Source organism: Canis lupus, chromosome 2, assembly GCF_003254725.2.
Source record: "Canis lupus dingo isolate Sandy chromosome 2, ASM325472v2, whole genome shotgun sequence".
Classification (NCBI taxonomy): Eukaryota; Metazoa; Chordata; class Mammalia; order Carnivora; family Canidae; genus Canis; species Canis lupus.
In genome coordinates, this window is record NC_064244.1 from 15334947 (window position 1) to 15407035 (window position 72089).

At 41.2% G+C, this 72089-nt stretch overlaps 1 long non-coding RNA gene across 1 annotated transcript; it reads right to left on the bottom strand.

The window, feature by feature from the left end:
* Window positions 1-17214: 17214 nt before the first annotated feature.
* On the bottom strand, window positions 17215-27963 carry LOC118353973 (uncharacterized). The gene is made up of 2 exons (XR_004813726.2): window positions 27269-27963; window positions 17215-18667 (listed from the first exon to the last, which is right to left on the bottom strand). It is a non-coding gene; the product is annotated as an uncharacterized LOC118353973 (long non-coding RNA).
* Window positions 27964-72089: the final 44126 nt, after the last annotated feature.

The following is a 72089-nucleotide window of genomic DNA, read 5'->3' on the forward strand; positions in this document are numbered from 1 at the left end:
CCTAACAACCTCCAAAGGTGACCAATGAGTTATCTTCTTAGATCATTATGACACATGGACTTTAGGATATTTCATTGTTTCAGTCCTTTGTAGTTATCCTTTTGATGCTCAGATTAGTTTTGGCCAGTAAGAGACCCTTTAAATTGGCTCATATGTCCTTTTTCCTGTTTGTCCTGACGAGATCCCAGTAGATTTTGACAAATAGCTTAAGATGCACCAAGTTGTACATTTCCTGCCCAGACCCACAATCAACCATTTATCCAGGGAAGAAATGGTTTTTAGAGTTCACAGTCTGAGTTCAAGGGATGCTCATTGTTACAGAGTTGTTCTTTCTTTTGCAATCCTTTTTATTCAGTTGAAAATCTTGGCTTCTTTTTTTTTTATTTTTTATTTATTTATGATAGTCACACAGAGAGAGAGAGAGAGGGGCAGAGACACAGGCAGAGGGAGAAGCAGGCTCCGTGCACCGGGAGCCCGACGTGGGACTCGATCCCGGGTCTCCAGTATCGCGCCCTGGGCCAAAGGCAGACGCTAAACCGCTGCGCCACCCAGGGATCCCAAAATCTTGGTTTCTAATAACACTAACAGAGTAACTCATCTGCTTTATCCTATAATTTATATATTATCAGCAGTAATGCAAAAATAAGACTACTAAATGTACTGTAAAATTTCTTTGTGTTTTTTTTAAAGATATTGTTTATTTATCCATAAGAGACACAAAAAGAAATGCAGAGACATAGGCAGAGGGAGAAGCAGGCTCCCTCCAGCGAGCTTGATGCAGGACTCAATCCCAGGACCCTGGGATCATGACCTGAGCCAAAGGCAGACACTCAACCACTGAGTCACCAAGGATCCCCTTTGTGGTTGTTTTTATTCTTTGGATATATCTAACTAAGAATATATGATCAAATATTATATTTTAAAATCTTGAAATGTAGCCATACTACCAACTTGCTAGTGTTTTTCTTTTCCAGATGTATTGAGATATAATTGACAAATAAAAACTATGTATTTAAGGTGTACCACATGGTATTTTGATATACATACACATCTTTACAAGGTTACAATGATGGCTACAATCAAGTTAATTAACATATCCATCACCTCACATACGGTATTGAAGTCCCCTACAGTGTTTGTATTGCTATCTGTTTCTCTCTTCAGATCTGTTTGCTTTCTAAAGACTATATACTGTATCTATTATCTGTCTGTATTTTAAGAACTCCAAATGTTGGGTGCATATATATTCATAATTGTTCCCTCCTCTTGATGAATTGTCTGCTTTATCATTATATAGCAACTTTCTTTGTCTCTTGTTACCGTTTTTGACTTAAAGTCTTAAAGTGATATAAGAATAGTCACTCCTGCTCTCAGGGGATATCTTTTTCCAGACCTTTGCTTTCAGCCTATCTATGTCCTTAATGCTGAAGTGAGTCCTCTTTAACCAGTATCTAGCTGTATTTTTTTAAGCCGCTAAGCTACTCTCTGTTTTTTGATTGGGGAATTTAATCCACTTATATTTAAAATAATTATTGTTAGGTGACAACTTATTATTGCCATTTTGTCAATTATTTTCTCACTGTTTTATAGTCCTTTTATTCCTTTCTTCCTCTCTTGATGTCATCCTTTGTGATGTGATGACTTTTTGGAGTGGTATGCTTTGCTTCCTTTCTCTTTATATTTTATGTATCTTTATATACCTCTTTATATTTTATGTATCCTTTTTAAAGATTTTATTTAGGTTTTTTAAATTTATGTTGGCCATGAGGCTCACATGACATATGTTATCATTATAACATTTCATTTGAAGCTGATAACAACTTCAGTCACACCCAAAAATGACACTTTCATTTCACCTCCCTCCATACTTAATGTTATTGATGTTAAAATTCACATCTTTTCATCTCATATATCCATTAATAAATTATTTTAGTTATAGTTACTTTTAGTACTTTTGTCTCTTAGCTTTTATACTAGAGTAGAAAGTATTAGATTATTCTATATTTGACTATATACTTCCTTCCCCAGTGCATAGCTTACTTTCATATGTTTTCATGCCACTAATTACACCCTTCCATTCTTGCCTTTTCCATGACTTAGTGGAAAGCCTGTAGTGTTTTCTCAGAGATTGAGATGCAAACTTTTTCAGGTGTGTATCATGTCATGTTATGAAAAGTATTCTCAATTCCTATGTCTTAACATAGATTGTTGATGAATTTTGTCAAATGTGTTTTTTGATCATTATGAGAGATGGTCATATGGCTTATTCTTAGCTCTGTTCATATAATGAATTGTATTAATTCGCACCAAGAAATTTGAGTCCTCTAGAAACAGCCACTTCTGAATATAAATCTTCTTGTCTTCAATTGGCAGAAAGAGAAACTAAGAGGAGAAATTTTTGAGCTGTTCAATATCAGTAATCATGCTGAATCTTTGCTAAGTTTTTGGCTTACTTCCTAGATATGTAAGCAAAAAGAGAATTGCCTGGTTAAGTGTAACTCTATTTTAATGACTTCTTATAAAACACCATATTCCCCACAGTTGCCCCCACTCTCCCTTTGGCACATACACAATCGCACTCAACTTTTGAAAAGCAATGGCTTAAAATCCCTGTGTCTTAGGAGACCTGTAACAAGTTAAAATGTTCCTCAGCCAGTATTGCAATGCCTAGGCTAAGCCCCATTTCTCATTGAATAGCACAGACCCAGAATACATGAGCATACACAAATTAAATGCAGACATGTTTCAGCTTGGGAATGCAATCCAATTCCAGAAGTGAGGGATCAGCTTTATTAACCAAGCCACCCACTATCCCAGGAAGAAGGAGAGAATTAAAACCAGACTTTCCTAGTGTTATAAATTTGATCTCTGTCAGCAATACCAATTATCCTCTGAAAAATCGAACTTCTTATCATTTTCTCAGTCCCTACTGTTAAGTCAAGGAGCACTGAGTCCCACAAGGTGTTCCGAGTTCTCTTGTTAGAGGGAAGAGCCTCTCAGAACTCTAGAAGGAGAAAGCGTCGTTACCACGTGGAGACTCCATTCCCAATCACTTAGCTTCTCAGAAAACGTATTTAGGGCAGGTCTTACACACAGCAAGTCTCTGATTTAATCCTCATCAAGACAAGAGAGGAGTAAATGGTCAGACCTGTGCTGGATAACTCTTAATTATATCATTAAATTAACTAAGATGACTTCTATGAAATGGGCAATCAGCTTTGCACATATTCTCCCTTTATAAGCACGTACACACACATACACACACACACACACACACACACACACACCCCTCTGAGTTCTGAATGAGAGGAAGTGATGTCAATCTGAAGTCAACCCTGAAATTCTCCTCAAATCCTCTGTCAGAATGAAGCTCCTCCTTTAACTGACTCTCTTTGTATTTGAGGTTTGGAAAGGTACCTAAATGTATTTTATCTATCTCATACCCCAAATTACAATCTTTTGAAGTGAGAATGAGAAAAAGAAGATAAAATGATTCAAATCTTGTAAGTTACTGTGTCTCTAACAAGCCTCAGGGGCACAGAAGCTTTCTCCACCAGCAACCCCCCCTTAGCCCCCCACCTCCACCATCTCCATCAGTGCCACCCCTGACCACCTGCACCTGCTATGTTACCTCTTCTTGCACCAGCCAGAGGCAGATGTGGGGACCTGGGCTCTAGGACTGAGAACAATAATGACCCTGAGATGTGCAGAACCATCACTGTTTGATGCACTGAAATGACATTATTGTCATTTCAAGAGACACAGAGGTATTTTCAGGATAAACTTTAAAAAAAAATAATCCTAGGGTCCATGCCTTAGCTGGCTGGGTGAACCGTCAGATTCTTACCCCTGTACACCAGCTTTGCTTTTTACTGTCTATTTATATTACGCTTAACACATATCTTTCGTCTTGCCATCTGGGTCTGCTTCCTCTTATCATGTCTTCTTTGGTGGAGATGGAGCCCAGCTGGTGACCCACATTCTTCACCGAGATCTTTCTGTTAAAGATGCTTTTCTCTGAATACAAACAGACTGCCATCAAGATTTCTAGCCTACAAACACTCTCTAAAGACAATAATGAATGTGGCTTTCCACATTATTTTAGGAATGTTTTGTTTCTCTGACTTTAGACATGGGAATCTCTATCTCTTAAAACCTTCACTGGGATGGGGACCACAGGGATTGGAAGGAAATAGCACATTAAAAAAAAAAAAAAAAGATGTCCTCAACTGTCCTTAATAAGTGATCAAGCCAATCTGTTTCAGGGCAGGGCCCTCTGTGGTACTACGATGATTTTATAAAGAAGAGATCCAAATGAACCTGTCCCCAGTGGCCAGTGTAGATAATTTCTTTACACCACACAGCAAGCATGGAGACACCTCCTGACCTATTGAAATACTTTCCTCCTCTAACTGTCCTCTTCTTCCTACCTACCTACCTACCATGATCCCCTTCCTACTTAACAGCATGATCCCCTTCCCTGCTTTGCCACTGCCCTGCCCACACCAACCTTTCCCTTATTTGGTTGTCAGGGAGGCTGTGGGCCCAGAGTGGGCTCATTTTCCAGGGAAACAGATGATGGGGTAGGTACCCAGCTTCGGTATATCCTCTGAGAAACCCCTCTGCATGGTCCTACCTCCAAGAATGTTTCCATGTCTTGTATTAATGAAATCCCTGATTTGAAATTTCACAAATGAAAAGCCCATTTTAAACACAAAACAGATGGGAATTTTTTTTAAAAATCTGGTCAGCCAGAATTTCTGGTTCACTCGTGGCTTATAAACATCACCCTCCAGAGGATGAGCCAGGGCGCTGATGAAAACAGGGGGCCTCCTGTGCCTATGTTCCCCCCCTTCCTCCCCCGACTGGCCTTTGTGCCATGTGATCACATTGTCATCCTTCTCAAGAACAGACTAGGGTCCAGCATGGGAAGGTGTGGCTTCGAGCACAAAGGAAATCAGGCCCCTTGATAGGGAGACCAGCGGCCTTAGGGAAAGATTTGAGAAAACCCAGAGGGAAAGTGGCAGAATGGGTTTGCAGATTCTCCGGAGGATTTTATTGTGGTGGAGCTGGATTTCTGGGTGTGCCTGTCTGAACCTTAGATTTGAGGACAGTGACCTTGTAGGGAGTGGAATAGGAGCAGCCACTCTACAGGTCTCTTCTCCGTCACTAGCTGTGCAGCCTAGTTTGAGTTACTTAATTGTTGTGGGCTTTAGCTTCCTCATCTCTGGGGCTAATGAGAGCACTTTCTAATGCTACCAGGATAAATGTTAAGAGAGGCAGTACATACAAAGCCCTCAAGACAGTGCCTGGCACAGAATGAACGCTAAGGAAATAAATATCTCTAATTTGGATGATAGAGGAAAAGGTAACTCTGTGCAGAAGGGAACTGTCTGGATACGTTTTCAACTTTCAGCATATGATTTCTCAAATCTTTTTTTTTCTCAGAAAAGTGGAATAAAATTGATACTTAATCATTAGAAGCTGGGGTTCCTGGGTGGCTCGGTGAAGCATCTGACTCCTGGTTCTGGCTCAGGTTGTGATCTCAGGGTTGTGAGATCAAGCCCTGGTGTCAGGCTCTCTGCTCAGCACAGAGTCTGCTTAAGATTCTCTCTCTCCCTCTCCCTCTGCCCCTGCCCCCCTGTCTAAAGTAAATAAATAAATCTAAATCAATCAATCAATCAATCAATCAATCATTAGAAGAAGAGAGGAAAAGGGAATTCTAAAGAAAGGAAATGTAGGGAAAGTTGTAAAGATTACCTTAGCATTTACTCACAGTACATAATGTGGGACTGAAATGTGTTCGAGGTTAAGGAAATCAGGAATATAGCCTTTAAGGGGCTTGCCCTTCAAGTGGATTTAATTTTTTATTCTGTTCACTGCTATACCCTCAAGTGCTATAAACAGTGCCTAACACGCATGGGGCACGATTAAACATCTGTTGATTAGACTTTTGTCTATTTCCCCCTTGCCCCCCAACCCTGTTCTCTTGTGACTGATTTCTATTTCAAAAATGGGTAGTGAGCTATATAGTGAGCAAGGCTGGGGGCAGAGAGTGGAGCCATCATAGTTCCTTTTTTGTCCCTGACTTCCAGCCCTCAGGCAAGACCACCAGAATCTTTCTCCTGGATTCTGCAAGAGCCTCTCAACTACTCACTATGTGCTCATTCTTGTTGCCTCCAGCACATTCTCTATGGTCATTGTAATAATCTGTTAAAAATCCATATCTGATCACATTACATTAGCACCTAAAACCCTTAGTGGTTCCCTATTGTCATTAGCATAAAATTCCAAATCTTTAAAATATTTGGTAAGGTCCTTGGTGACCTTGGTCTCCCTTTCCTGCTAACTAGCTTCCTCTCAGCTCCTGCAATGCGCCAAGCTCCATCTGACTCTAGGGCCTTCCTACTGCTGCTCCTTCTGCCTGGAACACCTTTCTTTCTCTCTACTCTAGCAAATTCCTATGGGCATCAGTGCTTCCTGTACAGTGAAGCTTACTGTGATTTATTTATCACCTTTCCAGCTTGGATCTCCTATTTTATGTTCTCATCGGACCCAGCAAATCTTCATTTTCACAGCTGCCACATGGTAATTAGCAGATTATATAGTAACGAGTCTACCGTGGCTTCCTTTCCAGGTGTATGCTCCATGCTGGCAAGGACCATGACTGTCCAGTTTCATGCTTTAGCTTCAGCACTGAGAGCCACACATATGCTCAACAGGGGCTCAATCAATATTTGCTGAATGAAAAATGAATTAATGAATAAATGTGTTCATCTGGCAATCCAAAAGGCTTCTCGTGTTCAGAAAGTTCAGGCTGGGAAAATCCAGTGTCCCTCAATTAACTAATTAACTCAATCATGTGAGAGATATAAATGATAACATGAGACTACGTATTCATTCACATTGATTGTCTGACTTCCCTACTGACAGCTGTTTGTGGGTTCAGCACAGGGAACTGCCACTGATGACTCAGCAAACAAAACAGCCATCCATTCATTCACTGTCCATTCATACAACCCGGAGCTTCATGCTTGCAGATGCTTGGAAGGCACAAGGTATTTTTTTTTCTACATAAAATATAGATCCATGAAAGAGAATTGATGTCAACATTCCATGTGCTTTGAAGCCAGTTTGCAGGTAGAAAGTAGGCTGATTAAAAATTTGAGGTTACTTATGCCAACCGTGAAGATTAAAGTCTCTAAAATTTCAGCAAAGAAAGCTAAATGCTGACCAGTCTGGCTGCCAGGAACCATCTGGGAAGTGTTTGCATATGTGAATACAGGGACACATTCGGGGAGATGGCTTGCTCAGGGCTGGCCTCCAAAGCCCCTTAAGATGCCGTGAGACTCCTCTCATACTGTGGTCAAGGCCATTAAGGAAACAGCTGGCTGCATTTCTGGACAGGGCTGGAAAGAACCAGATTCATCCCTGCGTTGACCCCAGTGATCCACTCCTACGGCATCCCGTGCTGGTTTATTAACTGGGTGATTACAACAAATGCTCAAATCAGACTTGGCTTCTGTGGCTTTGCTTCCTGGGCTCACCTGGCCCGGGAGGCTATGTCCTGCAGAAGAAAGCACTCCTGGCTCTGCCCCCATGCCTTTGCCTCTGTTTCCACTTATGAAAATGCAATGTGGTGAAGATTACACAATCCCCGTGGCAGCTCCTCAATTGGGGCCAAATAGGCCATCTGAGGATGGAGACCCTGGAGAGCAGGTGCCTGGAGTCGCCGAGTAGATCTCGAGGAACCAGTCAAGGCCTGCACCTGGGGAGAAGCACAGTGGCAAAGTGGTGGGGGGGCTCACTCTCCAGCAGCCACTACACTCCTTCTGTGTGCACACTGCCCTGTACCGGTGTCCACGCGTTTGCACATGAGGTGGAGCTTCTCACTGTTCCTGCCTGGCTCCAGCTGGAATACTTCCCACCCTTGCCAAGAGCTTAGCAGAAAACATTATTTCTGTGGAATGCATACATATTTATGTACAGGGACTCCTTCATCCCATCAAATTAAGATACCAAGAAATTGCAAATAAACAGGTAGATGTTTTTACCTTCCGAGTTTTACTTTTATAAAACCAAAAGAGAAATGGTAAATGAACAGACTGCTGTGAAGGGTGGATTCTCTACAACAACAGCAGATTCCTCAGGGTCTTATGCCCACTTTATCTGCAGCGAGAGGTTCCTAAGGGTGCCCCAGAGCATGGTGGGCATGCAAGGGCCTCCTGAACCATTCGGAGAGGAAAAAGTCCTTTTCAGTGCAAATTACAAAGTATTTCGTTTCCTTGAAAGTCTTCGAAATTGGCCAATGCTGTATGGTATGGATAGGAATTCTCAATTAATAAAATATTTGAGTATTTGAATAACCAGAACATTCCATTACCGGACCATTTTAAAGAAGCAGGCATTCATCCGTCTGTAGAGAGCATTCAGCGCATGGAACAAAAACCTGAGTGAAATTATTGATTTATTTTAGGCAGAAGAGTAGTATCTTCAAGTATGATGTATATCAAATCAATTTGTAACTTTAGCCATCCACTACCTTTTTGTGCTTGCAGAGGTAGAGAGCTCAGTTCTTGCATTTCCTCAATAAAATTGCCCTTGATGTTCTGGAATGAGGTTTCTACAAATCTAATATATTGCTCCTGAAATAGCCTATTAAAAATGATGACTTGTTCTAATCCACTGCACTTTCTGGCAGGGAATGTGATTATAATCAGTAGAGCAAAGGTCAATAAGAATGAATGGCATCTGTTCTCAAGGCATCTATGAGAAAGTTTGCAAAACCAGATAAGAATTTAATATAAGAATTTTTTTGCCCGCCTAATCAAATTTAGATGCCCCGATTCTGCCTGGAATTTGTGCTGTAGATTGTAATCTGCAGGTGGCTATAAATGAGTCATGTGTCTTGGAAAGAAGTTCCTAAAACAGGAGAAAAAAGATTATTTTTTTGGATGGTTCACAGGTTCTTGTCAGAGAGCTGCTTCTTAACAAAAATCGTTGTATTTATCCTCGTGATCTATGGGTCAAATATTCTACAGGGCTCTGCAAGGCATGTCTCCTGTTCTATGTGGCCCTGACAGGGAACACGAGGTGAGTCTCCATGGAGGTTGGGTTGGGCTGGATGTTCCAGAATGTCTTCATACACCTTTCACATATTCCTGGCATTTTGGCAGGAAAGCCAGGGAGTCTGGGCATAGCTGTGCCCCTCTCTTCCACATGGTGTCCAAGCCTCTCTATATAGTGTCTTCTGCAATACTTGGACTTGTGATATAGCAGCCCAGGGCCCAAGGAAACAGAGTGGAAGCACCAGGCCTCTAAGACCTGGGCCTGAAACTAGGCACAGTGTCACCTCCACTGTACTTGATTTGTCAAAGTCATCACAGAGCCTGCCCAAGTCACAGAGAAGAAACCTGGACTCCACCTCTCATTAGAAATGCCAAGGAATGTTTGGCCATCTTCTTTAACCTGTTCAAGGGGATTGAAGGGAAAACACCCATAATTAGAGTTTGAGGATCTCTTGAAGCAACTAATGAATAATGTCTAAAGAGCCTTATAACAGTAAAGTCCCCACATAAATAATTTTTTATTCTGCTTTTACTTACGATATGATTACTTAAAACAGCTCTTCATCTGGCTGCAGATGTGGTGCAGAGACTGAGCCCCCAAATGGAACCTGTGAATAGGATCTTCATGTCTCATATCCTCATGCTGTTTTCCATTTGAAAAATAAAAGGACTTGGGACATCTGAGTGGCTCAGGGGTTGAGCATCTGGCTTCAGCTCAGGTCGTGATCCCAGAGTCCTGGGATTGAGTCCCACATCAGGCTCCTTGCATGGAGCCTGCTTATCCGTCTGCCTGTGTCTCTGCCTCTCTTTGTCTCTCATGAATAAATAAATAAAAATCTTTAAAAAGAAAAAGACTTACACAGATTTCTTATCTCTGAATATTGCCTCCTTAATTATGTTTAATATGCTCAGAAAATTCACTGGAATTTTGATATGCATTGTCCAAGCTGAATCAGTCTCTAGTTTCCATTCTGCACCAGTTGCCTTTAAACTGGGGCCAGTTTTCCATTCTGGGTACAAGGGAAAAGGAATGGACCTGTAATTTGTAGCTCTCCCCTCATGGGTTGGAAGGCTCCCCAATCTATTATTGTGGTGGTGGCCAAGGCATAAAATGGTGAATTACAGGTCAAGTTTCAACTAAACTTTACTACTTCCTGACTCCCCTCTTCCCCTTTGACACTCTTCCAACGTTTGTGACTAGAATATGGGTCGGGGGGTCGGGGGGTGCATGTCTTTGAGAAATTCCTTTTTAAAATTCCACTGTGGGTCCAGGACCAGAAAGAAAATTCTCAGATAAAGAAATCAAAGCAGAGGAGAAGTCACATTTCTACTCTTCATCATAAACTTCACTGGGCCTGAACTCAGAGGTCCTCTGGTTCAGACGCCTGTCTCCAGAACATTGTCCTCTAGACACGTGCTGGACCTCAGGGCCCCAGCAGAGCCATGAATTAATAATACTGTAAAAGGATTCTTCTCCTATGGTAACTTCCTAATGGCTTTAAGTGTTTTTAGATCATTAAATTCTTGACCAAAAAAAAAATTGGGATGGGGGAACTCGGGGAGAAAGAAGGAACAAAGAAAGTGACTTTGAGCCAAAAATGTTAAGAAAGACTATCGTTGAAAATAAATCCTCTCTAAGATGAGAATGTAGAGTATATATATATATATATATATATATATATATATATATATATATATTGGTTTACAAAGATCTGATGAACACATGACATTTCAGGAACACATCTATTACAAAAGCAATGCCCCTGCCGATGGTGAGTGTGCATGTCTGTCCATGCTTCTTTGTATTTAGGTTTCCACAAAGGGACAATCAGACTTGGATTTGTTTCCTGGGTAATGGACAAATCATTATATTCTGAGCAGCCTTCCCAAAGGCATGAACTTGCAGTGACTGCCCCAGTCATTGTCCTGTGTCTCAGTGGCACACAGAGGCCATATTTCAGTTCCAGGGTGGGTTACTGACATGAGATGTAGTGGTGACGAGCTCAAGGGTGACCCGAGCATGGGGCTGTATCAATCCCTGTCCAGCAACCAATGTGCAAGGAACCCCAGATGCCCAGACTCACACCACTCTCCTGAGCATAGCAGTGAAACCTCTAGTTCACATGCCCCTCCCCTTCTCCCCACCACGTGGGCAGGTCAGGAGGAAGAGACCAAGGGGGATACCAGGCTTTGCTCTATGCATGTCATACTAAGAATACCTTTCAGCAGCATGAACAGCCCTCCTCTGTCGCTTTTCTCCAGGGCTTACAAGTACCTCACTCTCCTAGTTGCTTCCTGCCCCTCTGCTGCTTACCCTCTTGCTGTGTCTTCTGCCTCTGCCAGGATTTAAGTGTTGGAATTTCCCCAAAGTTCCAGGTTATGGTGACTTCTCCCTCCAGACAATCTCTCCCAGGCATCTACCAAACAAAAGATACACAAATGACTCACAAACTCGCCGGGAGTCTCGGCGTCTGTGCTGAACTCCAGATCCACATATCTAGCTGCCTACTTGATAAATCCACTTGAGTCTCTCAAAGGCACTTTCAACTCAATATGTGGAAAATCAAACTTACGTCTCCTCCCTAAACCTCGTGATCTTTCAGTGTTTCCTACCTGTATATGTGAACCCAGTAAGTAAACCAGAAACTTCAGTGGCATTTTGAAACCTCCTCTCCTTGTCTCCCAAACCCTGCCACCACTTACTAGGTCAACTTTTCCTCCTAAATATCTCTCGAAATTTGCCACTGTCTCTCTGCCCTGGTCATTTACCACTCAAGCCCACTTATTCTCTTGTTCATGTGCAACTAGAGTGACTTTTTGGGAAACTCAATCTGATCGTTCGGATTGACTTAACACTTCTTTAGCTTCTTGTTGGTCTATATAAAACCCTAAAACTTTCACCTGACTCTGAGACTGCACCATCTGGCCCAACAAACTGGACCACCTAATTTTAGAATGGCACTTCCTCATTCCCCATGCTTCAACCTCATTGTACTTCCAGCTTCTGGAATATTCTGAGTCTGCTGTCATGATAGGGCCTTTGTATAAGTGCTGTGTTCTGTGCTTGGACTATTCTCTTTCTCCACCCGCTAGGGGTAGTTAATTCTTATTCCTGCAGATCTCAACACATTGATCACTTCTCCCAGGAAGAATTCCTCACCTTCCTGACTGGGTTGAGTTTTCCACTATTAGATAAATTTATAGTTTCTATTCCAAACCAGGACCCTTTTAAAAATGAAATTAGAAGCTATGATTAATTATGCTGAGATACAGGTATAAATTAGACTATCCTGGCAAACCGAACCTTAAGTTCACCCACTAAAGAGGACTTCCACTACTCTGTACCTCTCCTTTCAGGGATTGTAATTATATATTTTTGTGTGTGTGATTCTTTGGTTGAAACTTACTCCACTGGAATAGCTGTAACTTCCATAAAGTCAGAAACCTTTATTTGTTTTGTTTTAGGAAATCCATTATGATTCCACATTTGGCATAGTATCTGAGATATGGTAAGTGCTCCAAAATTATTTCATCAATGAATGAATGTCCTTTTTACTCTCCACAGAGTCGTGGGAATATCTTTCCATTTTGACCATCTCTCTCTCTCTCTAATATGGATGCTCAGTGAGTGGCACCAATGACAGCAAGTGACATTCACCCATTTTTCTGGGAAGTCCATCCTATAGCATGTCATCTTGCTGAGGTCCATCATGCCTTGTCTCTGAGACAAACCTTCTGTAATCAACACACTGACTAGCAGGAAACTGGAGCAAAAACAAAGGAAAGTTAACCTTCAATGCTACAAAGTCCTGTTCTTACACCGAAAGATCCTTTTTAGAAAGTAGTTTTATGCTAGAAAAGCATTCACCCCACTGCTACCTTACTACCCACACAAGTTCAATGCTGAGAGAGAGGTAGGAAGAAAGGTCATAGGGGGACCCAGGCTCCTCGGGTCAGGCCTATCTGCTGCTCTGAGATTAGTTTGCACTTATTAATAATGATAGTTAATATCTGAATAGTGGTCTAAGGTGCCTTATCTGTATTAACTCATTTAATTCTTGCAACGGCTCTATAATATGATACAATACTAATAATTATCCCCATTTACAGATGAGAGAATTAGGTTTAAAGTTGTTAAGTGAATTGTCCAAGTTGACAGCTGTGAGTGGTAGATGTGGTCTTGAGCCTTCAAGATGGCCCCCACAATCCTCACCTCCTGGGGTCCATGTGTTTGTGTTGTCCCAACACACACCGTGTCAGGTTTGGTCTGTTTGGTCTAGAGCTGTGAAGAAGCCCCTATAGCAAGGAACTGAGATGTTTTACCAATAGCCAGCCCTGGGAGGGAGCCATTTTGGAAGCATGTCCTCTGGTCCCAGTCAAACCTTCTCACACCTGAAACCCTGACATCTTGACCACAGCCTCATGACAGACCCTAGAAAAGAATGCTATTTATGGGACCTTATAGCATTTAGTTTGCGGGTAACTGGTTACCCAGCAATAGATTAGTAAAACATCTATGAGAGTCAAAAATGAGCCAATGGAGGGCAAAGTCCACGTTCAAAACCACTGGGACAAACGACCTCTACTACATTAAACCTTCTCTTCAGTTTTACTCAATTTCTAATTCCCAGCCCCTTTTGATATGATCTGTCATGAGGAAGAAAATGGCACATAGCAGAGGTGGGAGACTGAAGGAAAGGGTGACAATTACTTGATCAAAGCTCAATTCTTGTGTCCGAGATTGTCACCATCCCTTAGAAACTTAAGACCTGATTGGAAGGACAAAATCTTCATCAATGTCAAAGGTAACCTAGACTCAGTCTGATCAGCATTGAAAGTATGGTTCAAGATCCTGGCACAGGAGGCAAGGAGAGCTCCCTGAGGGCTTCGGGGAGGAGCAGGGCTTCAATTGGCCATAACAGATAAGTGAAATTTCAGAGACCCCAGCAGGAGAGAGGGTAGAGAAAGCAATGGAAGATGATAGTCACCTATTAGGGAATAAGTGTAGCTCAAATCAGGAATATGTCAGCCCTGGGATATTCTGATACAGGGACCAATGGGTTCAGTAGGTTTCTGGAGAATGTGGAGGAGAAGCAAGACTGCGCTTCACAGGGGCCAAGACCTCCTGCTCTGTGGCCAACAGCCAGGTTCTGCTCTACACCAGCTCCTCCCCTTCCTAGCCACGTGACCTGGGGATAATCATTTAGCTTCTCTGGCTCCCAGTCTCCTCATCCACAAACTACCTTCCTCAGAGGGCAGTAATGAGGGATTTCTAATCATCAACGACTATTATCAACTTTGTTGAGCACCAGCTATCTGCCTGGCACTGTTCTAGGCCCATGGGATACATCTACAAAGAAACAGACCATTCACAAGTATTAGCATGACTTACCCACCAAAAACACTGAGAGCAGCACCTGGAGCAAAATGAACCCTCAAAACATTTCATAAATCTTAGCTCTTAGTAAGACTGAAAGGAGATAGGGCCTGAATGATGGAGAGCATTCCTATTCCTAACACATTTTCCAAATGAGTAAAATTATCAGTTTGCCACCCAACTCACCAGTGTAGACAATCAACCAAACCATAGCATCTTTTGTTGAGAGACTTCCCCGCTTCCTGACAAAGCAGGACAAGTGAAACCTCATAAGTGAACTACTCAGAGGGTAAGTGGAAACAGAAATGTCAGCACCGACCCCAGGAGAGCCCCGTGGGATGCTTTGCCAACCGAAGTGCACAGGGAGAAACACCATTATTTTAGCAAATTACTGCTTTGTTTTTATTTAAAGCAAAAACCTGTGCTCTTGCTTCATTCTATGAATGAGTTGCAGATATTAAGCCAAAGCAGATTTCCCAAGTCCCATTACCCTTTCATTCAATAATTTTGCCCCAAATAGAGCTCTCAGCTTTCACATGAACATCTGCCAAGTTTTTAACCTCTCCTCTCCTCTCTAAGAAATCCCATTTGAGAAGATACAACATCTCCATTCTAGCCCAGAGAGAAAGAGCATGCTTGTGAGAGGTTGAGAAAGCAGGTGGGGAGATGAAGGTTGCTCCAGGTGCAGTCTGTGTGTATTTACAGGGACGCCCGTGCAGCTGCGGGCGCTGGAAGGAATCTGACATCACATCTTCTGAACTTGAACGTTGATTTGGGAAACTTGAACCCTAATTGTTCCATGAGATCTTCCTTCCTTCCTTCCTTCCTTCCTTCCTTCCTTCCTTCCTTCCTCCCTCCCTCCCTCCCTCCCTTCCTCCCTCCCTCCCTCCTTTCCTTCCTTCTCTTTTTCTTTTTTCTTCCTTAATAAAAGCAACCACTCTCCCCAAATCTCCTCAACTCTAAGGACAGAATAAGAATATAGCCAAAAGTTGAAAAGATTTGACCAAGAACATTATCACAAAAGGTCAAAAATAATTCTAGCCTGAGTGCGTTCACTTGTGTGGGTATAAAGTCCAGGGACCCACATGAACATTTCTCTCTTGTACTGAAGTACCTCTTGGACAAAGAAATGTATCTTTGATATGGAAGTGAAACTATGAAACACAGATACGAGATTGCATTTCTCCCCATGACACTTGAAGTTACATTAATGGTAGCATAAGGAGAAAGTAGAGGAGGAGGAAGAGAAGGGAAGATGCTGCTGCAATGTCAGTGGGAGAGCAGCTCAGCTTTCTTAGTTTTTGTTGTCCTTAAGTATCTTTTGGGAGGGTTTTGCTTTGTTTTTGTTTTAAATAGGCTCCATGCCCAGCATAGGGCCCAATGTGGGACTTGAACTCACCAACCCTGAGGTCAAGACCTGAGCCGAGATCACGAGTCAGATGCTCAACCAACTGAGCCACCCAGGCGCCCCTTCATAAGTGTTCTGAATGAACACCTACTGAGTAGGATGTGATTTTGGAAGCAGGACTCTGCTGAGGGCACAGTGGCTTCTCCAAAAGAGGACACTAGACCAGTCTCGTTATCTGCCAGTGTGCCTTCCTGGAAGGGAGGATGTAGTAAAACGAACATCTGAATTCTGTACCCTGTTCCTCTTTTCCACTAAGGGCTCCCCAAGGATAGAACATGCACAGCCACCTTAAGGCAAGGGAAGGAAGTGATCCTCACTCTTGGACACCCACCAAATTTCAGACATGGCTGAGCACCCTACAGACACTCAGTCCTCCTGACAAGCCTCCAAGGGCAGTTTACTCATGAGAAGCTAAGAAGCAGAAAGAGTAAGAACATTGCCCAGGGTTACACATTTCATTGGTGTGGAATCAAGAGTGGAGGCCAAGTTGGTCTGGCCTAAAGCCTGTGGTCTTCCCATTCACTACCTGCCTGCCTCAGTCTTCACTCTGGGAATGAAAACAACACATCCTCCTGTCCAGTTCCCCTTGAGTAGAACTAAGCTAACTTTAGGTGAGTGGTTGTGTATGAGTTTTTTGACAATACTCTTATGAGGCAGATACCTTTTTTATCCTCATTTTATGGATAAGGAAACTGAGGCTCAGATTGATTGAGAAACTCATTCCGAAGTGGTAGGTCCTTACCTGTTTATCCTGAATCCACATTTGTCCAGCTAGGCCTGGCAGGGAACAAGTTGGCAGTATGTGTGTGACCATCACAGACCAGGGAATCTAGAGTTGAGGTTTCACTTCACCTCCGATCATAGGGACCACGGAGGAAGATTCACTCACCCACTTGTCTTTAGGCAACTGCCCAGTCAACTTTCCCATCAATAAACAGCCCTCAAAGAAACCTTGCCCCCCACCCTAACATAAGGGAACCAAGGAAGAGATTGTAGTGGAAAACAAAAACTAAAGCCACATACAGTGGACTTTACACTTTTAAAAATTAGTGTGCTTTTCCGTTCCTTTCCCTTTGCTATCCTAAGAGACACTTTCATTTCTGTCCATTTCCAGGCTACTTCTCCAACTTTCCCTGTGATTCTGTGCATTCCCCAATATGCTTCCAATTAATTCCTTCTCTGATTAAGCCAGAGTCAGTGTCTATTGCCTGCAGACAAAGAACGATGATACTCTATATACTAAATGTGTAAATGTAAGCCATTAATTTATACTTATCTGGAATCCATTTAAGTATAAAATTAAATAATCCCAGGCCCTACTTTTTATTAGAAAAAAAGACAAAGGTTAGGAAACCAAAGAGTGTTTTTGGTTTGGCTTTTGTTGTTTATTTATTTTTATGTAACTTGGGATGTAGAACAATTGTACATGCTTGCATCTGACAACAATTCAAATACATTTGTTGTAGAACCCCTTATGCCTATCACATCACATGCCACAAATTTTTGTTCAGAAGTGAATATATGATAAGAGGGTCTATGAGGATTCACTCAATCCCCTATCCTGTCCTTATCTCCATCACTGGGCAAAGATATTTAATCTTCATAACAACTCCTCTGATTAAAATTCTGAGTGACTTAGGAATCAAAGATGACATTGTACTTAATATTTTATGGATCATCTAGTGCCACAATAATTCTGGGTAACAAATATCTGGGACTCGGTGGTATAAAATAATAAGAATTTATTTTGCTTATGATTCTATGATAAGCTGGGCTCTCTTTCTGGACTTGGCTGGGCTTGCTCTTACACTGACAGTCACTCAAAATGCCTAGGCATCCAGAGTAGGCTAGGCAGCAATGCTGACCTTAACTGGGCTGTCTCATGTGTCTGACAGTGAACTGGCTGTCAGCTGGTCTAGGATGGCCTTGGTTGGGACACCTGGGGTGAGTTGACTCATCTTCTAGCATGGGTATGTTCTCATTTTGAAGGCAGAGGACCTAGAGAGAATACAGAAATGTGAAAGGACCTTTAAAAAAAAATCTGCTTATTTCACGTCTGCTAACATCCCTTTGGCCAAAGCAAGTTAGAGATATATGTCACCTCTCGATGGGAAAAGCTGCAAACGCATTGCAAAGGGCATGGATTCAGGATGAATTGGGGCCATTGATTCAATCCATCTAACACAGAGGATAGTATTTTGAGACTTATAACTCTATACTATGTAATTTTGAAAAGCAGCAGGCAGCCATAGCCACTGTAACCAGAACAGAACTTTTCCACTTTTTAAATAGCTCAGTTTCAACAATATTAAATTTAGTATCTACTATATGCTCAACAGTATGAAAGGGACTATAGGTACTCTCAAGATGGTGTCATGCAGGTAAATAATAGTATAAGCCCCTCAAATATTACATTGTGTTCAGTTTCATCATATTAACAAAAATAAAGTTTATTTGAAGCTGTTTCTATTCATTCAGAGATGAACTCTAACGTCAGACACATATATGACAGCTCAAAAACACAGACTTGACAGTTTGGTGCTTATTAGCATCAAACCAGGATGTATCTCAGGAACATATCACTAAGCAGAGAATTCCAGGGGTGGAGGATTGTTGCTGGGCCCCATTAAGGAGACAAGAGCAAAGACTTGGATAATGTCTTCCACACTGAGACAAGCTTTCTGAGTCCTCAAACAAACAGGTACTTGTAGACATGGCTCTTCGTGAGCAAACACAGTCGTGAGTCCCTTCAGATGAGGCATGCAGATAAAGGCACAGGCAGCTCCAGATCTTTCCTATGCAACCAGTCAGGTCCTAAAGAAAGAACAATGAGATTCAGCTATAGCATCAAATGGGGCCAGGAACACGTGTGTGTGCACGTACACACGCACGCCAACACTCAGGCACATGCATACACCCTCCTGCCATAGGAATTAGAGGAAACATTGATTTCCTTTTTAAAAAGAGAGAAATATTTAAATGATTCTAAAAAGTAAAAAGAATTGGGCCACTACGTCTGCCATCTTTATGTCCCAAGAAAATCCACCTTCCAAGTGTCTTGGTGAGTGACAGCATTTGGAGAGGGATTTGTCTTAAATACATGGCAAAACTGGCCAAGGAAACCTTTCAAGAACATTAAGGCCTCCTAAACACATTGTTTTATGACAATGATTCATTTGTAGGCCCTCCTAAAAGCAATCTAAAAGCTTTTTAAAGAGAAGCATCAATGTTATGGTAGGCTAGTATAACTGTTGAGTAGAAAATGCATTTTTACTACTAAAAAGTCAAATTAATAATAAAAACTAAGTTTACAATTTAGAAATTCCCAAAGGCCTCAGCACTTTGGCATCCTCAGATACATAACCTAAACACTATGGAGGATCCTTTTGAGTGGTTATTTGCATTTTTACTGCATGAGACAATAATGCAAGAACAAGTGGATTCAACCTCAAGTGGCTGGTGGAGGCTCTCAGATCTGCTCTGCAACGTGCTATACACACATTGTACTTATTCCACGACCTCCCTAGGCCCCAGGTTTCCCTGTACAACTCTCACATGCAAGTTTTCCTTGTTACTATCAGAGCAGTTTGCACCAGAAAGTCTTTAGAGCCAACCAAATGTAATTAAGCGTATTTTTCCAACATATAATGTTGCAACAAAGAGGCGAATAGTAGAACCATTTTCCCCAAACCATTTAACAGCCTCCAGGGAGACAGGATTTCCTTTCAAAGTAAACTATATTTCAATTCATAGAATGTTTTTATTACCCAAATTGGACAAAGTAATTGACTGTTTGGGAACCAAGTCCTTCATTGTCTCAATAACAATTAGCTAATGAAACATTGCATAGGAAAATGATAAACTGAAAAGATTCAGGTAAGATTTCCTGCAATCGTTTGCTATAAAACCAATCTTGCCTTCCCCAATTACTCTTTTGACTACTCAAGATACGATCACTACACTTAAATCAATCCTATAACTTGGCACATACACAAGTTTGCAAAAGTACAGCAGTGTTCACCCTAATGAAACAGAGTCCTGATGGTATTTTTATACTGCTTTATGGAGACATTCTAGATAGAATGCAGTCCACATGGGCAGGGTGCAAGCACCCTCTAACTGTAACACTGTTACATTTTATAAATGTATAATTTTTATAAAATTTTTATAAAAAAAAACTGTTGCATTTTTTTTAATATTACATTTTATAAATGATGGGGTTGGGCATTTTTTCTCTTTCCTTAAATCCTCAGCTTTTTCTCCATTCATTTTTATTCTAACCATCAGTGAAAACATTCACTAGCACTTACTAGTGCAAAGTACCATGCTGGGAAGAAGTGGGAGACATTGGCCCTGATCTTAGGAAGTTATGACATAGATAAAGAAAGAAGGTGTGAACACAAAAATATAAGTATCTAACACTTATGTGCCCAAAGCAGTCTATTTTAGAGTAAGATTCACGGTCCAGAATCTGCCTCCTCTGGGTTGGGTGATCAGGTGAGAGTCATACAAGAGAGAGGCTATTGGTGTTGAAAAGTGGGTAGACATGGAATGATGTCCGTATATTTCTAGGAAGGCAATGGAATATGTCGTGATCATTTCTAATTTTCACAGAAGGTGAAAAGGTACATCTCTAGTCTTTGTATTGCCGGTTATATCTTTCTTTTCACACTTCCAGTCTATTCTCTACCTTTCCTAGGAGTCTCTCTTGAATTTTATCCTCACAAACTTTTCAGCCATACTTTTGTACACGGGCACCAACATGAACTGTGGCTACCCCAACATGCACCTCTTTCCAATACTAGAAATACCAATTGGCTTCCGTTTTTCTAGTCACAAATAATCAGACAGAAAGACAGAAATGTGCCCCCAAAGAATCTTGTTTGTGTGCACCTCCTGTAAATGCATGTTTTTTGCTGTTGGTAAAAGGAACATGGATATAATATGGACAGGCCTCATAGATGGCGGTTTGTCTGGGACTCACCCCTCCCTCTACTGTCCCAGAGGTGCAAATTCAGTCAAAAACTAACATTCTTGCTTAAATCTTTAGTCGTTGACCATTCAAAGACACTGCCAGCCCATGTGGTAGATGATTGACATTACTGTCTGGCCAGTGTGGCGCAGTGACCAGGAAATGCTATGCTACCATTGCACTGCCTTGAGCTATAAGAATGTCCCTTCTTTTAAAGTTAGACTAGTTTTAGTCTCAATTCTCTTCTAAAGCAGCAACTTACATTTTCTCCCTCTAACTCTCCAAAACTCAAACTAAGTTTCTGAAAGCTTCTTACAGGATATAGTTCATGCCAAATAATATCTGAAGATACCCATCCTGATAGGTATCCTGATAGATACCTGTTGATTGAGGCGAATCTGGTCTGAGATTGAATTTACGGCACAGTCGTAGTAGGGTCTATCACAGTGAAAGTGCCCACCTCTTGTCAAGCTTGCTCCTTAAGAAGGACTGACCATTCTCCTTACAGTTCTAGTCAGTTCCTGAGACCTAAGGTCTTTGTTATTGTATTTTAAAGACATAAATCCCTTTGAGCAATTGGGGAACTATTAGTAACCAAAGCACAAATCTAAGTGCTCCTCCCAGAGCCTGGATACTCAAAGGGTCTGTGGGCTCAAGTGCATAAGATTGTTTTCATTCAAAATTATGTAAAATATCTTTATCAATAAAATACTGAACTACCCATAGAAATGCCTGTCAATCTTGGTATATGTTGCGTCTTATGAAATATACCAATAAAGATTAAAGTGCTTCAAGCTTCTCAGAGGAAAGACAGTAAAAATGCTAGAAGTCAATCATGAGGATTGTGCAGTTAAAGGGAGGCACAAAGGTGTTTCCAGAATGCTGTGCAGCTGTGAACTACTCTCTTCATGTGTTGATCCTGGGCAGCATTGCTACTTGCAGTTTCATCTCTCAAAGAGAAAATGCAGAAATGGAGAACAAAAGAAGACTCAGACATACAGCAGGTTATGTTAACACCAGCCAGAACACAAGAAGGGATCAGAAGTTACCAAAAAGGGTTGATCAGTGCAGATAATTCATCTGTATGATGAAAGCAAAGAAACTAAAGGAAAAGCCCACACTACCTGATGTCTATAGATCTGAACTATATATTTTGCTAGATTTTCAATTCAGTTTGTGGTTCATAATAGTTAGGCCCTGGGATTGAAGCTCATTTTTTAGAGCAAATATGTAGCACCCGGGAGCATTAGATAATGGCAAGGCCAACTGTGTAAGCAGTAGAGGTGTGCTCAGAAACCCAAGGGCCTGGATCATCTAAGAAGGAAAATAATACTGCTGGTCTTCTTGTCCTGCAGTCTCCACTGAACAGGCTGGGTGAAAGCCGAGACCTAGAAGCAAATAAATGAGGCAGGATCAGAGGAGAACAGAGGCTTGGTCTGCAATGCCATGTAGCCACCAAGCGATTGAAGTTAGGAAGAGAAAGACCTCTGAACACCAGCTTGTTGCAGGGCTAGGAGGCATAAGACAGGGAAGAGACAGGGTCAGCAGACGGCCAAAGCCTGGCTGTCCAACCCACAGTCTCATTCTCTGCTATTTCCCAACATCTTTCCCTGTGTTATAACCAATGCCATAAAGAAGTGTTTCCTTCACTAGCCAAATTATGACCCGAGACTTATTTTCATTCTTAGTAAGTTAGCTTAAGACTGGTAGCAAACATTTTCTCCATGTAAGGAGTGTGTTCCATAACAAACCCAGGAAAGATAAAACAATAACACAACGTCCTTTCAGTGGGAAAAGATAACAAAAGTCTTTTTGTAAACTTGAAAAGAAATTTTGAAAAATACGATTTTTATCATATGGAAAAGAAAAAATTTTAAGGGGAAAGCAAACTCCTGTAGTGTTCATAAATATTGAATTGCTAAATTTGTTAATAAAAATAAATATCTTAGAAAGGAACTTCCTCTACTTGACAAAAAGACTGACTGTTTACCTCTGAGATCAGGAACAAGGCAAGGAAGCCTGCGCTTACCACTCTTACTCCACATAGTGCTTTGAAGCTCTAGCCATAAAATGAGGCAATAAAAAGAAATAAAAGGCGTATAGGTTAGAAAGGAAAAATAAAACTACCCCTATTTGCAGATGACACAATTACATGGAAAATTCCAAACAATATACAAAAAACAAGAACAAAACAAAACACTCCCTAGAACTAATAAATGGGATCAGCAGGGCACAGGATTCAAGATCAACTTTCTAAAAAATTGTATTTCTAGGAGCGCCTGGGCGGCACAATCAGTTAAGTGTCCAACTCTCTTGGTTTCAACTCAGGTCATGATCTCAGGGTCGTGATATCAGAATTGTGAGAGCAAGCTTTGCATTGGGCTCCATGCTTAGCACAAAGTCTGCTTCAGACTCTCTCTTTCTCCCCCTCTGCCCATCCTTCTCTCTAAAATAAATAAATCCTTTTAAAAAATTGTATTTCTAAAAAAAAAAAAAAAAAAAAAATTGTATTTCTAGGGGGATCCCTGGGTGGCTCAGCGGTTGGGCACCTGCCTTCTGCTCAGGGCATGATCCTGGAGACCCTGGATCGAGTCCCGCGTCGGGCTCCCTGCATGGAGCCTGCTTCTCCCTCCATCTGTCTCTGCCTCTCTCTCTCTCTGTCTCTCATGAATAAAAAAATAAAATCTTTAAAAAAAATGTATTTCTATATACTAGCAAGGAACATGTGGATATGGAAATCAAAAATACAATACCATTTACAATTCTCAAAAAATTAATGCTTAGGTGTAAATCTAACAAAACTTTGTATGCTGAATAATATACAATGCTGATGAAAAAAATCAGACAAGATCTAAATAAATGGACAGCTCTTCTGAGCCAATGGCTTGGAAGTTTTAATATAGTAAAGATGTCAATTCTCTCCAAAATGATATACACATTTAATGCTATTTCTATGAAGATCTCACCAAGATTTTTTGTACACATAGACAAAATTATTCTAAAATTTATATGAGAATTCAAGGGAACTAGAATAGTCAAGACAGTTTTTTAAAAGAAGAAAAAAGTAGGAGGGATCAGTTTACCCAATTTCAAGACTTCCTATATAGCTACAGTAATCAAGTCTATGTGGTACTGGCAGAGAGATAGCACATAAATCAAGGAAACAGAATAAAGAATTCAGAAATAGACCTACACAAATGAATTACTTTTGACAAAAATGCAAAAACAAATCAGAGAGGAAGAATCAATGTTTCAAGAAATAATGCTGGAGCAATTGGAGATTCATAGACAAAAAAAACAAGAATGAAAAAAATACAAACCTCAAACCTTGGTCTCACATTTTATACAAAAATTAATTCAAAATATATCACAGATTTTTAAGTAAAACTATAAAACTTTTGGAAAAAAGTCTCCAGGGTCTAAGCCTAGACAGAGTCCTGGGACTTGATAGCAAATGCATGATTCATAAAGTAGAAAGTTGATAGATGGCACTTCATCAAAACTAAAAACTTTCCCATTGCAAAAACAAATAAGCAAACAAACAAAAAACTGTTAAGAAGATGAAAAGACAAGCTACAGAGTGGGGAAAAAAATTTGCAACCCGCATGTCAGACAAAGGACTAGTATCCAGAACTGAACCCTCAACAGTGAAAAAGCAAACAATCCAATTAGAACATGGCAAAACACACATAGGGACATTCCACTAAAGGTACACAAATGGCTGGGATGCCTGGGTGGCTCCGCGGTTTAGCGCTGCCTTCAGCCCAGGGTGTGATCCTGGAGTCCTGTCCTGGAATTGAGTCCCACATCGAGCTCCCTGCACTGCATGGAGCCTTCTTCTCCCTCTGTGTCTCCCCCTCTCTCTCTCTCTCTCTCCCTCTCTCTCTCTCTCTCTGTGTCTCATGAATAAATAAACAAATAAATAATCTTAAAAAAAAAAAAAAGAAGATACACAAATGGCAAATAGGCCTAAGAAAAATGTTCATTATCATCAGCCATTAGGGAAATGCAAAATAAAACCACAATGAGATATCACTAAGCCCCATCAGAATGGCTAAAATAAAAACTAGTGACAACAACTAATGCTGGCAAGGATGCAGGGAAATTGGATCACTTACACATTGCTAGTTGGAATGTAAACTGGTACAGCTACTCTGAAAAACAGGTTGGTAGTTTCTTAAAATTTAAACATGTAATTACCATACAACCTAGGAACTGTATATGTAGACATTTATCCCAGAAAAATGAAGACTTTTGTTTACACAAAAACCTGTACATGTATGTTTTTAGCAACCTAATTCCTCCAAATGGCTCCAAACTAGAAGGAAACAAGTGACCTTCAATGGGTGAATGGTTAAACAGTGGCACATCCATACTGTGGAATATTACACGATAATAAAAAGGAATGAACTATTAATTCACAAACAACCTGGATAAATCTCCAGCAAATTATGCTGAGTGAAAACATAAATTTTAAAAGGTTATATACAGAACGATTCCAACCAAATAGCATTCTTTAAATGATAAGTACTGGTTTCTAAGGATGATGGTGAGAAGGGAGCAGGAAATAAGTGAGAGTGGCTTAAAAAGGGAACCTTAGAGATCCTTATGGTGATGGAAATGTTCTGTATCTTGACCACATCAATTCCAATACCCTGGGTGTGATATTGCACTATGGCTTTATAAGATGTTACCACTGAGGGAAAGTAGGTATCCAATGTCTATGGGATCTCTCTGTATTATTCCTTATACCTGCATGTGAATCTACAATTATCTCAAAACAAAATGTTTAACTAAAAAAAGTATCTGCCTGGGTGGCTTAGTGGTTGAGCCTCTACCTTTGGCTCAGGTTGTGATCCCAGGGTCCTGGGATCAAGTCCCACATCAGGCTCCCCACAGGGAACCTGCTTCTTTCTCTGCCTATGTCTCTGCCTCTCCCTCTGTCTCTCATGAATAAATAAATAAAATCTAAAAATAATAATAATAAAATAAAAAATTTAAAAGTATCTGTTCTGTAAGAAAAACCTCTCTGTGGCATTGATGGCACCTCCTGCTCAGCATCAAAATTAAGTTTGGATTTACAGGGAAAATGACAGAATGGGAAGTTCCTAAGCTCACCTGGCCTCACAGATGCACCTTAATAACACCCACATCCATGTAAATAACCCAGAAAACGGCCTGAAGTCTGGCAGAACAAACTCTCCACTAATTAGAGAAGAAGCCACATGGAAAACATTTGCTAACAATGCAACCACCTTGCATTCTCCTGGAGAGCCATCTTCTCCAACCTGCCCTTGGCAGGGGCCCATGCAAAGTGTCACCAGCAAGCAGCTGTGACCGGACCCAACCCCATTCCAAAGTAGGAAGAGAAGATAACCTTACGTATCAGCTCCACTGTGGCCCCAGCAGTGGCCATGGGGCAGACATCTGGTCTGATTCCAGGCTCTTCCCTCCAATGAAAGCCTCTTGGGAGCAACACAGAGAGAGTGCCCTGAAATCTGATGTACCTGTAGTTCTGGTAAATGTTTGGGGAGACCCAACTCAAGTCCAAGGCAGCCCCACTTTGGCCCACTGACAACACAGGGACTGAGCACAGGCAAAGAGATCCACTGCAGACAACTGGACAGCTCAGCCCCAATAGTAAAGTACACCCAGCACATATAGGAGATACCCCTGAAGCAGCAGGTTCAGGTAAACAAGGGACATCGCAGTGAGGGACACCACAGGACCTCTTGTTCATAAGGCCACCACTTTCAAGAGTAGGAGACAGAGTTGACTTTCCCAGCACATGGAAACAGAGACAAAATGAGGAGACAGAAGAATATGTCCCAAATGAAAGACCAGGACAAAAGCACAGCAAGAAAGCTAAAAATAATAATAATAATAATAAATAAAAAGATAAACAATATGCTTGGTAGAAAATTTAGATTAATGGTCATAAAAATACTCCCTGGACTTGAGCAAAAAGCGGAGAATCTCACTGAGACACTCAACAAAGAGATAGAAAATATAAAAAATAACCAATTAGAGATGAAGAACACAATAACTGAAATTAAAAGTATACCAGAGGGAATAAATAGCAGACGAGAGGAGGCAGAGAAACCAGGCAGTGACCTAGAAGACAGAGCTGAACAGGAGAAAGAAAAAATAACAATAAAGAAACAAGAATAGATTAAGAGAACTCAGTGATACTATCCTATCAAGCATAGTAACATTCACATTATAGGAGTCCCAGAAGGAGAAGAGAAAGAAAATGGGGCAGAAAATGTATTTGAAGAAATAATAGCTGATAACTTCCATAATCTGGGAAATAAAACAAAAATCCAGACCCAAGAGGCACAGAGAGCCCCCAGCAAAATCGACCCAAAGAGGTTCACAAAAAATTATATGCCAACAAGGATAAACACAATTCCTTCTTCCTGCCTCAGGACCTTGGTACTTACCTATCTCCTGCCTTTGCCCACAGCTCTTGGAACGACTATTCTGTTCTCACCTTTCAGATCTCAGTTCAAACATTGTCTTCTCAGAAGGAGCACGACGACTACCTTATCTAAAGCAGCATGCCTGTCCCCCTTGGTCACCACTGAGGCCTTCATGATTTCATCTGAATCGGAAATGAAATTGTCTCTCATCTGTCTCTTCTTCGAGAATGCAGACTCCTTAATAGCTTTAAAATCTTATCCCTCTTGTTCACCGAGAAATATTTGCTGATAGAATAAATGATGTCATTCCTCAGAAGGCCTGAATACTGAAACAATCGTTTCCCTCCTCGTATGTCGGTAAATGGAGGCTTCAGATTCATCCCCTGAGTGTTCACTGAAGTCCTTGGCCCACCTGGGCCCTGGTGTTGGAGTCAGAGCCGCTCTTATCTTCCTTGTCAGCTGGTTCCCCCAGGGCCGTGTCTGAGCCGGGTCTGACCAGGAGAGGAAGGACACTCACAGCCTCAGTCACTGCACATGGATCACAAGGCACGATGCCAGTCTTGTAATTGGCCAAAGAAGGGAACTGAGTGCTGGCACCCCGGCAGCCTCCCTGAGTGCAGGCATCCCCATACCCTTGCCAGGACTTCTGCCTCAGTTTTACGGCTTTGCAGCAGCTCCTGCTGCCTCTCAACCAGGCCCGTCCTCGCTGGCAGGGCTGGTTGCCTGACAGGCCATCTGGCCAGGCTCATGACCCTGCCCCCCTTCGGTGGCCCCTGCGTCAAGAAGTGGTTGTGGTCCTGCCACGAATGAATGGATTGCATGGAAACAGAACCCTGTGGACTCGCCCTGACTGGCTCACAGGGGCCCAGAGTGCACATCTCTTCCTAGCTCCACGTGCCACAGCTTCCCAGCGCCAGCTTGCAGTTGGCCACGATGAAAGTATTCACACCAGAGACATCAGCAAATGTTTCACATCAGGACTTTGTTCCCCCAGAGACCTGGTTGTTAAACATTGCCAGCGCCCTGTTGGCAGAAGTCCACCAGAATTGGAAAAGCTCCTGCTCCCTGGACGTGTCCTGTTGCTTTGCAGTACCACCCAGAGGGACGTTTCCCACGGCGCCTTGAGCCAGCCCCCTCACGTTGGGCCCCAGGAGGCCCCGGCTGCCTTCCCAGGGTTTCAATCTCTATCTCCCCCCACCCACCACAGACACAGGCACACAATGAAGTCTCGTTGGGTTGGAGTCTTTAAAACACATTCTAGCAAACGTGCTGAGTACTTCAAGGTGCTTAGAGAGACACAGAGACAGGCTCCACTCTTACAGACAACACGATCGAATTTGAATGCTACAAAAAAAGAAAGAAAGAAAGAAAGAAAGAAAGAAAGAAAGAAAGAAAGAAAGAAAGAAAGAAAATGCAAACTAGTGTTCATTCTCATGCTCCCTAAGTTTTTTTTTCTTTTTTTCTAGACACTTTTCTAAGTTTTCATAGACCAGTGATAAACACAATTTATATCGCTGATATCATCAAGGGTGCTGACACAAATATGCAGTTGGTTGCCCAGAAGAGAGAAAATAACTCAACACTGTCAGGAGGGTCAGCCTGAGTGCATTATCACATTTGTGTGCCATTAATCACACACTGCCTAGAGACACTCTGTATTCTTATCCAGCCTGATAGTTAAATCTGTGACCATCAACCAGGGAGGGGAATAGTGATGATCAAGAGCATCTAAGGCACTTTTCCAAACTCTGAGCAAGCAACAGCCCCATCTCCTAGTGGCTATGCCCCTTCCTGAAAGACCACTGTTCTGAATATTATATTGCTTATTTTACACACATTTATATCTAGCTCCACAATTAAATTATAAGTTCTTTAAAGACACAGATTTTTGCACATTTGTTGTATCTTCTGAGATTCTCAAGCTGTTCTGACAATGTTAAAGTTAAAATTTTCTGTATGTCAAAAACAGTGTAAATAACAATTTAAGGGCAAATGACAAAATGCTCAATTCATTTGCAACATACCCCATCCATAACGTAATTTTAAAGCCTCATATATTTTATGAGAAAAAAATTCATTCCTTTTCCTCAAGTAGGCAAAGAATAAAAGGGGAAATTCGCAAAAATATGCAGATGGCCAATAAACATTTGAAAATATGATTCACTCTAAATGTTATCAAAAAGTGCAAATTTAAGCAAAAATGGAGTGCCTTCTATACCTGTTGGATTAATTTTAAAATTATTTTAAATTATTACACTTTTTGTAGATAGTTTTTGGGGAAATGGGTGCTAGCCTATATTTCTGGCAGAAATGTACATTGTGTATTGCTAAAAAAGGGAAATTGGAAACAGCATGAGTACACAACAATAAGAAATTCAGTGGATTAAAGCACATACTTGGAACAAAATAACAATAAAACCATGAAAATATTTGTTATAGAAAAATACCTAATGGCATGGAAAAATAGGCATGAAATATAATAATTGCGTCATTGTAGAAAAAATATAAAAATCTACAGAAATATATATTGTTTTGTTATTGCATTTGTGGAACTTTAGTGAGTTCTTTCTTTTGGAAACAGAAAATAATGGACCTCCCCTCCTTCTCCGGTGTTCTTATCCTAACTGGGAATAACTCTTCATATAACAAGCAAAGATCTCTTGAGGCAACTTGTGTCAACAGGCAGATAAAATATATCGCCTAACAGAAGATCATCATATGCATTGAACCCAGGGGTCAAGTTCTCGGTTATGGCTCTGTGGCAGTAATAAAAAGCCCCCCCAAAAGACTGAAGGTTTAGGCTTGGATTTAGGTATAGAAACACCCTGTAGGGTGTTGAGTAAGGGTCCTAGGACAGAGATGGGCAGATGTGAATGGCAGGGCTGGGAGCAGCTGGCCTCCAGGGCAGTGCTAGAAGAAGGCAGTGCTTCTCTCCACTCTCTACAAGAGGAGAACAAGCTCTGAAGATCTCATGAAGAACCGTAGCCTCTGGTCCCAGGACAGTCTTCTATCAGATTCTGTCTTGCTCTACAGCAGCCACATTAGAAAGACGTGTCCTCAGGCAGCCAGGCTATAACACACAAGGGGTATCCGTGCTGCCAATTCAAGAGCTCAGCTAGCACGAGTGTTTGAGCAGCAGGGTTCAGAATGTGCAGAGTCCACATGGTCTGGACTTCTAGGAGAAGCTGTTCCTGGATCTCCAAGAGCCAAGAATGTACTCTCCCTGTTAGTTTGGATATTTACCTGTCCAGAGCCTGCAAGTACAATTGCATTTAACTGCATTTCTGAGTAGCATTGACAGGTTATCCATCCCCTCCCCTACATGAGACATCTACTTTTCTCCTCCATCAGAAGCTCCATTATCCACCCCCCCATTTTGTAAATTCAGCCTACACTGTAACACTTAGGACATTTCTTCAGAGTTGACAGACATCTCCATAAGAGGATCTGTTCAGATAATTTTGTCTGACTAACCACCTACTTAACCTAGTTGATGGCTCAGTTCATCTGAATGGCTAAACTGGAGTGACCGGACACATCAGTCCCCAAAGTCCAGCTAGGTGGTGTCCTAGTCTTTGCAGGCTATGCTAACAGAATCCCATAGATCAAGGTGACTGCCATCAGTGAGAGCCCGTCTCCTGATTGATAGAGGGCATCTTTTACCTATAATCTCATATAGTGGAAGGGGGAGAGGGCTCCCTGGGGTCTCTCTCATAAGGGCACTCATCCCATTCATGAGGGCTCCACCCTAGTGACTTAATCACCTCCCAAAGGCTGCACCTCTAAATACCATCACTTTGGGGGTTGGGATTTCCATGTATGTGTTTTGAGGCCAAACCTACATTCAGACCATAGCAAGCAATGCCTACCACACAGCTCAGGACCTGAAAATAAGCTGGAAAAAAAAAAAAAAAAAAAAAACCTCTAGGAGCAAATGCCAACATAAAAATACAGCTTCATCCTCTTGCATGATGTGGCCCGCTTCTCCTGGTGAATGAAAGCAAGTGTCCAGAAATGTAAAGTAAAAGTGCCTCCCTGGTACTACTCAGGGAAATGGAAATATAAAAAGTTCAGGCTCTGAAGGGACCTGAGAGATGATTTTTACCACTTCCTCCCTAAAGTTAGTATCATTGCGTCATTGTAGAAAAAATATAAAAATGTCACCACAATGTCACCATGCAGCAGCTCTAATGGCTACTGAGGGCATCCTTCCATTGAACGAAATCTGCCTTTCCAAGCCTCACCCTCTACTTCAAGGGTGACCTTCACAGAAGATCAAAAGGTAGACAATCGACTTCGCATCTATGCTGTTAATTAGAACGAAATGGTTTTAGAGATGGGAAAAGCAAAGGGAACGTTTTCAGAAGTGCTAAAAATGAAGGAAGGAAAAGCCACTGGAAATCCTCAGCAGACTCATGTACTATTTGGAGACAAATGCTCTCATGCCTGAGAGAAAATGAGAAGAGGCCATGAGAACTAGGCATTGACTGTAGGATTTCAAACCTCAACAGTGTTCTAAGCATGTCATGGAGCTCTTCTCAGCAGCCATTCCTCCAGATGGGAAGGCCCATAAAAAATGGATTTGTGGGACACTTGGGTGGCTTGGTGGTTGATCATCTCCCTTCAGCTTAGGTCATGACCCTGGAGCCCTGAGATCGAGTCCTGCATCAAGCTCCCTGTTGGGGAGCCTGCTTCTTCTCCTGCCTATGTCTCTGCCTCTCTGTGTGTGTGTGTCTCTCATGAATAAACAAAATCTTTTTAAAAAATGAATTTGTATAAAGACCATTCTCAGATTTTTTCCTCTCAAACAGTAGAAACATTATGGCTTATAAATGTTAACATGATTAATGAACTATTAGAGGGAGGTATGTATGTCACAGCTTCACATTGACTGCCCCCACTTATTTCTAAAAATATATGTGGATACACAGATTACCTATCCACATTACACTGCTCATAGGCGCTGAGGAAAACACAAGCCATACAGAAAGCTGTATTTCTGCTCCAAGAGGAGCCAGCCATCATCTGGTGAGAGCAAGAGGATTTGGTTCTTCTTCCTTTCTGAGCTTCCTCTCAGTGGCTTTTAATCTAAAGGTCAATGAGATTGTTTCTGTACTTCTAACTCTTCTTCAAAACAAAACTACTTAAGGGCCAAGTAAGCTCTGGCAGTGAGCTGTATCTCTGTTCTAGGGCTTCTTGCTCAGCTTCCTGAGAGGGGTCAAGGCAGGAAAGGAAGGAGGCAAACGAGGGTAAACCCTGGTTTTCCTTCATCTGTGTCTTCCAGATCCAAAAGCAGCAAAAAGAAAAATTCACTTCTTTACTCAAAGGAAAAGGCTCAAAGGTTTTCCTGAGTTGAAACTCGTAAAAGACATTCTACAGGCACTCGCATTTTTGTTAGAACCCATGTAAACCATAAATGAATTTCTTTAATCCAATATTTTGTGGTAAAATCATTTCTCCAGCCTCAGCAAGGGCACAAAAGCCTTTGGGGCTGGAAAGTTGTTTACTATTAACTTGGGGATGCCATTATTAAATTTGCCAACTTGGCCTCTGCGTTTGTATGCAAATAGCCCCTGAATTACATTCTTCTTTTCTTTTTCCCCTTTGGCAACTTTGCCAGCTCTTTAAGGACACAAGGCCTGGCTGGAAGATGTCTGTGTGCCCAGGGCAAGCACAGTGCTTCCCACAGAGTGGACCATCAATAAATATTTGTCCAGTGAACAAATTCTTGAGGAAGGGGGAATTTACACAATGCGTACTATCTAGGGGTTCGAACTACAAATGCAACGGACCCTTGGACAACACAGGATTGAACTGCATGGGTCCATTTGTATGTGGATGTGGGTTTTTTTTTTTTTATAAATACAGCATAGTACCATAAATGTATTTGCTCTTCCTTAATGATTTTCTGAGTAAGATTTTCTTTTATCTAGCTCACATTATTGTAAGAGCACAGGATATAATACATATAAAATACAAATATGTGTCAATCAACTGTGTATATTACATGTGGATCTTCAGCTGTGCATGAGGTTAGGATCCCTAACCCCCAGACAACAGCACAAGGTCAACTGTCCTGTCAAGTGAAACATGTGTTTGCAAACTCTTCCTGGGTGAAGAAACGCAGCATACACGGCTACACCGGTACCAAGATGCACAACTCTTGAGGATCCCATTCCCCTCGGTTATAAATTATTTGGCCTTCATTAAAAATGAAACAAGACAACAACAACAAAAAAAGACACATGGGAATTAAATGAGAGGAAAATGCAAGTTTTCCCATCCTTTTGCAGAGAAGCCACTGCAGTTCTAACATCGATACACCTGAGTTGCTCAATCCATGTTCTTATGTAATGAAATATAAAAGCAAACATATATTTAAAAAGAAAATGCCCACAGCTTCATTGGTAGAGAAAAGGAGTCCTGAAAATCCAGACATCATCGACCCTGGGAGAACAGTAACTTCACGGGGTAGCCATTGTGAATGCCTAATCATACACACAGGCAGGAAATACTTAAGTGATGAAGACCCTCATGCCATTTATCCTGGAGACATGATTTAAGCCAACCTCCTTTAGAGTCAGAACATAAAGAGGTAATGGAATCACTGCCAGAAAGAATCAATGAAGGACAGTGCCTCCAAGTAGGTACAAACAGGAGACACGTATTTGGGAAGAATTGCAAATTGCAGGAAGACTAGCATCCAGCACATGGCCTGGATGGGTTGAAAGAAAACCACAACTGATCCACTTCAAGGAAGATAAGCAGCCTGGAAAGCCTACACGGATGAATATTCACGTCTTACTTGCATGAAAGAAGCATCCCAGGGCTCGGGCATGCTTCCTAAAAACATCATGGGTATGGATGCCTCATCCAAAAAAAGGAAACAAAAGGAAATTATAACGTGGAGGGTAAGATGAAGTCAAATTAGTTTGGCTAAACTTGAAAAGCCTGAGATTCTAAATATAGCGCTGGCTTTGTCATGTGATCAGATACAAGTGGCACTGCCCCTGTCGGCATTTCTTACTCTGGGTGCAAGCATAAGAGATTTGTTGAAGTATAAATTTGCTGATAAACATATTTCCGTTTCTTAAAAGTATGTTTATTTCACTTCCCTTTGAACTTGTCAGCTGTACATATTTCATGTGGAGTGTTTGGTAAGGGATGTCACACAACAGCGAACGTAGCAACTCAGGGGAGTTCGTCCCTGCCATTCCATAGAGTTCTTACCAGACACTCTTTCAAGTTCCTGAAGAGAAAGAGTCAAAAGTCTTGAAGTCACTGTAAAACTTTTCTAAAGGGATTATTCTCTCTGTTCGGTGAAACTGTACCATTTCATTCAATTATAAAGTTTTTTGCATTTTCTTCTCATTTAATCTCAAAGATACTTGTTTCTCTATGAGCGACAGGCTGATTCTTAAAGATAGTCTTTGCTGTTCTCACCATCAACTAATGACTCGGTGCATGACACATGGTCTGAATGTTTGTGTTCCCCCCAAATTCATATGTTGAAGCCCTAACTCCCAAAGACAATGGTACTGGGAGGTGAGGTCTTGGAAGTGCTTAAGGCCTAAAGGTACAACCATCACGAAAGGGATTAATGCCTTATAAAAAGAGGTTCCAGAGAGCTCCAGAATGGTGAGCAACTGATTTCCACTGTTCATAAGCTACTCAGTCTGTGGTATTTTGCTATAGTGGCCCAAACAGACTAAGAGAGTAAGTGCTCATCAGTACTGTTTTATCCTGTTTGACGACTGTACCCATTCCTATCTCACAAACCAGTTGGGAGGGGATGAAGAATTTGCATGCATCAGAGAGAGAGACAAGGGCAGACGAGAGAAATATCTCCTCCTAAATTAACCAAAAAGTATAAGAGGGAAGGAAGGTTAAAGGGGATGTGTACACAGAGATGAAAAAGAATAAAAAAGGTAGAATTAATCAAAAGCTGCCGGTGACAAAGACAGGAAGGTTAGAGACCTCCCAAACCTCCACTTGCCTCTCCTCTGACAAAACTCTCCTGCAGTTCTCCATTGCTTCACCTCTTAGTAGAGCAGAAGAGCAGAAGAACCTTTTCATCACCTGGCTTCTTGGGCTTCCTGAACCCATGGTCAAAACACTCCAACTCTGCTGGGTGGAAATGCTCTCGGAGGCCTCTCTCCTTTGTTCTGCCTGGAGAGTCCCCTCAGCACCTGCCAGTTGGCAAGCTCATCTACTTCCTCTATCTCTCTGCTCAGATGCTGATGCTGATTGAACCCTCTCAGTCCTGTGGACAACCTTAGGATCTCTTTCTGAAGCCCAATTCAAGTTTTGTAGGGTCTGAAGTTGATATATGTAGTATGGCGGGGAGGGGGGGGGCGGGGGCGGGGGAGAATACAAACTGAAAAGAGAGAATTAAGGGCGCTTGGCTGGCTCAGTTGGTTAAGCATCTGCCTTCAGCTTAGGTCATGATCCCAGAGTCCCGGGCTCCTTGGCTCCTTGCTCAGTGGAGAACCTGCTTCTCCCTCTACTCCTCACCCTGCTTGTGCTCTCTCTCTCTCTCTCTCTCAAATAAATTAATAAAATCTAAAAACCAAAAAACCAAAAAAAGGAAAGAGAGAATTAGGTGAGTGAAAGTTCATTTAGAACGAGAAAAACAAGCATAATAAAGCATAGATCTACAACATCTGACAAATATCACAATTGTTACAAACATTACAAATTTTGTAATAGTTTTCCTATACACCTCTATAATACTTTTCCTCCCTCTACTCTTTATCTGTGTACTCTTTGATCACTTCTCCATAAGGCATTTTTAGACCTTCTGCTTTTTATACAGAGACTAGAAGCATCTATCCTCCTTCCTCTAACACAGCTGATAGTAACTTGGTGTATAGGATCGATTGTTCGAATACACTTCTCTCAGCTCACAGCACCCTGTGACTTGGAAATGTCATGAAAAATTTTAAGATTGCTGTCAAATCTAAGGAAACCTCTCTCAAGTGTTTTCACAACCAAATCCTCTGCTTATAACGTGACAGACATGTCTGATAACCTAAAGAACATTCCACAGACTGGCTGTTAGCCTCATACATTTAAATCACATTTCTCCTCCATTCCACACATAGTTCTGGTGCCAGCAGTGAGGAGACATGTTTAAATTGTGGTATAACTTCTTTTTTTTTTTTTTTTTAAAGATTTATTTATTTATTCATGATAGACATAGAGAGAGAGAAAGAGGCAGAGACACAGGAGGAGGGAGAAGCAGGCTCCATGCACCGGGAGCCTGACGTGGGATTCGATCCCGGGTCTCCAGGATCGCGCCCTGGGCCAAAGGCAGGCGCCAAACCGCTGCGCCACCCAGGGATCCCTAAATTGTGGTATAACTTCTGATCATGAAGCTGTACGTCACAGCCTGGTGAATCACGCAGTGGGTAACAAAAGTATTTCTAGAGGCTGTTCTTGCATGAAGAGGGCTAACAGCTTAACTATAAGCCACAGAAAAATATCTCAGCAAACCCAAACAAAATGTATCCCAAATTCAACCTTCCCTCAGCCAGTTACAAAACTCCCTTGGCTGCTTCCATGGCACCTAATATAACAAGAAATATGCCATGGAGAATATCAATGTAGAAGAAGAGTAATTTTAACCAGTTCCTTTAAAATAGATTACTTTTGGGGCTCCTGGATGGCACAGTCAGTTGAACATCCAACTCTTGATTTCAGCTCTGGTCTTGATTTCAGGGTCGTAAGATCAAGCTCCTCATGGGGCCCTGCACTGGACAGAGTCTGCTTGTCCCTTTCTCTCTGCTCCTTGCTCTGTTCGTGTGCTCTCTCTCTGTCTCCCTCATAAATAAATAAATAAATAAATAAATAAATAAATAAATAAATAATTTAAAAAATTGATTTTTTTGGTCAATTTTATAAAAATATATGACCATCTGAATATGTTGTTAAAGGCTCTGAAGGGGCCCATGCAAATAAGCATGCTTTGAAGCTCCAGCTTCTTTAGCTGCAAGATAAGTATGCTTCTGGTTCCTTCCCTGGCACTGTGTGGACACTCCAGTTGTGGTGCAATCCTTTTATAATCATAATCAGTTACTTATCCGTCTGCTTCCTCACTGAGTTGTGACTCCCACAGGAACCATATCTGTCCATGTTGGGATCTCCAGTCTGCAGTACCTGGAGCATAATAATTAACCAATAAAAAGTTGTTGACTGAACAAGTGAACGAATGAATACATTCCTGCTGAAGGATAAGGAAAAGAGTTGGTAAACGTGTGGGGTCAGAGAAGCCCCCTGCTGGCCACCAGGGGGTGATGTTGGGTGCTGCTGGGTGGCAGATAGGTTGTGTGGGGAAGAGGTGGGTAGGGAGACAAGTACGCAATTGGCAGTTTTTTGAAAGACACTTGAAATAAGGTTTTTGTAGCTCAGAAGATACAATAAAGGCAAGATGGGCCTTGTACAATCAAGCAAAGTGAGTCAAGAAATAGATGTGGAAAAAGAAAAGCCATCTCTGCTTTGGAGAATCACTGAATTGGCAAACCACTACCATTTCCAACATTTCTATGACCTGAGCCTTTGATGACAGCTAACATTGGGAGTATTCTGGAAACACCACGCCCAGGTCTGTTCCTTATATTTATAGAGCTTTTAGCACAAAGGCATTTTCATCAAAGCACTTTAAGAGCTGGGCACACCCTGTCACACACATGAGCTCCGTGAAAGGAATTGCAACTTCACAGCAGCCCTGAGGCCTGAGCTGGCAAGCAGGAATGCTTTGGAATACACTCCCTGGCCACAGGCGAGCAGCCCAGTTTGAAACTGGTGGGAAGAACGATGTCAGGTGAGGTCAGACAAATCCCTGCTGAGGGGCCCTGACCTGCATTTCTGGAAGAAAACCCAGACTTGGTGTGCATGGACCATGCATGTCAGGCACATTAGCAGGCTCTTTACATACTTTATCTCATTTAATTCCAATATTATCCCCATTATGCAAATGCAACTGAGACCAAGAGAGGCAAAATAACTGGCCTTCGCACAATAATCATACAGAGCCAAAGTCCAGATTCAAGCTTAAATCCATCTCAACAGCCATCTACTTTTTCAAGGTCGTCCTAAGACATGATCTAAATTTATGAGAAGAGATGCAAAATTTAAGGTCAAATGAGCCCACCATGCTTCTGGGTCAACTTGTATTACTCGACTTTGAGAGCACCATGACAGCCTTAGCATATCATTCAAACAGGCCCAGAAGAAGAGGACAATCAAAGCCCACATTTCACTCAGCACTTCTGAAGTCCCCATGAATCCTGTTCAAGCCGTGGTGAACAGTATGTGCCATCTTTGGTCATAGCCCCCATGGCAAGAAGGGCTATGATTGCCTTGGTGCCATTACTTGCCTCTGACTTGAGACTCCCATTGAGAAGCCAAGGCAAATCACTTCCAATAGGCCAACCCAACAGGATGAAACTTGTTTTCCTATTTACAAGTGTCTGGAGCACAGAGGCCTTATATAGAGACCTGGCAACTCTGAGAAAGTCGTTATACCTCCTTTTGTGGTCTCTTTATCTGGAAAGCAGAGCTTCCATGATACCACAAGGAGATTCTCCAGTATCATTTAGAGTTCCTCAGAAAATCCAACTTTCTTTTTTTTTCTTTTTTTTTAAATCCAGCTTTCCATGGAGACCTCAGACATCTTCCTCGAATAAAGTCAGCTGAAAATTCCTTCTCTTAGAAAGAGTACAGATTTAAGTCCCAGCTCTGCCTACTAGGTGTCTCAGCTGGGCAAGTGATTTCCTTATCTGTAAAGTGGAGGTAATATTACTTACCTCACAGATGATTTTGTGAATGAGGGAATCAAAAGATAAAGTAAAAATGTCAGCTTCATCAGATAATAATAATGACAAGAATAATAATAAAGTTATTTAACATCTGTTTTCACTACTGTGGACAACATTGTCCTCTCCTGGACTAGGTCCAGGAATCAATTGTATGTGCTATTTAGCACCGAATGCGTACCAACTCTGTCCCAAGAATTTACACTGCCACCAAGGACACATATAAACAGGTTAGAGGTAAGACCAGTCTATGGAATGAAAAGGGTTTGAAAAGAAGGAGACCAGATAAATAAAATAGAAAGTTTCATCAGTGAGGGGAGACTTTAGCTCGGCTTCTAGAGTAGTACTTACAGTATAAACTGAGCCAGCTCAGAGAAGGGCGATGTTGGGAACTGGGAGATGACAGGTCTCTTTCTTGAAGAAAAGCTCTTTGTTGAGATGGGGACTTCTAATTCAAACGGAAACATCCACAGCAGGTATTCATAAAGTGTTGACTACCACTGCTTTGCAGTGTTCACTGATTTCCATGCGTCCATACTCCCACCATTGTTGTTTCCAGCCCCTGCTAAGACTGAAGGCAGGGTTGGGAAGAGATGCTAAGATGCCATTACAGAGCATTTCCACCCTACAAATTCAGTCAGTGCCAACAACTTCAAAAGCACAGATAACAGGAAAATGGAATAAATTAGAAAGTGATGCCTTTTAAATCTTTGTTACCTTGGTTTTTATACTTTAATGATAAGTTTATATTACTTAATTTCATCCAGCTTTATTGACATGGAAGATTGAGGAAGTTTAAGATGTACCATGTGATGATTTGATACACATATACATTGCAGAATGGTTACCACAGGAAGGTTGGTGAACACCTCCACCACCTCATATGATCACCAGTTTATTGTTGTTTTGGTGAGAACATTTAAGATTTGTTCTTTCAGCAATTTTCAGCATATAATACAGTAAAGTTTGTTATAGTCAACATGCTGTACAGTAGATCCTCAGAATGTATTCCTCTTATTACTGGAAGTCTGTGACCTTTGACTAGCATCCCATCATCCCCCATACCCCAGACTACCCCACAATTCTGCTCTGTTTCTATGAGTTCAATGTTTTGGGATTCCTTATATATGTGAGATCATGCCATCTTCGTCTTTCTGTCTGACTTAACATAATACCTTCAAGGTCCATCCATGCTGTTGCAAATGGCATTTGTCATGGCTGTCTAAATATGGGCATCATTTAATTTTTAACCAGAGGGCTATACTTGACAACTGCCTTGCAAAGTTCCTGGGAATTTTAACAGTAAGCTCTGATGATTTAAGAAGTTGGCTCTGGCTCACCATGGAGGAGGCCATCACAGTAACCTAGGGGAAATACTCACCGCCTGAACCAGGATGTTAGTTGGGGGGTGGTCCACAGGGGTTGGATTTGGGAAATACTATGAAGGCAGAGCTGAACAGATTTGCTGGAAGATAGCATATGGGATGAGAGGAAAAGGGAGAAACCAAAGGTGAAGGTGACTCGTAGGGTTTTATTTGTTTTGCTTCCTGCTTCACCACGGAGCCAAGGGTGGTGAGCCATCAAACTTCTCCTGCCCTTCATCTATGCCATAGCCTCCTCCTTTCCAACTACAGCCCTAGCTCTACACACTGAGATAATTCTGAGATCCAAGGTTTTCGGTCTTTCTCTTTCATATAAAGAAGAGAATTTGACAAAATTCTTGCTTTCTGCTAAGCCAGACTTACATTTTTCTTTTGTATATTTTTTTATTGGAGTTCAATTTGCCAACATATAGTATAACACCCAGTACTCAACCCGTCAAGTGCTCTCCTCAGTTGAAGGAGCCTCGGTGTCCATGGAAAGATGAATGGATAAAGAAGATGTGGTTTATGTATACAATGGAATATTACTCAGCCATTAGAAATGACAAATACCCACATTTGCTTCCACGTGGATGGAACTGGAGGGTATTATGCTGAGTGAAGTAAGTCAATCGGAGAAGGACAAGCATTATATGGTCTCATTCATTTAGGAACGATAAAAAATAGTAAAAGGAATTATAGGGGAAAGGAGAGAAAATGAGTGGAAAAATAAGCCAGACTTTTAAAATCATTATTTTCTTTGTGGAAAATAATATCCCTGTTTTATTTAAATATACAGAGAGGGTAGGGGGAAGAGAGAGAAATGGGGGAAGAAAGAAGGAGAAACAAGAAAGAGGAGGAGGGGAAGCAGGAAGGGGAGGAGGACTGGAGGAGGGGGAGGTGGTCCGGGAGGATGGCGGGAGTGGACGTGTTCCAAGCCCTGGGTGGGCCCTTTCATGTCATGCTCTATATGCTCACACATAATTTAAATATTCTACCACAAAAGTATGTTAATATTTTAATAATAAAATCTAAAAGAAAGAAAGGAAAGCCATCAATTAAAAATATATTGATTAAATTCAGCTTTAAGAGAGAGAGAAAGCTGGAGAGCAGGAGGCTTGGCAGGGACAAGTGGGTCGACAGTGGTCTCTGAGCAACGTGGTTCAGGACAACCCTGCCTTCCATGCCAGAAATCTGTTAGGCTGCATGAACCCAGAGAAATCCTTTAGCCCTCTCTGTCTCCAGGGAGGAACCACTCATATGTAAAGTGGGAATAAAAATCATACTCCATGCCTCACATCGCCATCGTATTGTGACGTGTATCTGACAAGGGACAAAAGTCAAAAATGTGGAAGTCTTTTGAGAAGGACGAGATACACTTGCCACATGGGAACCTTTGCTGGTAAATTGCTTAAGATGGTACATGAAAAGCAAAGTCACCTTTTTTTTAAGAGTTTATTTATTTATTCATGAGAGACACAGAGAGAGAGAGGCAGAGACACAGGCAGAGGGAGAAGCAGGTTTCCTACGGGGAGCCTGATGCAGGACTCCATCCCAGGACCCCAGGATGATGACCTGAGCAGAAGGCAGATGCTCAACCACTGAGCCACCCAGATGTCCCACCTTTTTTTTTTTTTTTTTTTTTAAGGAAAATATCAATTATGCTTGTCCACATGGGATAAGATGTATCTTAGGAGGGGACTGAATTGTCTGAAGGTGTCCGCTGTCTTCACGGAAGTCTGTAGCCAGTGTGATCCTTAGTCACTCTGACTCAGCTGCCTTTTTGGTACCTGGTGGCCAGCACTGGACTCAACCAGGGAGACTTGCCCATGGTGCACTGGGGAAGGAGGAGCCCCACTGGCTCAGCCAGAGTCTGCACCGCACGGATCTGCTCCCTCTGTTTGTAAAGAGAAAAGAAGATGCTCAGAGAGATGGAAGACAGAGTGGAGATGGCGGATGGGGCCTCGGCCCTCTGGACGGAGCCCTTAAAAGGTCAAGGCACGTGGGACACTTTGCTGGAGTCAGTGGAGTGTCCTTTGGGCTGGGTGCTCAGACGCTGCCCAACTGAGCAGCCACCAGCCCTCAGACGAGACATCACATATTGACAAGCTCGAGGGCTCCTGAGTTGATCAATAAGAGCATTCCTCCTCTGCCTCTGGCTAAAAGCTAAAGAGACGAGCTGGTGCATATGTGATCACTAGAATTTAATTATATATCACATTGATTTTTAATTAGAACTCTGGTGAAGGCCTCATCTATTAAAAAAAAAAAAATTCCAGCTGGTAAATGGGTCTTACCTACGCCATCGGATAGTTTGAAATGCACTTCTCCTTCTGACCTTTAACCCTTTTAATAAGGAGGAAACACACCCCGCAAACCTCACCATGAGGGCGGAGACTTTGAAGCCAGCTAGCGTTTCTCCAAAATTTGTGTTCAAGTTCTCCACTTTGGCATGTCAGACAGACACCAGGAGAGATAGTAGTGAGGGGCTTCTGTGTTGTTCTGTGTAATTAATCCCAATTAACACTGGGAAATGTCCTACTGGCTCTGATCTCTAGTCTAAACTCTTTGAGAGATAAGTCCAAGGACATGGTCTGGCTCTAAAATCAGATCTGGCGTTAAAATTTGCCTCATTTGACCCTTGTTCTCAAGCAGAGTGAAGCAGCTTCAAAGCTCCCATGCCCCTTCACTCAGCTTCTCGAGCTTGTCAAACTATAAGACAAGTGTTTTGCAAGCTGGAGACAAACCATGGATCCAGGGCCAAAACTTAGTCCTTGGAAAAAGCCTGATTCCTGGTTTTACTTGCACAGAGGGCATTACATAGGGCAAACCCTACATTTCTCATCAGGGTTTTGCTGGGTCCTAACACACAAGCCACCAGTCACCCACGGCAACCAGGAAGGAAGGGAAAGCTGGGATGCCAGGCCAGGCAGGACTGTGGGGCAAGGTACACCCAGCCACATGGTATGCCCAGAGGCCCCCAGCGAGAAGCCTGGCACATCACTGTTATTACGATAATAATAGCTCTACCCACATCCCAGACACTGTGCAACACCCTCTTCGTGGCCTGTCTCATTTGTCCACAGGGCAGAGCTGTTGCAGCTACCTTCATTTTGTAGCCAAGGAAACCACAGCTGGGGGAGGGTATGTGACATGCCCAAGGTCACATAGGCCTTGAGATGCAAGGCCCATGCCCTCACGGGCTCCACCACACAGCCTGTGGCCTCAGCAGGGTGTGCTCGGCCCGGGGAGGCCCGCCACCTCCCACACAGCTGCCAAGAGCAGCCATTCCCTCGCTGCCCTTGTGCTAAGTCATCCCATGAGCCAAACTCCAACACACTGCTCTACTTCCTACTCCTCCCTGTGACATTCACCACCTCAATGGCACAGAATTGCCAGCCCCCCACCCAGAATTTCCTGCTCTCTCTTCCCCACTCATCTATTCAATCCCCCAGGTGTTTATTGAGCTCCTATGCTATGCCAGGCACTGTGCCGGAGACTGGGGATCTCCAAGTGGACAAACAGGACAGACCTTCATCCTTAGCATGATTAGGGAGACAGGTAGACAGACTATCATGGAAGGGCTAAGACAGAGAAAGGAAAAGCCAGATACTGAAGAATATGAAAGGGGTCCGTCCCTTTTTTGTTTTTGTTTTTGTTTTTGTTTTGCTTTGTTTTGTTTTTGCTTTTTTAGAGCAAGAGAGAGAGAACTTTAGCAGGCTCCACACCCTGCATGGAGCCTGACATGGGACTCCATCCCATGCCCTGAGATCATGACCTGATCTGAAATCAAGAGCCAGACACTCGGGTGACTAAGCCACCCAGGTGCCCCAAGAGGGATCTTTTGAACCAACCTTGGAACAAAAGCCATCCATCCCCGTGACTGTCTCCCATTAATCACTTCCCATTCCCTCTCACTTCCCCTCCCAGTGCCAGGCTGGAATCCTATCTCATGAAAGTGTCTTAGCACCATAGACAGACCCAGTTCCAGATGATAGGAAACACCCTACAATTCCAAATCCTTCAAAGCACACAGGGTCCTGCTGTATACATAGGAGATGAAAGAGAGACTTCAAGTGGGTATAATGGACACACCTTCTCCAGACCAAATCCTAGTTTTAAACTCCTACTATAGATCATCACGTAAGGCAATCCCCCATCTGGCCTGAGAACCACAACTTCTAAAAACGGGTTCTTCAGGGTTTGGAATGAACCATTCTTCAGGGAGATGATAAATGAATCGACTTCCCTGAAATCTGAGTGCCAGTCAACAATGGGTGTTGCTGGTCGGCTGGATAATGGCCACCCAGAAAGTCAGCATCCTGGAATACATGAGTGTTGGCCTATGTGGCACAGATTTTGCCAATGTGATCAAGATATGGATGTATAAAACAGAGAACATATTCTAAATGAGCTGGTAGGCCCTGTGAGCACGAGTGTTAAAGAGAGAGTCAGAGAGAGATTTCAGACAGAAGCGGAGAAGATGGTACACCTGGGTGTCTCAGTGGTTGAGCATCTGCCTTTGGCTCCAGCCGAGATCCCGGGGTCCTGGGATCGAGTTCTGCATTGGGCTCCCCACAGGGAGCCTGCTTCTCCCTCTGTCTAGGTCTCTGTCTCTCTCTCTCTGTGTCTCTCATGAATGAATAAATGAAATCTTCAAAGAAGAAGAAGAAGGAGAAGGAGAAGATGATGTGACATGGAGCAGAAATGGGAGTGGGGTGACCACAAATCAAGGAATGCCAGTGGCCACAAGAAGCTGAGGTGACAAGATACAGATTCTCCCCTGGGCCTTCTGGAGGGAACACAGCTCTGCCAACACCTTGATTTAGGCCAATCTAAGCTGATTTTGGGCTCTTGGCATCCAGAGTTAGGAGAGAATACAGTTGTGTTGTTTTGAGCCACCATTATGGCAGTGTGGTATAGCAAGCCTATCACGTGAACACAGAAGGCATAATGGCTGCGACGTGAGCTCAGGCCAGAGGATGAGCACACCCCAACAGCTTCTCTCATACCCTCCAGGGAGAAGTGGGTTCCCTCTTACACTGCCGATCTGGCCTGCAGCTGCTTCAAGGCCCAGCTCACAGCTCTTCATGAGGCTACGGGTTGTGGCTCATGCTTTTCTTCCTTCCTTTCTTCCCATATTTCCTGAGGTCTTTGAAACAGAGCTTCTGAATTATTTCACTGCATTTAGAAATGCGAACTCAGAAAAAGAAGCCTAAATCCCCTTCCATGGACTAAAGGAAGGGGCTGTCCGAGAAGGAGCTCTCCACTTCCATGTTAGGCTTCTTTGTAGGTTGTTGCCCATTTGCTGGCTTGTTGCTACAGGCTGATGAAGCAGGAGATGGGAGAGAAAGCAATATTGATGAAAATTTGGCAGGGCCTATGCAACTGGTTGCAAAGATTAGAATACGGTAGGATGGGGATCCCTGGGTGGTGCAGCGGTTTGGCGCCTGCCTTTGGCCCAGGGCGCGATCCTGGAGACCCGGGATCGAGTCCCACATCGGGCTCCCGGTGCATGGAGCCTGCTTCTCCATCTGCCTGTGTCTCTGCCTCTCTCTCTCTCTCTGTGACTATCATAAATAAATTTTTTTAAAAATTAAAAAAAATTTTAAAAAAAGAATACGGTAGGATGCAGGGATTTTTACACGTTTAAAATGAAGATGATCTTAGCACAATTTCTCCTGAAGTTGGTTCCTCATTCTTTGGGGGAGGTGATTGGGTGCTCACCTTGGGGATGCTGAAGAAACATTTAAAGCAAATGAGCCACAAACTGAAATAGGACACATTGCTCCTATCTGGGACGTGGGACTGCCATACCACTGTGCTCAGCCAGGTTCCTAATGAGACAAAAACCCTTAAGTGTTATAAAAATAAGGAATAAGAGGGCAGTGAATGTAGCTAATCCTATTGATTTCCTAATCCTTTGCCCTTATTCCCGAAGTATACATTTAAAAATGAGATGTGAGAACGTTTCTCAAAATCCTCGTGAGGGTGGGTCACTGGTGTGTTTTCTCTCCATCTCTACAACCTACTGCTGTAAAATGTGGACATTAGTGAATGTGGCTCTGGGGGAAACTTTGCAGGCACATACTTAATAAAGAAAAGTATTATGCTGTGGGAGGTGGGGACCCAGAGGCACTGAAGTGGGAGGGTGTTGGGCAAAATACTCAGGCCACCGTTCTTCAAGTCTTGCCTCCTGTCTCGCTCCCTGGGCAAGGGGTTAGCCACAGAGATACCTGGTTGTTCAGCTGCACCAGGGATTGGCAGCACAAGGCCATTGGTTTGCACACCAGCCCCCTCCAGTGTTCTCGAAAACATTAAAAATAAAAGGAAGTTCAAATCTGGTGTCACAGTAAAGTGAGGGAGATCCATTTAGATTAAAAAAATGCTGTAACATTCACATTAGGAGCTTTCGGTGTACACATTATTGTCGAGGCCGAGTAAGGGTCACTTTAGTAATCCTATGTGACTTTCTTCTACAAGACATGTGAATTTTCTGTGTCCACTCTTCACACCAAACCCCTGAAATGTAGTCTGCTTTCAAACACTGTAGATCTGCTTTCAGATATCACCACTGTCCCCCTCTCTTGGCCTATGAGCCGTTCTCCTGGCTTTCCCTCTGTTCTGGCGTCTTTGAAACCTGATTTCCACAACTAGCACCTTCTCTGACTTCTGGTGCCCCTCTGAGAAGTCATTTCTTTTCTGAATACTTCAGCTTCCTTATATAAGTGCAAAGGAATTGCTGCCAAGGTCAAAAACGTTTGCCTGGATGTATAAAGTTATGCACAGAAAACACCAAATAGTCTTAAAAGATTGTTATTCAATGTATTCCAAGGCATTTTTTTCTCTCTCTCAAGGCTTATGAGTATTTAACTGCCTTTTATTTAACGTTTGTCTTCAACTAAGACAAAAAGGAGAAAATGCCAACATCCTGTAAAAAGTGGTATATTTCTGGGTGTTTATCCTAAATATTCCCAGGCAAGAATCTGGAAAGAAAAGCAGCACCTGTGTATCTACCTGTGTTTCACCGATGTAGAAAAAGCTGGTAATATCAAAAACGGTTCAGGCTTAGTGACTAATGTGGCTTAGCGTTCAACCCCAGTGACTAAGGATCTAGGCAATTGTCAGTATCAGCAGAGACTCCTTTCTGGTCTGGGCCCAACTTGAATTCTTTTTTTAAGATCTTATTTATGTATTAGAGACACACAGAGAGAGGCAGAGACATAGGCAGAGGGAGAAGCAGACTCCCTATGGGGAGCCCGATGTGAGGCTCGATCCCAGGACCCTGGGATCATGACCTGAGCCAAAGGCAGATGCTCAACCACTGAGCCACCCAGGCATCCCCCAATCTGAATATTAAAAAAAAAAAAAAAAAGACTATTGTCCATTTATTCTCTATCTTGAGGTGCAGAAAGAATCAAAATTTAGATATCACTGATGATGTTATCCTCTGCTTAACGATTTCCTTCTTTTCTCAAATGTCTAAGCAGACCTCTGCCACACACATCTTTCTTCAAGAAGATCTAGAGAGGAGAATGAGAATTTGATTAACAGATTTCCAAAAAGAAAAGAGAAGATCTAGAGAGTTGTACCTGCAACCAGCTCATTACCTCAGGGGGTCGGGGGTGTTATGAGCCCTCTCCTGACCTCTCCCAGGACATACATGATTAGCGGTGTCGCCACTTATGACCCCAATACATCATTTGAAGCAGGTTTAATAGACAACACTAAACCATAAATAATTTTAATTTTGAAACAAGAGCTTGTTCGCTTAGGAACTTTGAAAGCCGGAAAGTACTGCACGCACTGTTTTGCTTGCTTGCAACTTTTGCAATTTGTCTTCTGCAAAGGTGCACATAGGTTTTATTGTGATTCCCTCCAGTGTATCTAACATGATCACAAATTAGTAATTTCATTAGTTTCAAAAAATGGGGACAAGTCACTCATTGTAAGGTAAGTACTAAAATCTTTGGGTCTATAAAGGGAATCTGGCCAAGGTTCTTTCTTTTTCTTCCCCAGAACAACTACTTTAAACCACAAGTTCCATCTAAGAAACTTCTTGGCATCATTAGCACATTAATTAATAACCAAGAAGACATAGGAAGATTTATATATGATATTTGCTCCTAAACATAACACGATTCCCTGACTTCAAAACCAAAACTTTTCAAACATGAGTATTGAAAGTAAAAAAAATCTGATCCCTTTCCCCATTTACAAAAAAAAGGAAGAAAGAAATGCTTACCTTTCCCTTTAACTCTTTATACTACTGACTTCTGGCATTGGCAACAATATAAAAATGATTTTGAGGCAATATGAAGAAATATTTTGTAAAAAAATTTAACAAAGGGACATGAATTTCACAATGGATACAGTTTGTATGTTTATAAATGTGACCAATTCTCAAATAAAAGCAAAATCCACCATTATAATTGCCATCAGCCCACAGAGGAATTTCAAGTAACTGGAATGTCTGGCTAGGCTCTACTTTGATCAGAAAGAAGTAAATCATAAGAAAACAGTTTACTTTGAGATTTTTAAAGAAACTCTATAAAATATGCCCAGTTATTGCCTATTCATTTCATCTCTACTTCCTACATCTAGAAACTTAACTGAACAAGAAAGACTCTTCTAGATCTTGTAGCTGCTTGAGTCATAAACACAAATTCAGATATGTTTACTCTACTTATAGTGACTTTTCCAGTCAGGATTTCGGTGGGATTATTATGGTTCATGCAATTTTATTATTTTCAACAAATTGTTAAATGTGGTCTGTTTGTATACTTCCATAAGACTTTTCATTTAAATAAATCGACAACTTGGAATAATTTAGTATTCTTCTAAAATTTTCTAAAAGTAAATTTCTAAAATTTGGCATGGGAGGCATTCCTGCACATTGGGAACAGAAGAGAGGGGGTTTAGTATATACTCAATCCATAATCTTGATTAGTAAATTTTATCCTTTCCTGAATTATTGTGTCTAGTATTGTTGCAATGACCATATGTTCCAAAAGAATACCAGGTTTCCTGGCCTGACAAAAGGATTGTTTTATAAGTTGTCAAAAAGAGAATACAGAAAGTTGTACTCAAAAGCAAGAAATAAACATTGCTATATAAGAAAAATACAGGCATGTTAATTTATGAACTAAACACAGCTAAAGTAAAAATTAGTGAATTCAAATTCAGAACTGAAAACAATGCCCCAGAACACAGCACAGAGATGAAGATGGGGAAATAATAAACAAATCATTTAAAAACACAGAGAGGAGAATGAGAATTTGATTAACAGATTTCCAAAAAGAAAAGAGAATACAGAAAGAATAAAGGAGAGAAAATACACACATTGTTAAAACTGGGAACATTTCTGGAAAAAAGGTAAAGTTATGAATCAAAATAAAAACACCCAGTAGCGATTAATAAACTTTAAATATTTGTATCTATCACATTAAAACTGCGGAACATTTAAGGAGAAAGAAAAAAGCAATAGAAAAGTATGAAAGAAAAAATTAGATTGCCCACAAAAGAACTACTGATAACAGATTTCTTATGAACAATTTAAAAAAAAATGCCAGAAGAAAACTGAATAATATCTTAAGAGGTCTGAGGCAAAATTACTATGTACTTAGAATTCTATGCCCACAGTAATAATTCTGTAAGGACAGGGCGAAATAAAAGCATTGTCAGAGACAAAGGACATATAAAATAGGAGTATATTTGCTGAAAGAACCACAAAAGAGCATATCTCCTCAAGAAGGAAAGTAACCCCATAATGAAGGAAGCAATCATGAGAAAAAGATTAAGAACATGGGAGAGAACCTAATTAAATGTCTTTTAATAAATCAACACAAGAGAAGTGACAAGAAGAAAAAGAAAGGGAAAAAAGGAAGGGAAGAAAGGAAAGTTAGTGAGTTGAAAGTATTGTGAAGTAGGTAAGATGTGGGAGAGAGCATGGAGTTGAGAAGACTGACTGTGAAGGTAGCCACAGGATGTGCCACGTCCATGCCTTGTGACAGAGGATAGAGATACTGACAGATCTTAAGCTTTGAGAGAAAAATGTAAGTATGCATATTAAAGCCGTATTGCCACTCCAAAGATAAAATAAACACCATACTGGTAGGAGAAAATAAAATAAATTAATGGGTTGCAGGGATACCCACCACCTCCTGGCAATGGTGGCCTCTGGGGAGGGGACCAGGAATGAGCATGGGCCCCATGCTCATGGGTTAGAAGCAAAAGAGGATTTCAATTTCATCTCTATGTTTTATTTCAGAAAGAAAGAAGAAAGGAAAGAAAGAAAGAAAGAAAGAAAGAAAGAAAGAAAGAAAGAAAGAAAGAAAAAGAAGAAAGAAAGAAAGAGAGAGAGAGAGAGAGAGAAAGAAAGAAAGAAAGAAAGAAAGAAAGAAAGAAAGAAAGAAAGAAAGAAAGAAAGAAAGAAAGAAAGAAAAGCATTAAGGACACATGGGTGGCTCAGTCGGGTAAATGTCCAATTCTTGATTTTGGCTCAAGTCATGATCTCAGGATCATGAGATCAAGCCCCACTACAGGCTCCAAGCTCAGCACAGAGTCTGCTTGGGATTCCCTCTCTCTTTCTCCCTCTGCTCCTTCCTCTGTTCTTTCTCTTTCTCTCTCTCTCTCTTAAATAAATAAATAAATAAACAAACAAACAAACAAACAAATAAATAAAATCTTAAAGGGCGGAAAAAACATGGCCAGCAAATAAGACAAAATTTGAAAAGTTAGTATTTCTAGGTGATAGAAATGTAGATCTTTGTTACATCATCCTTTATATTTTCCGTATTTTAAATTTCACTCCCCCCCACCCTGCAAAAAAAGAAAACTCTTGCACTTATTTTGAATTATCCTCCAAGTGTATATAGAGTGTGAATGAATTCTAAAGTAATCCAGATCCAAGCCCCCAAAGTCTGACAGATCAATTCAGTACACACCCAGAGCAGACAGGGGGCTGTAACACATACCCCATCTGTTATATGCAGGTGAGAAAAATTCTTAATGGAAGGTAACTCTAGTGAACTTAAGGGGTCATTGCCTTTTAAATACTGGTAGGTTATAGAGGCCCATTATCTCATGCTCTGCACTGGTTTGAATTACTTGCTCTGGCTTCGGTGAGCAAGGAGTGGAACAAAGATGTCAACAGAGAAACTACCATAGCCTGGGGTCAGCAGGGGGTTACCCAATTAGAGAACCCTTAAGAAACCACAGAAAAGAAAATAACTTTTCTGTCATAAGGACCCTTCCTACGGGAGACAGAACAATCACTTCTGTGTGTTAGTTTTCTCTTGCAGTGAGTTAATCACAGAGCACAATGAGAAACACAGTAAGATTGTCTTCTGTGAATGACGGGCACTGGCGGTAGGTTGCCCATGGGATTCCCTGCTCCCTAGAACAGCTATTCGACAACACAACACCCTTGAATAAGGAAAAAGTCATTCCGACTGGATAGAAGATAAGACAAAAAGCACATCAATGAACGGTCTATATTTGTATTTCCCTCAATGGATGCTTACATGAAAAACCTTCTCAAATTAGCTAATGAGCTTCATACTCTTAGAATATAGCAAAATCATGATTATTGGCCAAAGGAAGGCCTATAAATAACCTACCATTTTTCAAGGGGAAATCCAAGTCTCATTTCTGTAAAGGCTTCCTCTTTATTGCAGAGTCAGAATTGGCTCAGGGGAGACACTAAGCCTGATGTCAATGCCCTGATCCCTGCCGAAGGTGACAAAAGCCCAAACCCAGGCAGTGGCAATGGGGATAGAGAATAAGTTATAAATCCAAGTGAGATTTTGGAGGTAGAATTGTAGCAACTGGTGGCTGGTTAACGATGCAGGAGCTAAGATTACAGAACACTCTAGGATAATTGCAATCTTTCTTAAAACTCCATCAATTTACACAGGAAGCAAGAAATAGAAGAGGTGAAAGGGGTGGTGGGTGTAGCAGGGAGGATAACTAGGTGCCATTCCAGACGTGTTGGAAAACCTACGGACCTCCGTAGAGTAAATTCTAGTAAGAAAGTGGAAATGTATTACCAAAAGACAGGGTATGGATCAGGAGATGGTGATTTACATTAACCAGTGTGAGAGGCTGGCTGATACACAGGGGTGGGTGGGATTGGGCAAGGACAGTGTGAATGTGATACAAGAGCTGAGAGTCCTCTGGTTCAAGGGTTTCAAAGCCATGTTTCTCATAGCCATGGAGAGAGGAGCAACAGTGAGAGGGGTAAGCAGAGAAGAATCCAGACTCCCATTTTCAGTATGGCAGATCAGCATTTTCTGGTTTACAAATGAACCTTCCGCCTGACTTCATTTGAAGAGAGGATCCTAGGGCTCAAAAAATTTTCTGAAAACCACTGCTCTAGTCCATAAATTAACTGAGATTTATGAAATTGTTCCTGTGAAACAGGCTGGGACATACCTGTTCCTCTGCAGTCTGAGCATTGCCCCTGGTGTCAGGGTGGCTGCTGGAACCCTGCCCACAGGGTAGAGGCCAGGCAGTAGGAAGCCCCTGGAGTCCAAGTAGGCAGGGAAGGAACATTGTCACAGGCTAGTTAGAAGTCCCTGCTGGGATAGGAAGAGGACGAGGCTTAGAGGAAGTCAAAGTCCTGGCCAGGAAGACCTCAAGGTGAGGTTGGACAGCCAGAACAAGGACAGAGTCAAATACAAGTAGCCAAGTCAATGCTGGGAAAGTTGGAAGAAGCCCAGGTGAGGACACCACAAAGAGTGAGGTTGAGTAGGTGAGTGATTGGGACTTTGTCTTCAAATAGCGTGTGCCAGGGCAGCTGGCACAGTTGCAGGAGGCAGGTACAGCACCTTTAAACAACTGAGCTTTGTCAGAGTCCTTCTTACTCCAGGTGGAATAGATCATCACCTGGCTTGCATCCTTTAAGGGACTCTGGGACAATCCAAGAGACAAAGCTTTTACCCACTGTCTCTGTGAAATGAATGTGCAAATACCCACTGGGTGAGGGAGCTCCTTCTCCTACATTTAATATTTAAATGGCTAATAATGAATCAGATGGGAAAACTGGAGAGGGTTCAATTCAAATCTTGTAATGAAATGTAGAACTCATAGGATCATCTTCAACCTAAGAGAGTTCACGGGCCCTAGAAGTTTGAAGGGAGCAGGGCAAAGGTTATTGAAAAGTCAGAGTAGAGTAGGGATGTACTTATTACAAATGGCTTCTGCCATAGTTTTGTCCTGAACCAAGCCAATACCACAGACTGTCACTGGATAATAAATCTCTAGGTCCTAGAGTCTGGAGTGAAATCTCCTACAAGCTTCCCTGACTTCTTCCCTTCCTTGTTGGAAAGCTCTGAGGTTAGCAAACATGCCTTTGAGTCTGTTTGGTATAATTACCCCCTGCATGCCTCTATCTGTCTCCACCTCTGCACTTTGCCATCCACCCTGGGCTCTCAGTAAAGCCCTGCACCACCACCACTGACATAGCCCGAGGCAACAAGAACTCAATTCTCTCCGGATTAGGCTTTGAACTTATCTTTTTTAATCCCCCTCTACCCAGGATGATTTATAATCCCTCCTCTTTGTCTTTTATGGGTTTCTTTTATTAAATATCCTTGTAAGCTAGGTCTTGTCATTTTTAAATCCTTTTTCCAGAAAAATAGAAGGGGAAATAAGCCTCAAATGCAGTGACTACCTCCTCATAAAAACCACCAGACCATTACACATTTCAAAGCTTCTAGAAAGAAATGCATAGGCAAAAAAAGAAAGAAAAAAATAAAGAAAGAAACAAAAAAGAAACAAAGAAAGAGAGGGAAATGCCTGGGCAACCTTAGTCACTATCTCCAATGCTCATCAATGTTCATCCTATTCTCTCTCTTTCCATTATTCCTGTATTTTAATTTTTCTGATATTGTCTGGACCCAATTCCTGTGGCCCCAAAACCATTACCTCTTCAGTTTGATATTTAAAGACTTTTGTCTCAATACTTTGTATTAAAGATGCAATATAAAAATTAATTGCCTTGTATCATGGGAAGCCAACTATTTAAAGTGTTGTCAACCAGCGTTATTACAATGAACATGATAATAAAGCTTAAGATGAGTCATGTAAAGTAAAATTGCAAATGGGCTCAGATGAAAGAGTCAACAAGAGTTCCAACCAAGCCTTGTAATGAGGGGATGGAACAGATGACGACATTCTGAAAAACCCATTTCTGTTTGGCTAGATGCAATTTGAAATAATGATAGGTCTATCTAAATGCAACCAAGTTCTCCTTTTATTTCAGCTCACGTGACGAAGACCTGAAGAGGTATATATATTTTGCCTCTGTAAATACTTAAGAAGTGAAAGAAGACATTCAAAAGTGGCCTTTGCACCCCCGTGATATATCTCTCTTCAACACCTGTCAGCAAAAGTGATGCTTGCCAGCTCCTTTTCCTATCATCATCAGAAAGGAGCATTTTGCTAACGAGAATATAATGATACATGACTCCCTGAAGGAAACATGCTCTTCATGGCTGTTGTAAGGAATTCTAGAATGGGAGTCAAGAAATCTGGGTCTTAGTTCTGGCTTGTTATAAGGAGACCTTGATCAAATCATATAAACCCACCTCTACCTCACTTTCTTCAGCTGACAAAGGTAATTAAGAAAAAAAAAAAAGCCACCACTTGTCCCATCTATCTTCTGCATTTACTATGAGCATGCCTTGAAAAGTGTAAGGTGTCCTAGTTGGTGCTTGTTCTCATTATTATTTACAGCTTTCTGGACTTCTTCACCTGGACAGGTTACCTGAAGCATCCCCACCTCCTCTAAAAAGGGGGCAGTGCCATAAATTTCATGTATATAAAAACAATCTGGCCTGACGTGACTGAACAGGAATTAGACGTTGAGCTGATTTAGGATTCAGTGTTCTCTCCTACTCGGAACCCTATAATTACAGTGCACTATAAACTATGGTGTAGCATATTTGCTACAAGCACTCTAGTAAATAACATAGAATTATAGGGCTGGAGGAGCCCTCGGAGATCATCAAGTCCAACCCTTTCATTTTACAGATGAAGAAACTGAGGCCCAGGAAGGTTAAGAAGCTTGTCTGTCTGTGGTTTATACAAGCATCTAATGGCACTGGATTAGGATCCAGATGCCTGATTTCCTTGTCTTGTGGTCTTTCTGGTTGTGAAGCTGCCTTTGCATAATTCCATTGAACTGATCTAGTGAGACAAACACTCATTCAGAGATTCCTATCACTGTTGCTGCCCTCTTCTGTTATCTGACACACATCCGTCACTCAATAGTGGCAGGAATTCCTGCTTTCTTGTTGGCTTTCATCACAACATTGGGGAAATGTTTTCCTGGAAGTGTTTCCGTAGTAGACTAGATTGCTGATGTCTCACCAGTGATAGGATCTATTCCTTAGAGGCAGACACAGTGGTGCATCGATAAAGACCACAGGATTGGATGTAGAAAATCCTGGATATGAGTCTTGCTTCCAATTCTCTGGAGCTGGGATCTGGGGGGAGCCTTAGTCTCTTTCTAAGTAAATTTCCTCATCTGAACAATGACATAATATTTCTGAAAACAGGGATCCCTGGGTGGCTCAGTGGTTGAGCATCTGCCTTTGGCCCAGGGCATGATCCTGGAGTCCCGGGATCAAGTCCACATCAGGCACCCTGCATGGAGCCTGCTACTCCCTCTGCCTATGTCTCTGCCTCTCTCTCTCTCTCTCTCTGTCCCTCATGAATAAATCAATAAAATCTTAAATATATATACTTATTTCTGAAAATACGGTACGTTACAAAGTGTGATGTAACTATTGGTGCTTTTTGCCTTGAAAGCCTGATAAAACCCAGCACGTGGCAAGCTGTACCAGTGACACTTGTTTAATAATTCTGATCTTACATTGTGCAACCTGATGGCTATGATAGGCATCATGGAAAACCCACAGACTTACTTCTCCCCATTGATATCCACACAACAGGGTTTTTTTTTTTTTTTCGCCTTTCTCACATTCTGAGAGTCTCTCTTTTGCTTCACTTGCTCCTTTTCCATCTCTAATGGAAAGAAAAAAAAAATCCTGTGCCCTGCAATGACCTGGAAGATCATATTTTTAGTCATCAAGACTTATCATTTGTTAAAGGCTAACTTTAAAAAGTTGATGCCTCCTCCTGCACATGTAAAGCAAGCAATATTCTAAGGGAATGGTGCCATATTGGACTGGCCATCACTTTTTGGTTTATAAGTGACAGACATCTTACTCAAACACTCTTAAACAAAAAAAAGTAATTTATTGAAATGGTAGCAGAATGGCTCACAGAACTGAAGACAGAATATAAGCAGGTGTCTGCAAGGACCTCAGGGATGGGAGGTAGGGTGTCCCCCTTCCCAGACTCATCTGGCTTCTCTCATTGGGTTGTCCTAATTCTCTCCCACTGCAGGCAGATTCCCTCCACAGCATAGAGATGCCCATGGCGTGTCACTTTACAATGAGAGAGAAACCAGCTCTGGTTTGAGAAATCCTATAAAAGGACTTTCAGTGTCTTGGCCAAGATCTGGTTGAGGAATGAGTGCAGGTCCTATGACACAAGGCTGAACATATGACATTTGAACTCCCACACAAAATTATTGGTTCAAAAGAGGGAATGTTTTTCTAGAGGAAGTACACAAGGTCTGCTGGACAGTCAGAAACAATAGATGTGGGCAGTCCAGGTGGCTCAGCAGTTTAGTGCCACCTTCAGCCCAGGGTGTGATCCTGGAGACCCGGGATGGAGTCCCACGTTAGGCTTCCTCCATGGAATGGAGCCTGCTTCTCCCTCTGCCGGTGTCTCTGCCTCTGTCTCTGCCTCTCTCTCTCTCTCTCTCTCTCTCTGTGTGTGTGTGTGTGTGTGTGTCTCTCATGAATAAATAAATAAAATCTTAAAAAAAAGAAACAATGGATGTATACCAGTTTTTATGTGCTTGTTTTTCTCCTCTGAACACAGAAATCTGAAACAAATACATGTAGCCACAGAACATTATTACTTTCCAGTATGACAATGGAACAGGTAACCCATAAATGGATTATAGCACCTACATACACTCAGATACTTTCTGTACTAATCTTCTAACACATCAATAATTCCTAGAATCCAACCACTATGCCATGCAAGCACATTGGAGTAAGTCTCTTTGGAAGAGTTAGAGCACATGTCCAATTTCCCTACCTTGTGTCATCTACTGCTTACCTGCACGTCTTGCACCCAGTGAATCAAACACATGTTTTGTAGCCATGCTTTTCTTTTTTAAGATTTTATTTATTTATGAGAGAGAGAGAGAGAGAGGCACAGACACAGGCAGAGGGAGAAGCAGGTTCCATTCCATGGAGGAAGTGGGACTGGATCCCGGGTCTTCAGGCCCTTACCCTGGGCCGAAGGCAGCGCTAAACCACTGAGCCACCCAGGCTGCCCACATCTATTGTTCCTGACTGCCCAGCAGACCTTGTGTACTTCTAAAACAGCTCATAGAATTGTAACTGGAGTCCTTGCAGGCAAATTTCCCCTTCTGCTAACAAAAGAGTTGTCTATGACTTTCCTTCCAGAGCAGAGGCTCTCAAGCTTTCACATCCATCCAACTGCCTGGATGATGCGCTCAACTATGGACACATTAACCCAGCACTTCCCAGGCTTGTCTGCACATTGGAATCACACGGGAAACTTTTCAAGCACCTAGGCCCACACCCAAGACCCACAAAACCCCATTCTCTGAGGGTGGCACACAGATACTAGGAGTTGTTTTTAAATTTTTTTCCAGTTGTTTCTAATGTTCAGGATAATTGGGGGGAACCACTGCCCTAACCTGGGGTTCTCAGCTCTGATTGCACACTAGAATCACCTGAGTATCTTAATGAACTTAAAAGTGCCTCCGTCCCATCATAAACCAATGAAGTCACAATCTGGGAAGAGGCAAAATGGGATGATTGGACATGAGCAGGAGCATTAAAAAAGGGGGGAAAAGGAGGGGCTTGAGGGGCTCAGTCAGTTAAGAGGCTGACTTTGCTAGGGTCATGATCCCAGAGTCCTTGGGATTGGGACCCACATTGGGGCTCCCTGTGCAGTGGGGAGTCTGCTTCTACTTCTCTCTCTCCCCTTCCTTCCTCCCTACTCTGCACACATGTGCTCTCTCTCTCTCATATAAATAAGATCTTTAAAAAGAAAATGTCCCCAGATGATTAGTCTTAGCCTGCTCCCAGAGAACCTAATCAAGTAGGTCTGGGATGGGACCTCCCAGGAGGAGTCTGCTTTTTAGCAAGCATCTCCACCCCACTGATGCTGACTCGGGGTCTGCTCTCATTGGTAGAAATGCCTCACCTCTGCCCTGGGTACTCAAGGTGTGGCCCACAAACCAGCCTCTGCGTTTTCTCCGTGGAGTTCAATAGACATGCAGAATCCTAGGCCTCATCCCGCCCCCAAGTGCTGAATCAGGATCTGCATTTTAGCAATATCCTGGGGATTCATGGGCAGATTAGAACTTCTTGTTTTGTTTTGTTTTGTTTAGAATTTTGCAGAATTCCCTTTTCTTAGGCATGCACAGTAAGGCAAGTAGTAAAGAAAATGTTTTGCTTTTGAACTTTGATTAAGAAAAGATAGATGCATACATAGATTTAGAACAAAGAAAAATTAGTTAAGGGAATGATAAGCCCAGGGCCCATGGGCTCCTCTTGGCAGAAGCTGCTGGATAGGAGAGAGGAGAGCCCCCAGCAAGATGCAAGTCACAGGTATTTCTCAGGCTTTGGGTCCGGCCAGTGGCTTCACAACCGTTTGCCACATTACTAAAAATAATGACAAAAACAAGCAAGAACCAAAACCACATTTTCTCTTGTTCCACTTCTGCCTTGCATGCAGTCGGGGTGGTAAATCTACTCTAGAAGCTATTGGGTTTCCTACTTCTCTGTTGGTCATCTTCTGTGGGTCTGAGTTAGCACATGGACTTGAGACCCTTGCAGCCCTGGGTGTCCCCATCCAGGCCTGGGTGTGTGCTGGTTCCTGGGCTCTGGAGGCTTGCCAGGCAGTGGGGGGAACCTAAAACTTGGCTCTGACACCAGCAACCCTTCACCAGCGAGTCATGGTGCTAGTAAGACGTGGGGGCCCTCTTTCTAAGGTTCATCTCCCTCAAAACCCCTTGAACAGGTGCATGCAGCATTCCTGGGGCTGGCTGTGATACCAGCAAACACTGGAAGCTTCCTCAACCAGCTTGTTTGATCCATTCCATGACAAATCTGGGGTTCCCCATTCCCTTGGCACCCAGAGCTGGGGGTGATGCCTGGCCACTTCTCTTTCCAACTGGGGAGTTGTTTGCTTATTCTGCTAGCTAATACCTTTTATAACACTTGTATTAGTATAATTATGTGATTTAATTTTGTATGCGGTAAACTGATTAAGAATAAATATCAAAAGAGGATTTCTTCTATAAAAAAAGTTGAGTGTTTTAGAAAACTACATTAAAGTGAATTGCTTAAAACACTCACTGTCATCACATTAGGTGAGAAGTAAACAACTAAAAATGGCCAGGTAGAAAATTGTGGAAAATTCATGAGGAGTCTGCACCCTGATGGTTTTTGCAAGTATCTTCAGTTTTGTTCAAGTTTAAAGAAAGCAAAGGTGGGGATGAAGCATGATGGTTTACTGAAGTTGGTTTGGCAAGAGAAAGGATTTGGAACCCAACCTCCTTTCTGTTTCCAGGAAATCGGCACTTTTTTTCTTTTTTTTTTTTTTAAGATTCCACATTTTGGTGATACCATGCAGTATCTGTCTTCCTCTGTCGGGCTTATTTCACCTAACATACTGCCCTCAAGTTTCATCCACGATGTCACAAATGACAAGATCTTCTTCCTTTTTAGTACTGAATAATATTTCTGTGTGTGTATGTGTGTGTGCGTGTGTGTGCGACATATTTTCTTTATCCATTCATCTACCGATGGACACTTAGATTGTTGGTCTTGGCTATTGTGAGTATCATGCAATAAACATGGGACTGCAGGTATATCTTTGAGATCCTGATTTTGTTTCCTTCAGATAAATACCCAAAGGTGGAATTGCTGGATCATAGGATAGATCAAGTTGTGATTTTTCAAAGAACAACCACACTGTTTTCCATAGTGACTGCACCACTTTTACATTCCCACCAACAGTATATGAAGGTCCCCTTTCTCCACATCCCTGCCTACATTTGTTATCTCTTGTCTTTTAATAATAGCCCTCCTACTGGGTATGAGGTGATGCCTCATAGGGGGTTTGGATTTGCATCACCCTGATGACTAGTGACATTAAGCACTTTTTCTTGCACCTGTCGACCATGTGTAGGTCTTCTTTGGAAAAATGTCTACTCAGATCATCTGCCGATTTTTTAACTAGATTATTTGGGGTTTCATTGCTGTTGAGTCAAATGAGTTCCTTATATATTTTCAATGTTAACCCCTTATCAGATAATATGGTTTGCAAATATCTTCTCCCATTCTATAGACTGCCTTTTCCACTTATTGATGGTTTCCTTTGCTGGGCAGAAGTTCCTTAATTGGATGTAGTCCCATCTGTTTATTGTTGCCCTTACTGCCTGTGCTTTTGGTGTCTTATCCAAAATTGTTACTGCTAAGACCAGTGTCAGGAGCTCACCGCCTGTGTTTTCTTCTAGGAATTTCATTGTTTCTGGTCCTATGTTTAAGTCTTTAACCTATTTTGAGTCAATTTCTGTGAATGGTGTTAGAAGCCCAGTGAATATCCAATTTTCCTAGCACCATTTATAGAAAGATTCCCTTTCCCCCAGTGTATATTCTTGACTCCCTAGTCCTCAATTAATTGGATATATATGTGTGGGTTTATTTCTGGGCTTTTCTATTCGGTTCCTTTCTATTCGGTTCCAGTCTACGTGCCTATTTCTAATGCTAGTACCATAGTGTTTTGATTACTATAGCTTTTTAGTACTGTTTGATATCAAAAAGTATGATGACTCCGGCTTTGTTCTTTCTCAATATTCTTTTTGCCTTTTGAAGTCTTTGTGCTTCTATCCAAACTTTAGGATGACTCTTTTCTATTTCTGTGAAAAATGCCATTGGAATTTTGGTAGAGATTGCACTGAATCTGTAAATCCCTTAGGGTAGCATGGACTTTTTAACAATATTAATTCTTCCAATCCATGAACATAAGCTATCTCTCCATTGATTTGTGTTTTGTTTAATCTCTTTTATCAGTCTTATAGTTTTCAGTGTATAGATCTTTCACCTCCTTAGATTTATTCCTAAGTATCTTATTATTTTTGATGCTATTGAAATGGAATTACTTTCCTAATTTCTCTTTCAGAGAATTGTTGTTAGTGTATAGAAATGCAATTGATTTCTGTGTTGATTTTTTATTCTGCAACTTTACTGGATTCATTTATTAGTTATATCAGTTTTTGTTTGAGTCTTTGGGGTTTTCTATATTTAAGATAATGTCATCTGCAAATGGAGCCCATTTTACTTCTTCCTTTCTGATTTGGATGCTTTTTTTTTTTTTTTTTTTTTTTTTTTTTTTTGCTTTTTTTTTCGAGTTATTGTCCTGGCTAGACCTTCCAGTACTATATTGAATAGAAGTGTTGAGAATGGACATCCTCATTCTGCTCCTGATCTTAGAGGAAAAGCTTTTAGTTTTTCACCATTGAGTATGTTAGCTGTAAGCTTGTAATATACAGCCTTTATTATGTTGAGGTACATTTCTTTTATACCTAATTTGTAAAAATTTTATCATGAAAGGATATTGAATTCTGTCAAATGCTTTTGCTGCATCTATTGAGATAATCATAGGATTTTTATCTTTCATTCTGTCCATGTGGTGTATCATATTTATTAATCGGCATATGTTGAAACGTCCTTGCAACTCAGGGGCGAATCTCACTTGATTATGGTATATGATCCCTTTAATGTGCTCTTAAATTCCATTCTGCCAATATTTCATTGAGGATTTTTGCATTTATGTTCATGAGGGATCCTAGCCTATAGTTTCCTTTTCTTATAATGTCTAAGTCTGGCTTCAGTATCAGGGTAAAATTGGCCCATAACATGAGTCTAGAAGTGTTCCTTCTTCTTTAGTTTTTTGGAAGAATTTGAAAGGAATGATATTAAATCTTTCAATGTTTGAAACAACTCACCAGTGAAGCCATCTGGGCTTGGGCTTCATGATTCAGTCTCAGTAAGTTGTATGCTTCTAGGAACATATCCATTTATTCTAAGTTATCTAATGTTGGCTTACAATTTTCATAGTAGTCTCATGATTTTTTGTATATCTGTGATATAAGTTCTAATGTCTCCTTTTTTTGTTTATAATTTTACTTATTTGAATCATCTCTTTTTTCTTAGTCTAGCTAGAGGTTTGTCGATTTTATTTATCTTTAAAGGAAGCTGCTCTTAGTTTCCTTGGTCTTTTCTATTGATTTTTTTAGTCTCTCTTTCATTTATTTCTGCTCATATCTTTATTATTCCCTCTTCTCTGCTAACTTTGGATTTAGCGTGTTCTTTTTCTGTTCTTTGGGATGTAAGTTTATGTTGCTTACTTGAGATCTTTGTTTTTTCTTTTTTTTTAAGATTTTATTTATTCATGAGAGGGAGAGAGAGAGAGAGAGAGAGAGAGAGAGGCAGAGTCACAGGCAGAGGGAGAAGCAAGCTCCATGCAGGGAGCCTGATGTGGAACTTGATCCCGGGATTCCAGGATCATGCCCTGGGCCAAAGACAGGTGCTAAACTGCTGAGCCACCCAGGGATCCCCTCTTTTTTCTTAATACAGACTTTTATCACTATAAATTTCTCTCTTAAAATTATTTTAAACATCCCATAAGTTTTAAGATGTTGTGTTTACATTTCATTTTCCTCAAGATATTTTTTTATTTCTCTCTCTTTTTTAAAAAAAGATTTTATTTATTTATTGATGAGAGACATAGAGAGAGAGAAAGAGAGAGAGAGAGAGAGAGAGGCAGAGACATAGGCAGAGGGAGAAGCAGGCTCCATGCAGGGAGCCTGCCTGATGAGGGATTCATTCCCGAATCTCCAGGATCAGGCCCTGGGCTGAAGGCAGCGCTATACCACTGATCCACGTGGGCTGCCCTTATTTCTCTTTTGATTTCTTTTTTGACTCATTGGTTGTTCAGGCGTGTGTTGTTTAATTTCCATATATTTCAAATGTTCCAGCTTTCTTCTTGTTGTTGATTTCTACTTTAGTACTATTGTAGTCAGAGATATATTTGATATGATTTCAGTCTTCTTAAATTTGTTGAGATTTGTTTTGTGGCTTCACATATGATCTATTCTGGAGAATGTTCTGTAAGTTCTTGAGAAGAATGTGTATCTGCTGCTATTGGAATGTTCCATATACATCTGTTAGGTTCATTTGGCCTCAAAGTGTAGTTCAAGCCCATGATTTCATTATTGACTTTCTGTCTGTATGATCTATCCATTCATTGTTGAAAGTGAGGTATCAAGGTTCCTTACTATTGTGACATTGCTGTCTACTTCTGTTCTCAGATATATTAATAATTGTTTAATCTATTTAGGAGCTTCAATATTGGGTACATATGTATTTATAATTATTCCATCCTTTTGATGAATTGACCCCTTTATTATTATATAATGACTTTCTTGTCTCTTATTACATTTTTTGACTTAGGGCTATTTTGTCTGATTTAAGTATAGCTATCTCTGTCTCTTGGTTTCTGTTTGCATGGAATACTTTTCTCCATAGCTTCACTTAAGCCTTAAAGCTTAAGTAGTATTTGGGGTACCTGGGTGGCTCACTTGGTTAAGTTCTGACTCTTGGTTTCCACTCAGGTCTTGATCAGGGTCGTGATATGGAGCCCTGCATCAGGTTCCATGCTCAGCATGGAGTCTGATGAAGATTCTTTCCCCTCCCTTTCTCTCCCCCTCTGTTCTCCCCTGTGCACTCTCTCTCTCAAATAAATAAATAAAATCCAAAATAGCTTAAATGAGTGTTTTGTTGGCAGCTTGCAGGTCTTCCTTTTTTTTATTCATCCACTCTATAACTTTCAATTGGAGAATTTAAATAATTCGCATTTAGAGTAATTATTGATAGGTAAAGACCTATTGATGGCATTTTGTTCATTGTTTTCTGATTGTTTTGTAGTTTGTTTATTAACTTTCTCCCTCTCTTTCTTTGTGAATTGATGATCTTTTCATAGTGGTATTCCTTGATTCTTTTCTCTTTATCATCTGTGTATTTGTTATAAGTTTTTGCATTTTGATTACAATGAGGCTTTCATAATACATAACAGTCTATTAACCTGATAACAGCTTAACTTCAATTTAATAGATAAGTTCTGCACATTTACTGTCTAGTCCACATTTTATGTTGTTGTCACAATTTACATGTTTTTGTATTGTAGGTCCACAAATCAAATACTGTAACTACTGTTAGTTTTAACACTTTTGTCTTCTAACATATGTGCTAGGGTCCAAAGCACTTTATACACCACCACTGCATATTAGAGTATGTTGAATCTTACTACATATTTACCTTTGCCAGCAGATTTTATATTTTAATGTTTTCATGGTACTGATTAGTGTCCTTTGTTTTAAGCTTGAAGATGCCTTTTAGCATTTCCTGTAAGGCAAGTCTAATGGTGATAAATTCTCTTAGCTGTGTTTGCCTGAGAAAGTCTTCATTCGTCCATTTCTGGAGGACAATGTTGCCAGAGAAAGTATTCTGCTTGGCATTCTTTTTTCTTTTGAAGATTTATTTATTTATTTATTATTTTAGACAGAGAGCCAGCACAAGCATGGGGGGAAGGGCAGGGGGAGATGGAGAGAGAGAATCTCAGATTCCACACTGAGCATGGAGCCCTGACGTAGGGCTTGATCCCACAACCCTGAGATCACAACCTGAGCCAAAATCAAGAGTCAGATGCTTAAGTACTGAGCCACCCAGGCACCCCTCTTTTTTGCTTCTGACATTTTCACTAAAGCATCCCACTCTTCGAGACAGAAAGATCTCTGATGAGAAACCTATTGATCAAATTATCAGGATTCCCTTATATGTAACTACCCTTTTTTTCTCTTGCTGCTTTCAGAATACTCTCTTCTTTGATTTTTGAGAGTTTCATTATAATGAGCCTCAGTGAAGATCTTTTTTGAATCAAGTCTGTTTGGGGATCTTTGAGCTTCATGTTCCTAGATGGTCATATCTCTCCCTAGATTTGAGAAGTTTTCAGTTATGGTTTCTTTAAATGAGACTTCTGATCTTTTCTCTCATCTCTTCCCATAATGCCAATATATATCTGTGGATGGTATCCCATAATTCACATAGGCTTTCTTCACTCTTTTTCATTCTTTTTTTTTTTTTAATTTTTATTTATTTATGATAGTCACACAGAGAGAGAGAGAGAGAGAGAGAGGCAGAGACACAGGCAGAGGGAGAAGCAGGCTCCATGCACCGGGAGCCAAGCGTGGGATTCAATTCCCGGTCTCCAGGATCGCGCCCTGGGCCAAAGGCAGGCGCCAAATCGCTGCGCCACCCAGGGATCCCCTTTTTTCATTCTTATATCTTTATTTCTCCTCTATATTGAAAAATCAAGCGCTCTGACTTAAAGTTTACAGATTCTTTCTTCTGCTTGGTAGAGCTGATGTTGAAGCTCTCTATTGCATTCATTTCATGTTCTTCACTCTAGAATCTCTGATTCTTTTTTATGATTCCAATCTCTGTTGGATTTCTCATTTGGTAATCCATTGTCTTCCTGAGTTGTCCATCTGTATTCTCTCGAATTTCCCAAGCTTTCTTAAAATGATTATTTTGAATTCTTTTTCAGGTAACTCATAGATCTCCATTTCTTTGGGGTTAATTACTGAGAAATTATTGTGTTCCTCTGCTGTCATGTTTCTTTGCTTTCTTGTGTTTCTAGTGACTGCATTGATGCCTGCACATTTGAGAGACCAGCCTCTTGAAACTGGAATCAGTGAGTTAAAACTTTCACCTACAAGTGATTGCAAGGGTTCCAGATGAGTGGGATACAGCGTCTCTAGTGCTGGGAACAGCACAATGACACCATCTCTAGTTTCTGTAAAGCTCTGTCAGCTGAGGTTAATGTTGGTGAAAACTCCGGGAGTCTTCAGGACCAAGAATGCAGAGGTCCTGTGGGTGGCAGTGATGGTTAGGGCTACTGGGATCCTCAGTGACAAAGGATGCTGAGGTCCTTCTGTTCTTTTCGTTCATTGGGGAAGCTCTAGCCAATGATATCCGTCATGGTACCAGGTCTGGTATGCCGACTCTCATCAAAACCCCCACATCCTCTCTAGTTTTGCATATGAGTCACTTTGCAACATACCAAATTGTATGAAAAAATAGTATTCCATTAGTATAATCATTTCTCATTTGTATACTTGTTTTCAGATTTCAAGATCTTCCTTGAATGACGTTCTTTCCTTTGTTTATTTTTATATTCATTTTGTTCTTTTCTTATGGATATGTAAAAGTTCTTTGAAGTAATAATTCAGCTTATACCTATGTTGCAAATATATTTGGCAGTGCTCTTGTTTGTCTTTTTAACTTCATTAATAATGTCGTTTATATCACGGAGGATTTTTTTAAGTATTACTGTTTTCTTTGTTTGATACAGAATTCTCATGCTTTTCCTTTATGGTTTTATGAATCTTACTAAGAATGCTTTCCTTGTTCTAAAAAATCAGATATACTTGTCTATATTTTCTTCTAATAGTTTTATATTTCTATTCTCTTTACATTTAGATGTTATACATAATCTAGATGGAATTTATTTTTACAATTAGCTTCAGTTCAGATTTTGTTTTGTTTCGTTTTATTTTTGACAAATTGTTAGGTAACCTTTGTAACATAAAAATTGCTTTTGGGGGCACCTTGGCGTCTCAGTCAGTTAAGTGTCTACCTTTGGCTTAGGTCATGATTCTGGGGTCCTAGGATCAAGTTCCATATCAGGCTCCCCGCTCAGTGAGTAGCCTGCTTCTCCCTCTCCTACTGCTCATTCTCTCTCTCTCTCTCTCTCTCTAATAAATAAAATATTTTTAAAAAGGAAAAAAATTTTTAATTGCTTTTGGAATTTCATTGGGATTGCATTGAGTAGATATATTTGATGAGTTAAATCTTCATAACAATGAATCATCCATAAACAAGACAAATTTATCAATTATGCAGATATTCTTTAAGGTGGTTTGGTATAATTTCAATTTTTTTTTAAAGATCTAAGACTGTGAGCATTAATTGTAAGATTACTAAGGATTTAATCATTTTTATCTCTCTTTCTCTTTTCTGTCTCTCTCTCTGTCTCTTCCACCTTCCCTTCTTCCACACAAGCACATTTACAGTTTTAAACAGCTAGTGGTGGGGTATACAATATTAATAGGTATTTTTAATGATGATATCATATTCTTCCATGGGGCTAAACTCTGATATTAGCTCTAACCTCTTGTCTTTTGATTTTCTTTTTTTTAATTTAAATTTAATTAGCCAATATATAGCACATCTTTAGTTTCAGATGTAAAATTCAGTAATTTATCAGTTGCATATAACACCCAGTGCTCATCACATCCTGTGCCCTCCCCAGTTACCCCATCCTCCCACCCACCTCCTCTCCAGCAACCCTCAGTTTGTTTCCTATAGTTTATAGTCTCTCATGGTTTGTCTCCCTCTCTGATTTCTTCCCATGCAGTTTTCCCTCCCTTCCCCATGATCCTCTGTGCTACTTCTTATATTCCACATATGGAGTGAAACCTTATGATGATTGTTTTTCTCTGATTGCCTTATTTCACTCAACATAATATCCTCCAATTCTCCAGTTCCATCCACGTCATTGCAAATGGTGAGATTTCATCCTTTCAGATGGCTGAGTCATATTCCATTGTATGTGTGTGTGTATATATATATATATACACACACACACTCATACAATTAAGTTAAGGAATTATGTAAGAGTAAAGTACAAAAATCACAATAATGATAAAAACAGTTATATAAATTCATGCTTAAAATGTAAAAATATTGTTCCATTGTCTTCTTGCATGAGTGTCACCTGTGTCCACGCAGAGGCCAGTCTTATAGATATCTGATATTTTTCTCTAGATACTTAAAGGGTTTGTCTTCTCATGAGTATTCTGGGATTCTCTATAATGTGTCTTTTCATTTATTCTACTTGGAATGCAGTGAACACTTTCAATGTCCATATCATTGTCTTTTTTCAGATATGGGACACTTTCTCCTGAAATTGCTTTGAGAATTACTCCCCTGTCCCACTTCATCCTTTCTCTTTTCTCTTCCTGGAACTTAAATTTGATGTATTTCCAAACTTCTGAAATTATCCTCCTTATCTCTTCATTTTTCTTTCACTCTTTGTGATTTTTGTACTTTACTCTTACATAATTCCTTGACTTAATTTTCTAGTTCTTTAAAGAGCAGTTCTCCTGCTCTTTATTCAATATTCAGTAAATATTTATTGAGCACCTAGCATGCATTAAGTACTGTCCTAGGTGTGCAACTGTAGCAGTGAACAAATAGCTACTGTCTTCAAGAAGCCTACTTTCTATTGATAGGAGCTGAAAAATTAAACATATATTAAGTAGTATAAAGTGCTAAAAAGAAAAATAGTACAGGAAAAGAGAAAGGGTATGAAGAATGAAATAGAAAAGATGATCAAGGAAGGTCTCTCAGGTGAGGTATCCTCTGAGAATATATCTAAAATTTCCTAAAATTCTGCACAGTTATCTTTAAAAAGATTTTCCAAGGGCAACCTGGGTGGCTCAGTTTTTTGAGCATCTGACTCCTGATTTCAATGCAGGTCATGGTCTTAGAGTCCCAGAATTGAGCCCAGCATTAGGCTCCTCCCTGATCAGGGAGTCTGCTTGAGATTCTCTTTCTCTCTCCCTCTGCCCCTCCCCCACTGTTTACTTGCTCTCTTTCTCCATCTCTCAAATAAATAAATAAATAAATCTTGAAGGAAAAAAAAGACTTTCCCAGGACAGAATGGCCTCTGTCAATCCTCCTTTTTTTTTTTTAAGATTTTATTTATTTATTCATGAGAGACACACAGAAAGAGAGGCAGAGACACAGGCGGAGGGAGAAGCAGGCTCCATGCAGGGAGCCCAATGTGGGACTCAATCCCTGTACTCCAGGATCATGCCCTGGGCCGACGCAGGCGCTAAACCACTGAGCCACTACCCAGGGATCCCCAGCCTCCTCCAATCCTTAATGTTAAAGCCTGATGGATCTCTTGTCATGTATCTTACTAGACTTGACTCTTGCCTATTGCGTAGAACGAGTTGCCTCTTCTAATCCTAAATTGTTCCAGCTTCTGGTCAGGTCAGCTGAGAAAGGCAGGGCTGGATGGGTCTGGCCAGGGCACTACAGAGAAGCCAGGACAGAATCATGGTGAGATTCTGTCAAGCTGGGAATTAAGGTAGGATCCTCTCCTGAGGCAACAGAAGATGCTGCCATCAGAGGAAACAAAGAAAACAATGCCAGACCACTAGAGTCCAAAATGGTGAGCAGAAATAGAATCAGGTGAAACAGAGGGCAGACGCTTTAATATCTGTAAAGTTTGGGAGCACTGATGAAGAGAACAAGCCCAAACATGATGATATTAACTTAGGAATACTGTCCAAATGCTTGTAATATCCTTTAGCACTTGTGGCTTTCTTCTGTGGGCTAGTTGAGATGTGGTTAGTTGGGGGGGTGGGGATGAGGGGGTGTTGATTGGAAGCCTAGTATGATGGTCATATAGCAGACACCATTCCATCTATAGCTCAATGTAGAGAATATTTAAAGGCCAATGGTGTTCTAAATGGTGGTTAGAGGAAGACATGAAAGTCCCTTGACTAGGATCTGGCAGAGGAGAGTCACGCCTCGGATGGATGTTTGTGCTTAAGACTTTTAGCTCTGGATGAAAAGCCAAGATTCTGTGAGACTTCAGGGAAAGTACAGAGTATAGCACATATGAAGAGGAGACTGCATTATTCACTACAGGCTGAGCTATCCCACGGCATCAATAAATCCATAGATCTCAGTGGCTTAACACCGGACAAGGTCTGATTCTCATTTACATAAAGTCTGCCAGGGAAGCTGACTCTGCAGGGCCTCTCTCCTCCATCAGGTGACTCAGGAATTCAGGCTGCCTTCATCTTTTAATGAGATAAATTCAACATTTGGCTTCTCTGGTTACTGAGTCAGGGGAAGAGCAGTCTGAATATTCAGATGTAAAATTTTCTAAGATCAGATCTCGGAATGATTATAGATCTGCTGCCTATACCCCACTGGTGAGAACTAGTAACATGGTCCACTCTAACTGGAAAGGAGGTTAAGAATTGTAGTCATCCTACATACTCAGGAAGAGAAAAATTAAATGGAATTCAGTGATCATGCAGCACTGTCTTTACCACAGAGAGACTGAATAACATCCTATAATAAGGAAAGCCTATAAGAACAGGTTTTCAATTACTCCATGCATTAAAAGATTAATAATGGGTTCTCTATGTCCCAAGTGAAAGTTTTGTTACACCAACTTTTCAAAAAAAGAAAAGCTTGACCACCTGGACAGTTACACTCCATTAGCACCTGGACTACAGATACCTTGGGAGCAATTAAAGCAGAGAAATCTGTCTCAAATGGATTTTTGTCAGTTCATTTGCAAAACACTTTGGGTCCCTTGGGAGACAGCAGAGATAAAAATCTATTCCTGACATTCCTCCTCCTAGGCACATTCTATGGCCTTTCCAGGGTCAGGAAAATGCATGGCCTGTCTAAAGTCATCAGCCAGGTCACTGTGTCAGAAACAGGATGAGAATCAGTATGTGGCTGCCTGTGCTTTTCCTATGCACACATGAGGTCAAGAGATCTTTCCATTAGACAATGGGACCCTTGCAGGTATGCTTTGGATTGGGGCTAGGGGTGGCTAAATAGGGTCAAGCAATTTGACTAAATCTCCTAACCCAGAATTCTTCTGTAAGCCAAATCAACAAAACAGATGTGGTTCTCCCATTAGCGTTTATTTGTTGTAATTACCCTCTAATGTGCCTTTAAGGGATTTAGAGGCACATTAGCCTTGAGCCTTGCAACAAACCCAACAAGTCCCAGGTTGCTATGCTCTCACGACACGGAAGACTCAAATTTCTGACCTGCATGTGTTTTAAAGGGGGACTGATTAGACTTCAACTGAACAGAACCCTATGGAAGATTCATGCTCTATGAATTTAAAGAGATAGCCTATACTTCCAGAATCCAATATGTCTTGGGACCTGAAGGTCCTAGGACCTACAGGATGTAGTTTTATGTTGTGGAAAGAAAGTTTCAAGTCCCAGAGATCCACAAACCTTGATTTTACTTCTCTTCCTATGACTTTTTAGCTAAGGGCCTTTCAAGAAACACCAAACCTTTCAAAATCTCAAGTTTTCTCATCTGTACAATGGATGGATAAGGAAACAATGGAGTCAAAGAGTTGTTTTAAGGATTGAGAGAGGTGACAATTTAAAGTAACTGGCACATACTAGCTGCTCAAAAATATTAGGTTCTCCTCACCCATCCCTTAGCCTGTCTCTCACAAACTTTCTTTTAATGATTTAGTGTACCCAACTGGGATTGCTACTTCTCACTTTCTTCTAACCAGTAGATGAACTCTGGCATACCAAACCTTTCCATGAAAGTAAAAATTTCACCAAAAAAA